General features: G+C 59.0%; 2 protein-coding genes across 4 annotated transcripts; one reads left to right on the top strand and one right to left on the bottom strand.

Annotated features, from left to right (window-relative positions):
- Positions 1 to 7,338: 7,338 nt before the first annotated feature.
- On the bottom strand, positions 7,339 to 26,727 carry POMGNT1 (protein O-linked mannose N-acetylglucosaminyltransferase 1 (beta 1,2-)). Of its 2 annotated transcripts, XM_019490050.2 has the most exons (22): positions 26,663 to 26,727; positions 26,049 to 26,292; positions 23,067 to 23,175; positions 22,567 to 22,748; positions 22,214 to 22,279; positions 21,903 to 22,016; positions 19,550 to 19,667; positions 19,200 to 19,298; positions 18,026 to 18,153; positions 17,538 to 17,608; positions 16,882 to 16,957; positions 14,220 to 14,303; positions 14,071 to 14,112; positions 13,870 to 13,928; positions 13,306 to 13,378; positions 12,715 to 12,843; positions 12,401 to 12,526; positions 12,154 to 12,218; positions 11,840 to 11,884; positions 11,553 to 11,688; positions 11,094 to 11,203; positions 7,339 to 10,871 (listed from the first exon to the last, which is right to left on the bottom strand). In XM_019490050.2, the coding sequence occupies exons 2-22, from the start codon at positions 26,166 to 26,168 to the stop codon at positions 10,778 to 10,780; spliced, it is 2,046 nt and encodes a 681-aa protein (XP_019345595.1). In that variant the 5' UTR covers positions 26,169 to 26,292; positions 26,663 to 26,727; the 3' UTR covers positions 7,339 to 10,777. The 2 variants fall into 2 exon arrangements, with proteins under 2 accessions (XP_019345595.1, XP_014462479.1); XM_014606993.3 differs by lacking the exon at positions 26,663 to 26,727 and having other exon boundaries at positions 22,567 to 22,682; positions 26,049 to 26,539.
- Positions 26,728 to 32,308: 5,581 nt separating this feature from the next.
- Positions 32,309 to 40,556, top strand: LURAP1 (leucine rich adaptor protein 1). 2 transcript variants are annotated; one of them, XM_059727778.1, is made up of 3 exons: positions 32,309 to 32,577; positions 36,138 to 36,227; positions 38,222 to 40,556. In XM_059727778.1, exons 1-3 carry the CDS (start codon positions 32,374 to 32,376, stop codon positions 38,867 to 38,869), a joined length of 942 nt encoding a protein of 313 aa, XP_059583761.1. In that variant the 5' UTR covers positions 32,309 to 32,373; the 3' UTR covers positions 38,870 to 40,556. The 2 variants fall into 2 exon arrangements, with proteins under 2 accessions (XP_059583761.1, XP_059583762.1); XM_059727779.1 differs by lacking the exon at positions 36,138 to 36,227.
- The last annotated feature ends 27,841 nt before the right edge of the window (positions 40,557 to 68,397 follow it).

The following is a 68,397-nucleotide window of genomic DNA, read 5'->3' on the forward strand; positions in this document are numbered from 1 at the left end:
CGCTCCCAGGAGCAGTGACAAGGGCACTGGCCAGTGCCAGGTAGGACGTGGCCATGCCCTTGACCCGCTGCCCCCATCTTATCTCGAGACTGGCTGGGAGCTTCTGGGTGTTTCTAAGCTGTGCAGCGATTTCTGCCCTCCCTTATCTCCCTCCTGCTGCCCTAATGAACATTAAACCAATACCTAATGAACAATAATACCAGCTATGAACGGAGCGCCCGGAGGAGTTTTCCATCTATTGATTCCTCTGTGAAATCCGGTGAAATATGAACTTCCATTTCTCCCCAGGACAGCTTTTACAGTCTTACGTCCGATGCCTGATGAAGGGTGCTTGTACCTGAAAGCTTGCAATTAAACACATTTTTTTGCAAAAATCTTGTTGGTTTAATAAAAGATATCATCTCTCCTACGAGCCCTGACTGCCTTTTCCTCTAGACCAATACAGCTACAACCTGGATACCTAAGGAACATTAGCATTAACATAAGGGCTTCCCTGCAGGTAAAGCCCCTGGGGGCGTGGGAGGAGAGACCTTAGGCCTTGCAATCTGCCGTGTGCATGCAGATGGAGGGCACGAGGAGCTGGGCGAGGAGCAGGGAGTTCCCCAACCCATACGTCTAGGAGTCCATGGCCCAGCCCCAGCACAGCGGGTGACACCGGCTGGGTTCCCTCGGGCTGGCACAGAGACCCTGGTGCCCTGCTCTTCTCCATGCAAAAGGCTGCAGGTGCCTGCAAACAGCGTCCCAGCCCTCCCCTGGTTTCCCCTTCTCTGTTGCATCAGCTGCAAGCTGCTCATCTTAATGTTCGAGGCTCTTCTTGGCCTATCTGCAACAGGCCCATCTTGTCCCACTGTCGACCGCGCTTTGCCCAGCCCAGGTGACTGGTTGGTGCCCTCTCCCAGGCTGCTCCTCACACTTGGGATCCCTCCTTGAGCCCTTGCCGTGGCAGCTACCCCAAGACCCTCACTCGCCACGCCGACCAACACTTGCTCCTGGTGCCCGAGGCCCCCGGGACTGGACAGAGCAGAGCAGAGCAGAGCAGAGCAGAGCAAGCCTCTCGGGTGGCAAAGTGCTCTGGGCAGGGGCAGCCTGTGCAGCTCCGAGCACCACAGAGTCCCGGCTCAGGACACAGCGTGCTATAGCAAACAGGCACCAGGCTGCAGAGCCGGGGAAGGACAGAAGGGACTTTGTAGCCCCCCAGAAAGGACGGGGACACTCGCCCAGGAGGCAGCCCCAATGCAGAGCATTTCCACAGGTCTGGGGAGGTGCTTGGCCGAGACAGGCTCATCCCAGCGCTGCTCCCTGGAGTGGGATGGACCCCTCCATCACTTTTTTGTACAGCCCCTAGCGCAAGCAAGCACCGATCCCTAAAAATCCCAGTGAACACGCTGCTATTAGATGCACCGACCTGAAAGCAGAGGTCAGCTCTAGCTCTCATTAAGACTCAGGACCAGGATGACACCCCCAACCTCTGCATTGAACCCTTTCCTTGCTGGTACCCCGCTCCCAACACAGCTACATACATCTCGCCTGCAGTCGGGAGCCCCTTAGGCGCCTGCCTGAACTGGTGAGTGCTAAAAAAGGAGGATTCAGGCGCCGTAACACTGTTCCCCTCCCAGGCTGCACCGTGACCGGTGAGGGGTTAAAAATTGAGACCAGCAGACAGACTGCTGCAAACAGGAAGGCCTCCCCAGCCCCAGAGCAGCGGTTTGGGGTTTTCCGTTTTCGGAGAGCCACCGAGACGCAGGCACCTTTCCTCTGTGCGGTTCAAGGTGCTTGCTCGGTGACAGCGCCCTGGGTCCGAGGCTGCCGCAGCCCCTCCAAGCTGCATGGGAGGCCTCGAGGGGAAAAGCAAGACGGGGTGGGGAGAATTTAGTTGCAACACCGGCAAATTCTCCACGCAGGGGTGGATGCAGCGGGTGCATTGGGGTGGCCACAGACCCTTTTCATTTCTGCTCCATCCAAACCCCACTGCCCAAGAGAGGCAGCGGCATATCTATTTGGGCAGCAGCAAGCAACTCACTCAACTTTGTGGCTCGTTATAACCTTAAAATCTTCATGCTACAAGCATTAGTGACCCTCTCTCCTTTCTCATTGCCTTGATGCGCCACGAACCAAGTGAGCTTTTCTCCTGCAACACGGCTGTCTGTCAGCTGCTCCTGGTCACGATGCTCCTATTTTGCAGCCCTGCAGGCTGTTATAAACTCTAGCTAAACTATTCACTCAGGGGTGGAAATGTTAATTCAGGTGACCATCAACTCAAGTTTGGAAATTACTTTTGATGGCTGCACTGTCCAGATGCTCAAGAAGGCTTGTTTTATAAATCAGAAAGAGATGCCTATTTAATTCGAATGGACTAAAGAGTGTGTGCCCTTGTGAAGAAGGCGAATGGCATCCTGGGGTGCACCACCATGTCCACACCTGCGCTGCATTTGGCTCCAATGAGCCCTGCAACTCCCTGGACTTGAATCTGGACGCACGGTGGGAAGGGGATGCTCAGAGCTGCTGCTTGCGGGGAGGAAGGAGGGTGTTGAAGCAGCTCAGGTAGATCAAACCTCCTGCCTGGGACGTCTGGCTTGGTCTGGGATCCCAGCGGGGCACCAGACCTTGCCTTCGGCATAGGAACCGAAGGGAGCAGGGGCCACCAGGCTTGCAAGGAACCTGCCCCGAGTCTCCTTTGTGCCTTGCTTCCTGCTGCAGCTCTCAGCCACGGGGCAGAGTTGCCGAGTGCCACCATTCCCTTCCCCAGAGCTGGACGCATGCCAGTCCTTCAGGTCCCAACACACCTACCATAGAGGAGGGATGAGCTGAGGATCATGAAGCAGGTTATGAGCCTCAGCGGAAAGGATGTGCTGGCAAGGTGCTTGTCAGTCGTTTAAATTCGGGCTGCCCCTGTGTGGGAGCAGAGGAAGGGAAAGTGTTTTGCTGCCAAGTGAGTCAGAGCCTGGCTCTAGCGGTTGCCACCGCTTTGCCCAGCTGTGAATGGGCATGTGGCCACACGGGCCAGGAGTCGGGGCAAGGAGGCTACCACATTGCTCGCATGCTTTCCCTGGCTCGCCTTGACCGCGCCAGTGACCTGCCAGGCTCGGAGGAACCGTCTCCAACTCGTATTTGCTTCTGCAGAGGTCCCCAGCAAACTCAGCCAGCTGAATCTTTCTGCCAAACCCACGGCAGCTCTAGGCTTTGTAGAAACGCGGTGGTGGGGGGGCGTTAGCATTGAACTCGACTGAATTCGCACTCGTGTGAGAACAGAGCGGTGGAGCTCACACCTCGGTTCACACCTCGTGCTGCAGCCCCTGCTCGTGGAGACTCGCTGAGCAGCGCGGGCCCCGGGTGCTCGGCGTGGGAGGGCTCTGCGGCAGTGAGCGAGCCGGGCCTCTCGGGAAGAACCAGCGCCTGGGCTGGGCGGTGAGCACGAGCCACCTGCATTTGCCACAAGCTGCAGGGAAGAGTCCGGCCCTATCCCACCATGCCTCTGCTCAAGCCATGACCTGGCCCATTGCTTGCCTGGATCCAGCATCGGAAGGGGACCAAGTCTTGCTCCTGCGCCCACGGCACCATCAAGACCATGCCACCCCTATCCCTCCGTTCCCACAGATATCATGAGATGGGCTCCAAAGCCACGAGCCAGAGCCAGGTCTCAGCTCCAGGTCCACTGGAGGGTCCTTGGCAAGCTCCTCTCTGCAACCAGAAAGACCCGGAGACTTCTAGGATACGTGCACAGGTGGGAAAGAGCAGGATCATAGTGCTTGGGGGTATGCACGATCCATGCTGGTTGAGGCAGCGACATCTGCTCCTACTACCCCCTTCCTAGGAAGGGCTAACAAGCAGAGCTGGGGCCCGGAAAAGCATGCCAGAGCTGCAGCTGAAGGGAACCAGAAATAGTACATCCCTTGGGTTGGGATGAATGCAGCAGCTGGAGGGGTGGCCAGCCATGGGGGTCTTCAGAGCCAATGCCCCATTAGTCTGTTCCCGGTGCGACACCCCCATAATGCAGCTGTCCCTTTGCTCAGCACCGGCCGTAGACCCTCCAGCGAGCCCTGCAGTTCCCTGGACTTGAATCTGGACGCGTGGTGGGAAGGGGCTGCCCAGAGCTGCTGCTTGGGGGAAGGAAGGAGGGTGTTGAAGAGGCTCAGGTAGACCAGACCAAATGCTCAGCTGCTTGCCTGGGACGTCTGGCTTGGTCTGGGGTCCCAGTGGGACACCAGGAATTGAAGGGAGCAGGGGCCACAAGGCTTGCGAAGTGCCTGCCCCGAGACTCCTCGTGCGTTGCTTTGCTGCAGCTCTCAGCCGCGGGGCAGCGTTGCTGTGCGCCGCCATTCCCCTCCCCAGAGCTGGACGCATGTCATCCACGCACGGCCAGCGTATACCCCAGCCCTGTGCCGGCCACGCCATTCACAGCGAATGGGGAGTCATGCATCAAGCGGAGGAGTCTGTGCCACTATTGCAGCGGTCGAGTGTTTTCCTCTAGCTCTGTCCTGGCCACGGCAAGTGATGGAGCCCGCTAGGCCCACGGCGCTGCCCCGCACGAGCAAAGCAGAGAGCTGGGCGGTGGGTGAAGCAGTTCGGCCGACTTTTCTCTGCTGCAGGCACCGCTCGTGCTGGCTGGTTGCAAACAGTTCGGAGCCAGGCCCTGGCTCAGCCTGCCGAGCAACAGAGCTGTGACGCACGTAGGTCGAGCGTGGTAGAGGGAAGAAAAGCCACTAAACACAACCAGATTCATTATGGGAGCCCTTGTGTACCGCACAGGGCAGTGGGGACATCTAGCGACTAACTCATGTCGGAGCAGCTCAGGTATTCAATTTTTGGTATGAACATATAAGAAACCTCCTTGGGCCAGCACCCCGCGGCTCCAGGCGCTGCACGAACACGGTGCACAGACAAACACGGACTGTCCACACCTGAGACTGAGACTAGCGGGGCTTTGCTCAGCTCACACCACTCGGTTCAAACTCCTTAACCTCCCACCGAGACCATCGATAGCCTGGAGGGCCCAGGATGGATGCGTTTCATCTCCAGCACCAGGAGAGTTTGTTTGGTTTTTTTTTTTTTTCCTGAAACCCAAAATGTCCGATTTGATTTTAATAATCCCCGAAAGCTCAAATGAAAAAGGAAAACGTCGGAGGCGTTCAAAGCAAGCCTTTTGTTTCCAAAAAGGTCAAGATGAAAGCTTTCCCCTTTTGCTGGCATTCCCCCCAGCTGAGGCAGCTCAAATATCTGCATACCAGTCTGCAAAACAATTCTTCTTTAATTAATCCCAGTCGGGGCTTGGGGAAAAAGAGGTTGCACCTGAAAGATTTCTCCCAGCTTTTCCTGGCTGAGCAGATAAGGCAGCAGCACGGGGTAATGGCACTTCTTTGGTGAAACTAAAGCAACCGGGCCCTTCTTTTTCTGCACCTGTCTGAGCTCTCACACCTCATCCAGGCAAGCCTTTTTTTGAGTAGATGTGATATCTTTTATTAGACCAACTGAGTAGTTGGAAAAAAGTTCTTTGCAAGCTTTTGGGCGCAGTCACCTGCTCCTCGCACTTGCTGAATGGCAAAGGGAATAAGGAGAAGGGTAGGTAGTTTCCATCAAGACTCCCCTAACCGTTTGGGGATGCTAAGAGCTGAATGCCTTGTTCAAACCTGGCGCACAAAAAACTAGAACCATTGGTTCCAAAATGATACCTTTTATTAGACCAACTGGGAAAGCGCAAGGAAATTGTCCTTTTCTGCATGCTCAAACTGAGCACTACGCGGGTTGGCCCAATCCCAACATCCGAAGGCTACTCCAGTTTGCAGCGGTGCATCCAATTTTGGACTAGATGACCGCTGGAGGTCCCCTCCGGCCCCACTTCTCTGTCACTGGACAATACAGCAAGGGAAGCCCTGCAGAAAATGGTCCTCAGAGCGACCTCAAAGTTCACTAGGGGAGGATTTCTCTGAAGGAAAAGCTCTTTTCCAACTTCTTTCCTAAGAAACCATTGCCTCTTCCAGCCTAGGAGCCAGGCTGTATCGTGGGCAGAGGAGAACCAGTGAAACCCATGGGGCACCAACAACGGCAGCAGAGTTTCATCAGCTTCATGGCTGGAAATCTGCCCCGGGGACCCGTTGGGGAGTAGAAAAAGCAACTCACCCTCCTCTTTTAGCCTGGGGAGACAGGGCGAAAAATAGGGGAGACCCTTGCTGAGCATGCTCTTTGCTTACACTTTTGAAACATAACCCTAACGAAGCAAGGTTCATTGAGCCCTGTAGTCCTAGTTAGCCCTGTCCCATCCACCTCCAACCCACCCAACATTTGCAAGGGAGTCTCGCTGCTGGGGGAGGGGGTGCTATTAAAAGCCAGCCTAATTAGCAGCAGAGATGGCTCAGGTTGGAGAGGAAGGAGATTGGTAAATAGGAAATGGGGTGAAGGATGAGTTAAAGGCCAGGCTGGGAAGTAAACGGTGGTTGAGGCTTGCCAGTCCCATAAAGACCATCCATCCCCTTGACACAAGCAGTAGCAATGGAGTCAGGGCAGCTCGTTTCCTCTCAGCTGCCCCGTCTAACGAGTGTGGAGGAGATCAACCGTCCTCCTGCCGTGATCACAGCTTTCTTCTCCCCCCTCCCCTCTGCTTCATCATTAGGAGCAGGGCCCCGAGGGCGCGTCTCACCCCCCAAGCAAACATCAGGACAAATGCAATGTTGCCAACTCTCATGATTTTTGGCATTGTTCTTAAAGTCTATGCTTCGGGAATGTGAAAAACTTAGCTCTTTCTTTTATATATACACACTCACATATATACACATATATATGCACACACACACACACACACGCATGCATACGTAAGTGGGTCTGCAATATATAAATAAAAGTGGGTCTGCAAGGCAAATGGGCCTGCAAGGACATCCGTCATCCCCTCTGGTCCAGCAAAAAGTCATAAAGCACCCCAAAATATACCCCTCTCTGCCAGCACGACCCAGGAGGAAGCCCAAGGTCACTGCCAGTGGAGGTCAAGCATGCTTTGAAGTGGCTAGGAAATGCACTGCACCCTGTCCCCAATCAGGCCTTGAAGTGGGGGCAAATTCCCTCAAGCCCCCAAGACTGGCAACTGGTTTCATCCCGGACAGGCGAGCAAAACCGGCCAGGCAGAGCTCGAGAGGTTGCTAAATCCCACCTACCCGAGGCATCCTCCCAACATTTGGCACATCCAATGCTTCACAAGAGGACGGAGCCACCTCGGAGCAGATAACGCATTCAAGTGATTCAGCTCCCATCATCTACTGTCCCCAGGGCGGGTCTGTAGCTTGGCAGGAGGCCACAGAGGAGATGCAGAACATGTCCCAGTGCATGTAGAGACAGAGGCCAACCACGCTGGGGTCAACAGGTCTGCAAGATTTATTCTGAAAAAATAACTGGCTTCAGAAAGCAACAGCTTCTCGCACAGCCCGTGCCCCCCGCTCGAGCGCACGCAGGCCCCAGCCCCTACGGCCGGGCAGCCTCTCGGACCGCATCTTTGCTTACAGCACAGCAGCGAGGCCGAAAGAGGAGAGAGGGATGGACAACACTGAAGTGGTACCTGGAGAACAGATCTAGCAGGAGGGGAAGGACATTTCCACCCAGCTGAACTATGGGGTGAAACCTGGTCCCGATGGGGATGACCAGGGCAGCCGTCTTTGGGGTCAACAGATGGACAAGGCCACCAGTCCAGTTCAGCGGGGCACCACGTGCAGCAACGGCTACAGAGACATTCAGTTGCTCGAAGGGGGATCTTGTAAAAGGAAGTTGCATTAGAGGATCCCCCTCGACACCCTGCCCCTGGAAGAGCCAAGGTGTAAGGGCGGGAGAGCAGCCACCACATCCGACTCCCCACGGGTCTAAACCCACGGAGGAGCAGGAGCAGCACCGTGGGGATAACCCCTTATGGGGACTGGGGAAAAAAAGAAAACACAAAAGAAGAACTTTATTTAAGAAGTTTTGCCTGTAAAAGGCAGTGGGGAAAACTGGGTGCAGACACGAGGCAAGGGATGTGCGTGGTGGGCGCTCGCGGTTCAGAAACAAGACGTATAGCTCCATGGTAAACCAGGATCCAGCTGCTTGTGGGTTCGCCCCTCCATTGCAACCACATTACAGGAATGCGTGCAAAGGTTTCTGCATGGCTTATAGACCTGAAGGCAGAGGGGCAGGTGGTGACCTGTTACCTCTTGCACAAAAGCCAAGATCTCTTGGGATTTTACAAACTCAAAACATTTTAAGTGAACAAAAGACTCCTAAACATCCCTACCCCTTCCTTGCTGGACGAAAGGTCCCTTCCAGTGTATCTGGACTGCCAAAAACAGCCTCTCCAGGGGAAACCCCACTTGCATTGCCAAGTGAAGATTGAGGGGGAAGATCTTGATCTCCCCCTCTCCTAAAGGAAAAAAAAGAGCTTTTATGGGTTTTCCCAAAGATCACAGGGGAAAAGGAGGAGGATGAGAACATGAGAAGACCTTGCAGCTTGCTAGCATTGCTACAGGGCTGTTCCTAGCAGCTCTCTCCCTCCTTCCCTCTGGAAGATGTCGTGGTCCTTACGGTGCTGCCACGTGGCATCACACTGGCAGGGACCCGTCGCTAATCCTTTCCCTCCACCCCAAGAACAACACAATGGAGAAGAGCATAAAAAATTAGTACCAGGTCCAGGCCCTCTGCATTTATTTCAGCTCATGGCTTTGGAGGATTCCTAGACCCGGAGCGGGGGTCCAGTTGCTAGCAAAAAGCAATGAGGCTCGACTGCAATTCTGGTGGGGAAGAGGGTTCGATGTGCCCGGCGGGCCACCATCGCCTTGCCAAAGGCCACTTCCCGAGCAAAAGCTCAGAGTAAACAGACGGGACAAGGTGACCCAGAGCCAGGTCCCAGGTAGCGGGAACACGGTGCCCAGGCCAGCAGCAGCTCTCCGGGTGGCTCCCGGTGCACCCTCCTGCTCCCAACCCGCAAATAAATAAATAAGTTAAGGTAGTGTCGGATGCAGGGTGCTGCCTGGGTCTGGGCTCGCAGGCTCAGCATAACCCCCCCACCCCAGCTTCATTTGCAGCAAGGCCCACGGAGCGCCCCTCAAAACGCCGAGAGCACCCGTGACCCAGCCAAGGGACCGTGCCCACGTCCCTGGCCCGTGCAGCAGCAGGGAAGGAGGCTGGGGTCAGGGGTCCCACACCGCAAGCAGCTCACGTGTGCACCCCAGTCCTGGAAGAAGGGGGTCCCACGCATTTAACCCTTGACCTCCCTGCCCAATGCAAAGCTGGACTGCCTCAGCGTGCCAGGGCTGGAATCGGCGCTTCAACCCGGCCACCCAAACGCTACCCCCTTGGGGCTCTGCCGGCCTGACAGGGACCCAGGGCCACCACTATGTCCCCGGGACGAGTTTGCCAGCCCTGGGGCTGGGGCGCAGCCAGGGAGCAGAGATGCTTAGTGGAAGCGCCCGTGGCACAGGGACCCCGCGAGCCCCGCAGCCCGCGGCTGGTTTGCAGGCCGCGGAGATGCAGGTCTTGGATGTAGAAAAGGGGCGTGAGCCCATTAAAGAGGCGGGACCTCCCCCAGCTCCACCCACAAACCCGGGCGAGAGCCACGGCCCACAGCCTCATTGGTGTGCCAGCAGCGCGGGAAACCCTTCCTGAGGAGCTGATTGGCCAAAGGGGAAAATATGCATTGACCACTGCAAGGACAGGGCCAGAAAGCCACGGGCCACGGGCTGCAGGCGGGGGATGGAGAAGGAAGGCATGGTCAGCACCATGCCCGACCCCGCTAAGGCACCGGCAGTGGGGAGGGGACCCCACATCCTCCAGGTCCCTGAATTCCTGCCCTTCGCGTACCAAGCTGCCCCCATCCGGAGGACACGAGACGGCAGCTCCCTCGCACCCAGGGTAGCACAGGGGCTCGAAGCCATCCCACCAGCACGTGCCCCTGCAGAGGCTGCGAGGGATGGGCCCCAGCCCCCAGTGCTTTCCACCCACCGGCCGGGGCGAAGGGGAGGCCGATCTCCACCCTCGCTCGGCAAGGCACTTCATCCTCTTGCTGGCGGGCTGTGCTCTTCCCCTCGAGCATCCTAGCGGGGCAAGCACCGGGGTCCCCGGTTACCCAGGCCGGGCGAAGCCCAGCGCACATGCAACCTTGCAGAGTCACCGACGCCGGCACCCCCCGCTCGAGTCCAGGACCACGCTAGCGTGGGGGGCAAAACCGGGCGGCGAGCCAGGCAGGGCAGGGATCCGTCGGAGGAGACGGAGCAAGCACAAACCCGACGCCACGAGGCTCCTGCCCCCAAAGTCCTTCCACATGCAGGGTGTACCGTGTCCCCTCCTGCCCACTACGGAGGGGGATGTTTCGCGTCTAGGAAGAGCCATCCCGCAGCCCCGCTCGGAGAAGCCGCCGGAGGGGCACGTGCCCGCCGAGAGCCGGCTGCACCAGAGTCAAATAAATAAAACCCAACCCAAAGCAGTCGGTGCTTCACAGGGGGCCAGACCGGCTGTGGGGCGAAGCAGGAGCCAGTGCATGGAGAACGCTCCTGCCTTTCCCCATCCCTGGGGATGCAAGGAAGAGTTAGTATGGAGTCAGTGTTAAAACAGCCAGGGACTTGCACGGCGGGGGTGGTGTAAAATCTCACAGACCCCAAACCGGGGAGGGGGTCCGGCTCCCAGTCCTCCCGCGTCAGGGCATAGCCGATTTCCTCCCCTGTCGTACCACGCCGGGCGGCTGCCATGCCCAGCATCCCATGGCCCCGCTGCCCAGGCCCCGCTCCTCCTCCTCTGCCTGGGCGGTGGCGACGTGGCGACTCCACCGGCGCCAGCCTCACGTCTGCTCGACGGCCATCGCCGGTCCAGCGGCCTCGTCCTTGGCGGGGGGCTCCATGTAGATGGGGGTCACTGCGGGGGGCTTCTTTGCCCTGTGGGGAGTGGGCAGCAGGGCAGAGCTTGGACTCGAGGGTCCTGGATGCAGACCAGGATCAAGACCCCCGCCCACCTTCCACCCCAGCAAGGTCCCATCTTCCCCTCCACACGTCTTTGCACAGCAGGCTCAAGGGGTAAATGCAGCACTAAGGGGTCCCCCTTTCCACTGCCCGTCAGGAGGGGAGCCCCTGCCCCAGCCTGGGCAGAGCCATACTCACGAGTACGGGGAGGCCGGGACGCCCACCACCAGCATGTGGTTCTTCTTGCGGAAGAGCCGCCACAGGCCTTTGTGGTTCCCCCGGACGTCTAGGTCCCAGATGTGGAGGCACTAGGGCAGGGAGACGGAGCATGGGCACCAGCCCACCCATGGGGAGGGCTAGTGCCAGGCCTCGGGTCCAGCCAGTTGCCTCCGTGAGATGCCCTGCTCGCACCCAGGACCTTGGCTGTGCTCCGGTCCTAGCACAGCAGCAAACCAGAGGCCCAGAGTGACGAAGCCCCTTCACTCGGAGGGGAAGGATGTTCCCCTTCCCATGCTCTTGGCAGTCAGGAGGACGAGGGGTGGGGGGGCAGATCCTGACACTACCCCCCCAGACGGGCTTTGCTCTGCCTGTTGTATAAAGCAGCAGGAGAGGTGCCCGTCCCTGTACAGGTTGGGTGGGGAGGGGTCTGCGAGTCACCTTGGCCAGCTGCGTCCAGGTGGTGAAGTCGGCCTCCTGCTCCATCCTGATGTACATGACGTAGGTCTTGCCCTCGGTGTCGGGCAGGAAGGAGTCCTCGCACGGGTTCTTGCTGTGGTCCAGGACCTCGGCCTCGCTGAGGGGAGCACGCCAGGCTGGTGAGATGCAGACCGGGGACACCTTTCCCCCACCCCATGCTGGGCGTTTGATGAATAATGGGCCGCAGCCAACAAGGCAACCCCAGCTGCCCTCCACTGAGGTCCCGCGAGCCCTGGGGATGCCCTCACCTGAGCAGCCGGTGGATTTCGATCTCGTAGGCGTCCTTCTTCAGGCTGCAGGGGAAGGATGCAGAACATGCAGAGACCCGTGAGCAAGGCGAGTGGGACCGAGCCACGAGCCAGAGTGACCCAGGCTGCCTGGCTCAACGGGCAGGGATGCTCACAGCACAGGGGCAGTGTCCAGGGAGGACTGAGGCATGAGATCCCAGCGAGCGTGATGGAGTGGGGAAGGGATCACGTGGAGGATGCAAGTGGCAGGGAGGTGGGTCACTAGGACGGCAATCCCGCGAGCCAGGAGCCCCGGGGCAGTGGCTGGCACTCACCTCTCCACGTTCTTCAGCTGGACGTTGGGGACCGTGTTGAACTTGTGCTTTTTGAAATAGGCCTCCTGGAAACCAAGCCCAGAATGGGGTGGGCAGAGCTGTTACCCGTCACCCAGATGTACCCGATGCTGCCCCCGCCCCAGCAGATCTCTGGGCCCCGGGGCAGCGCGGTGCCGTGAGCTAACACACTCGCGAGTGACGAGCGTGCGGCCCGACTCCGAGCCCCGCTGTGCCCCGGCACACTCACGTGGAAATAGCCGTTCATGTTGAGCCCCACGATGCCGAAGTGGTAGGAGCGCGACACGTCGGGGATGATGCACTCCCGCCCCTTGCGCTGCTCGGGCATCCGCATCCACATGTCCCAGTCCCAGAGCTGCGGAGGAGAGGGCAGGGAGGGTGCCTGGCTAGCAGGCCAGCACAGCTGGGAGACCCTCCCCAGGGGCAGAGCGGACCGGAGGCTGGATGTGGCCCCTGCCCCCCCAGCTCTGTGCGTGACACTGGGGAGCCGCCCAGCACCGGACCCCTTCTCCCAACCTCCCCAGGACCCCGGCAGGCACTCGCCTTCTCCGGGGTGGGCCACTTGGGCTCTAGCTCATCCTTGTAGAGGCTCTTCTGCAGCACCCAGCCCAGCCCGGGCATGGTCTCCACGCGGTACAGCAGCGAGGGGTCCTCGGCCGTGTGCTCGTAACCCTGCGGAGCCAGAGGCCGGTGCTGGGTGAGCCCCTCTTGGGAGCAGGGGGGCTCCGTGCAGCCCCTTGCCCCGGACGGGGGAGGCTGGCATATCCCCCACACCATGTCCAGGCCCTCCCTTCTCCAAGGGCTCAGTGCATGCCAAAGCTGGGTGGGGGCTGGGAGGCACAGGTCTGGGTCTGCAGGAGTTTGAGACCCCTCTAAGGTTGCCTTAAAGCCCGTGAGGGGCCAAGGGGGATCTGGCACCTCCTGGACATCAGGAGGATGCAGCCCAGCGGTGCCCTGCAGACCCGTCTCCCAGTGCCCGGCCGGCGGATGGGCCCCGTGAGCAAGGCAGTGATTCAGGGGCTCCCGGCTGCCCCCCGGGGTGGGGAGATGCCGTTGCTGTACGAGCAGCCGACAGGGAAGGGGTGCAGTGGCCAGCGCGTAGGGAGAGCATGCCCATTGTCCAGCCAGGCCCACCTGGTCGTTCCAGGCCGAGATGCAGTACAGGCTGTCGTCTTCCTCCAGCAGGTGGATCGACTGGCTCAGGAAACTGGGGAAGAATTACAAGTCCAGGTGGTCGCTGACCGAGACACAACTGGGACGGGTCCTCTCCCACCCCCAGGCAGCAGCCAGCCCCCAAATACTCCCGAGTCACGGGTAGAAGAGTAGCAGAGGGGCATCTCTTGGGCCACAAGATGCTCAGAGCCCCGCGGAAAGTCCCCCAGAAGAGCCCACGGCCCAGCCATCAGGCACAGGGCATGGGAAACTGGGAGTGAAAGGCAGGCTAGCCCGGCTGCTGTCTGCAGAGCTCAGTCTGTTTACACCCAAGCAGGATGTGGCCCACACCCCTTCCTTTCATCGCTCCCAGCCACCTGGGTCAATCCCCCATGCTAATCCAGTCCTTATACTGAGGCAGCCAGGGTCGGCATGCAGCCCATTTCATAGCCCCAAGCCCTGCTAAGTCAGCTGCAGAGCTGGGCGAGGAGCCCAGGAGTCCTGCAGGTAGGTGCAGCAGGGCGTACCCAAGGGGCCTGGCCTCACCTGAAGAAGTCGATGGAGATGTCCAGGTCTTCCTCCAGCACCACGGCAAACCTGGCATCCTGGGGCGGAGTGGGGAAGAAGGACAGATGTGAGGGGGATGGAGCAGCCCCTTCCCCATGACGCAGGCTGCTGCCAGAGGCAGCTCGATGGATGCCCGCGGCCCCGGGGGAGCGGTGCAGGGGACGGGGCAGCTGCACTCACCGGGTGCAGGTTGAAGGTGGCGGTCAGGCTGGCCTTGTAGTGCTGCGGGATTGGGGAGGGGGGACAGATAGTTGTGAGCATCCCTGCACATTGCTGCCCCCGCCCTGCCGTGAGCTGCCCCAAGGGAGAAGGGGGAGCGGGTCCCTCACCTGGGAGACTCGGGCATTCTTGATGCTAATGGGAGTGTGCTGGATCCCTTTCAGGCCAAACAGCTCCACCACGTCCATCGGCTCCTGCAAGGGGAAAACACGAGACCCGCTCTTTGCAAGGGAGCTGGAGCCCACCTACCCCTCCTTCTGCCATGCACCGTACTGTACGTGGTGACCTGGGGCCATCAGCTTCTGCCCCGAAGCACGTGCACTGGCTCTTGCACCACCCTCTCCCCAGCGCAGGGGGGATGAGGAGGCACGAGAGACGTCCTTACTAACTGGTGTGGGAGGGTGAAGGCAGAGGCCACAACTGTATTGGTATCAGAGGACAGGGGGAGAGCCCAGCGGTGCTCAAGCTTTCAGCTCTGTGGACCAGATGAGGGGCGCGGGGCTGGTTTGCAGGCTGGATTGTGCCCCATGTACAAGGATCGGGGCCAGTACTGCCTCCACCTGGTCCTATGCACCTAGATAGGGCCCTACGGCCTTGCCTGCTAGAAGCTGGCCCATGTCACCCCCGCAAGCCCTGACATCACCTACCAGCAAGCTCAAGTCCCTAGATGGCACAACCCCTATTAACCAGGCCCCTTGTTCTCCCCGATTCCCTGCCCCCTGGTCCAAGCCTGTCTCTCAGCCCCAAGCCCTTCGCCTTTCTTGGATGCCACGTGCAGAAAAAGCCAGGATCCGAAATCTCTCCAACACAGGCCAGGCACGCATGCGGCCCGTTTCCAAGTGATGCTGGTCCAGCTGCTATGGCAACGGGATGCAGCTCTCCTTCCCTTGGGGAGCATTAGTCACTGCAGCAACAGGGGTTTTTAACCCCTTCTGGGTCTCGCGCGCATTCAACTCCCTGCTACTCTCGAAGCCAGAGGCTTTGCAGAGCAGAGAGAGGTACTACACCCCCAGGGGATGGAAATACAGGCTCTGATGGAGGAGACTCACTCCTGGCAGCTGTGCTAAGCCCGTTATACTGATGTCCGTGTGTGTTACACGGACCCAGGCCCCCTGTGGCAGCTTGCTCCTTCCTCAGACAAGCAGCGACAGGGGGGATTGAGGACCCCAGAGGTCCCCCCAGCTCCATGTTCCTATCAATGCTTTCATCGGGAGATGCCATCTGAAGACCAGGTGCTAAAGGGTGGTAACACTGCCCCCCACCATGCTCGGTTCCCAGGGCAGGGCTCTGCCGGGTGTCCTGGCTCAGACGCTGCCCCAAACAACACTAGAGAAAGACCAGCTCGGACACTCAGGGCAGGATCAGGAGAAGAGCCTGGTCACAGCCAGTCCAAGCCCCTGCCCTGTCCAAACCATCCTATACAAGTCCTAGGACATAATCCTACAACTACGCAGTCAACCCTGTTGCACCATTGCAAGGCTCATTGCCCGCAGACAGCTACAGCCTCTGAACCTGCCACGGGTAAAGCAGGGGGACGAGGGCTGGCAGCGCCCTGCTGCTGCCGGGGGTGTTCAAATGCACTCGAGACCCCAAGCAGAGGCCGTACCCTTGCTACAGAGGAAGGCAAATGCCCCCAGTCCAGACCAGTCTGACCAGGGGGAAAAATCCCTTCCTGCCCCCAGTGCAGCATCGGTCTGAGCCTGAGCAGAAGGGCAAGACTCTGGGGTTGGTCCTAGCAGGAGCGCTGGCACAGTCCCCATGCCCAGCCTTGAGGAAGGTGAAAATGCCCCTGATGCCTGTAGAGACACAAGGGGAACAAACTCCTTCCTGGCCGCACATGGCAACCAGTGCACAGCATCAGCCTGGTAAAAAGCAGAGCACCATCCAGTCGGCTCTGCAGCCTGAGGCACCTACCCCAGGGGAATCTCCCAAGCCAAGCCTGCAGGAGCAATATTTGCTGGGATACCTATGCATCAATGCAGCAATGCCCGCAGTGGAAAGCACGGTCCGAGTGTGTTATATTGCTGCAGCTGCACAAGGGCATTGCACAGGGATCATGCCTTGGCCCACCCTGCCCTTTCCCTGGGGTTGGTGCCAGGACAAACCTAACTGAAGGCACCAGGAAAACGTCCAGCCCTGACCCCGTAACAAATGCCAGCGAGGCAGGCGGGACCCGGGCTCCTTGAACGCACACAAAAGCAGTCCAGAGTCCAGGCCTGCGAGTCCTGTCACCTCTGCAGCCAGGCCGTGCCCCATTTGCTGTACAAACATGCTGTGTTTGCAGTGGCTGCGGGTCTCCATCAGACAGGTCCCGCGGCCTGAGGGGCTGGGTGGGGGTGAAGCAGACCCACGAGGGGCTTTTAAGGCTGGCATAGACGGGGCATCGCACCCAGGCTTGAGAGGGAGAAGGGCTAAACTCCACCTTGATGCCAGGTGATGACAGGAGGCCCCAAATCAACAGCACAGGGGGTGACAGGACCCCGTGCCCATCACAGCAGCCTCCGACCGCCCCGCTGCAGCGAAGTCCTTCGGGACATCCCTGACATCTCCCAGCCCAGCGGTGGGAGTGGATGGACCCCTCCATGCAGACGGCCTGAAACTGGGGAACCCCCCTGCCATCCTTTAAACAGCCTTTCCCCCCACCCGGCTGCAACACAGGGGCATTGCCACGTGCCAATGAGCCCAGTGGGGCATCAGCCCCTGCAAGCCGGCTGGCAGGAGAGGGGGAGAGCGTCAAAGGGGACGAGGATCGCGGCAGAGAGGAGCTCCTACCTCGTAATACCCGTCAATGAAGACCGTGATCATCTGGGGATTCACCCCTTGAGCCGAGAGCAGGGACCGCAGCATCCTGCGGACAGGAGAGAGACGGGAGGGGCTGAAACCAGCTGGGAGCTGATGCAAGGGAGGGTCCCACGGCAAGGGTGGGAGGGATGCTTGCATTTCACGGGGCAGAAGTGTCCCCCTAAGACTCCCATTGCTTTCAACCTGAGTCCTTCAGGGATGGCTGGAGAGCCTCCAAGCCGGGGCAGCACCCACCAGGGCAGGGGTGGCCACGACCCGGGTGGGAACGCAGGAGGGAAGCACGAGATGGCTCTCACCCGAGGGCAGGACTCTGGAGGCCTGCATCCCCATCCGAGGGGGTCCTCACAGACCCAGCCAGGGAGTCCCTGGCACTAACCCTGGGGTCCCTCTGGGGTCTGTTTTCAGGAGGTTGACGGCAAGCCTCCCACCCTTTGGATGGAGACCATCAGGCAACATCCAGCCAGCAGCGTCCAACAGGCCCTCGAGCAGATCCTGAAGAACCGCGGCAGCGATGTGGAAGGGGCACGACAGCGGTGGGCTGCGGGGTCTGCTCTGTCGAGGACCGCTCTCCCTGCTTGCATGGCAGCACCCATCGCAGGGATGTACCGAGTCCCGTCTGCGCTCACCTGTACAGGTAGTTGGGTCTGTTCCCCGCAATGACGGCGACAGGCACGTTATAGACTTTGTTGTCCTTGAGCTGCAAGACAAAAGGGCCGGGGGTCAGGGCTCCGGGGAGCACCCTGGGGTGACGTGCATCATCTTGGGTGAGAGCAGCAGGCCGACGAGGGGCGAAGACAAGGAGGGCAGTGCTGGCCAGGGCAGTTATGCCATCCCTGAGGAACAGGGCTTTCCCTTGCAACCCAGCCCAAGACGGAGGATAACCCTGCTAGTGAGATCCTGGCCACCCTCGCACCACGGACACCTCCAGCAGCTCCTCTACCCCAAGCTGGCTGCAATCTTGTGACCAAAGCAGGGGTGAACAGGGATGGGAGATGGCTTGAGAAAACCCAGGTGTTGCAGGTGGCTGTGGGGCGATGAACTGGGCCAGGTTTTTCCTTCAAGACTGAGCCTGGGGCCGTGCTCGAGCCAGGAGAGGGAAGGCCGGTGCACTCACGGGGTCGGGGTTGAACTCGATGGGCGTGGGGTCCTTGCAGCTGCACACGCTGCCGTAGCCCTCCACCTTGCTGCAGAATCTCCTCCGGCGCCGGTTCAGCTCCGTGTCGGGCCAGTGGCACTCAGCCTCTGCAGGCAGCCAAGAGGGGAGACGTGAGACTCGCCACATCCCCGCTGTCTCGGGCACCTCTCCCCCTGGCCCTGCCCATCTGCCCCCCCTGCCTGCAGCTCCAGGCACGGCTGGACGACTGCCCTGGGCGAGGGGCAAGCTGCAGGGAACAAGATGCTGCCCTGGCCGGTCAGATCGCCCACCCAGGCTGGCACCTGGGTTCAAATCCTCCCACCATGGACACAGAAGCTCCCAGCTGGCTGCTCTGCAACAGCCTAAGGTTCAAGGAGGGGGCTCAGGGAGGCTTTTCCTGTCTCCCATTATGTTTCCAAGCTGCTCCTGGCATTCCCACGTGAGCGGGCACAGGAAGCTGGCTTCCTGACAAGATGGTCTAGCAAGACCCTCTAGCCAGGATCCTGTGGGGTTGGTCCCAGCAGAAGCATGGGCACAGCCCAGTCCCAGTCCCCATCCCTGACTGCAGCCAGCACCCAACACCTCTGAGGACGGCTTAAAACCCCCTACACATGGAGCAGGAAAGGGGGCAGGGGGCAACCAGCAAAGCCCAGAAGCCTGGGAAACCCCATAGCACAGCACAGGCTACGCCTAGAGCACCCCTGTCCGGTGGTAATAGCTACAGACAAGGCCACACTTGAGTGCCTGCGTCCTCATTGCTGCTACACTACCCTGAGTGCATCATTTGGGTGCCTATAGCCGTATCCCACAGCCCCACAATCCCTGGGCTGCTGGACTCCTTCCCCAGAGAGGACAGGGCTTGTTCAGGCAGGTGCATGGGTTTAGAGATGGAAAAGCTTTGCCAGACTCCACACCCAGACAGGTTAACCCCGTGTCCTCACTGGGTTAGCATCCCCAGGAGAGGCGGCACCCGTGTTTCGTAGCACGGGGGTGCCAGCCCGGGCCAAAAGCACCAATACCCTCCGGGGAGAGGGTCGTGGGTGGCACGAGGGGGTTGGAGCAATAGTCTGCATCAACTACTTAGCAAACCCGTACCCAGGCAGGACACAGGCACCCCCAGAGCCACAGGGAACATCCCCCCCACGTCACCCACCTTCCACGGAGGTCAGCTGCACTTCGGTCTTCAGCAGGACGGGGTCGCCCCAGGTGGAAAGCGCCGGGGACTTGGAGTGCTTCTCGCCATACACCTCGCCTGAGGGGCGGACACATGGTCAGGGTCCAGGTGCCCGGCAGGGCCCATCCCCCTGGCACCAGGCCATCAGGTAAGGCTGGCCAGCTCCCACCGGCTCAACAGAGCCGTCAACCCCCCGGGGTGTCCCATCCCTCCCCTACACAGTGACATGTCCAGAGGATGGGGGCTGGATGATCCCTTCCTCCCTGGGAGGGGAAGGCCCGTGTTTCCAGGGGCTGGGGATGCAGAGCCGTCCATCGCTGCCCTCTCACCTCCCTTCTTCCCCACAAACGTCCACATGTCCCTCCAGCCGAGGGACGCGGCCACCTGGCTGCCCAGGCTCTTCAGGAGGCTCTTGGCCGTGTCCTTGAGGTGGAAGGAGCCTTCGTCCTGCAAGCAAACACCGGCACTCAACAGGCAGCGCCTACCCGGGGGCAAGATCCAGCCCCCGACTAAGATGGGGGACGCTGGGGCCATCCCGACCCCCCGGCCCAGAGCAAAGCCTTCTCCTCTCACGCCCAGACGTGATTTTTGGCACGCACGACAGGACTGTTGACACACGGCCGCGTGGGCCTTAGCTTCTTCAAGTCACAACCATTGCAGAAAAAACTCAGCCCCTACTTCACAGCCTCTGGGACGGGAGAAATAGGAAGCTCATGGAGGGGATAGAAAAACCTCAATTCTTTTCTATTCTAAAACTCTCCTTCAGCCAAGGAGAGCTCAACCGCATCGACCTGCTGTTGCAAACCAGGACAGCCCAGCTCCTGGGTCAGAAACGGTGTAAGGGACTTGTTCTGAGCACAGTTGTTGGCAGCTAGGCTGGTAGGAAAGTCCCTGATGCTCACACCCACCCTGGACTGGGATATTATTCACCCCATCCGTGTGCTATAAGGCCTGGAGGGTGTCAGCGTTACGTGGTTCTCCCCAACCAGGGTGTAGTTGCCCCAAGTGACTGGAAAGGGCCCCACAGGTGACAACTAGTCCAACCACAGTGACATCTGTCCAAACCAGCCCAGACAAATTCATCATCTAAACGCTTTGTAAAACTACTATCACCCCTGACACAGCACCAGACATCACCCCCACACCTGCCCCAGTGCAAGTGGGGGGGGATCATGATGGCCAACGTCCTACCGCTGTAAAAGGTTGCTCCAGAGATCTCAGGTAGAGGCCGTGCCCCTGCTACAAAAGAAAGCAACCCCCCCAGTCCATACCAGTCTGATTGTGGGGTAAAATTCCTTCCTGACCCCAAATCTGACATCAGTCTGACCCTAAGCAAAGGGGCACCACCCTGTAGCCAGGACCCTGCAGGGTTGGTCCCAGCAGGAGAATTAGCCTGCGCTGCAGCACCCAGCGCCTCTGGGGGAGGCTTAAACCCCCCTGACACATGGAGCAGCAAGGAGGGGAGGGGGCAACCAGCAAAGCCTAGAAGCCTGGGAAACCCCCACAGCAGAGCCCAGGTCATCCCCAATCAGTGGCTGTCCATCCTCTCCTTGAGCCCCTCTAGTGGCAGAGGGTCCACAGCTTCCCTAGGCCTCTATTCCACGGCCTGCCTGCTTTATCTTGGAGGTTGACAGACGATGAAGGCACATGGAGAATGGGCTGAAATGGCAATGCACAAAGAGGGCAGAGAAAAAGAAGTGTCCGGTTGTGCACACCTGTGTGTTAGCTTGTGGCTGGAGGGCTCGAACAATAATGCACGTTGAAAGATGTACCTTTGCAGGAGAGCTTCGGAGCTGTGACCCCTGGTATGCATCTCCTCTGCCAGCTGGACCAGCTGGCCTGCCCAAAGGCCCTTTGCTCTCTATTTAATGTCTTTTACTCACGGGTAGTGGATATCATTCCATCCATGCTACGGTTATGCTTATACTAAGCTGCTATTTTAAATGCGTTTCCATTTTATAAAAAAAGAAGCAATAAGGGTGTGTGTATGTGTATTGTGAGCGTGTGATTAATAGTTGGATAATTGCAGCAGGTATTAGACAAAAAAAATACTGGGAGTAAACAGAGACAGCTGTAAGAATCCAGTGCAGGTGGCGATCCGAGAAAGTGGAGATGATACGAATAAGAACCGAAAACCAGACTGGAATGCAAAAAAAATAACACGCAACCAGTAACAGAGTCCAAAAGATGAGCACATGCGAACAACTGAGTGGTGATGGGTAAAGAAGTCTCTGGGCATCGGTCGAAGCCTGCCCCGTGGAAGATAAAAGGGCAGTGAAGGCCGAGCCCGGACGGACGCCTTAACCAGCAACACCAGCCTACCCGCACGGTGAGAGAACTGAAGCCGGCGCCCCTCTTCACTGACCATCGCCCTGAAGAAGCACCGCAGTGCCGCGGATAGGTGACTTAGTGCGAATGGAGGGTATGGTGTGAATGAGCAAGAGTGGTTTTTATATAAGCTGCTAACTTTGCTTCAGTTGTCTGTATACTGTGCAATAAACCGTGGTTTGCTGAACTCATGAATTGGTCATTTATCCAACATCTGTACAGCGCCTAGCACGCTGGGATCCGGGTCTGAGCCCACAGCCCCCAGCATGGTGGAAATACAGACAGCTACGACAACACGGGTGGAAAGGAAGGGGGCCAGCTGCTTCGGGAATGCGTCAGGGCAGCGTCCCTTACCTTAATGGTGAAGATCAGGACACGGCCCCGGGCCACCATGTTGAGGAAGAGGACCATGGCTTCGTCCTCGTGTGGCGAGTAGGTGTCGAAGACCCTCTTGGCCATGACATGACCCTGTGGGGTGGACACAGCCGAGCCGGCATCACACACGGACACTGCACCAAACCCCCGAGCGCCACGTCCGGACCTCGAGGCCTCCTGAAGCCAATGCAGCAACTCCTCGCTGAGCCCCAGTGCCTGACGAGCTGCCCCTTGCCTTCTACCCTCAGGGAGGGGCTAGCCAGGCAGCCCCGTGCCACGTAGCCCCTTACCGTGGCCTGGTTCAGCACGATGACGTGGATCCCGCGCCCCTGCTCCCGCGCCTCGTCCTCCAGGACCTGCAAGAGGGGAGAGCACGAGTGCACGGACAACTTAACTCCCCGCCTCCAGCTCATGGCCACGGGACCCCGGAGCACCATGACCATGATTGCAGGGGAGTGGGGACGGTGCGGTGCAGCCTGCCGGCACCCTACAAACCCCCTCCCGCTCCTGGCTGGATTTAATCCCCATCGGGCACGTGGCTTCGCTGCTTCAAGGGACCCCAGGCGCTGGGTCCAAGGCCTGGGGGCTGACTGTCTGCCCTCTGCTTTTCCCGCCCGCTGCTCCCCAGGCGCTGACCACTCACCGTCGTCCCATCCACAGCCACGTAGACCTTGGACCGGCTGGAGTAGACCTCGATGTCCAGGACCTTCCGGCTGCTGGCAGGCCGCCGCGGCGTCTCCAGGTGCTGCATGCCTTCGTCTGCAAGACAGGTGCCCTGAGCCTCAGCCGGTCTCGCCCCGCAGAGCGGCCCCTCAGGGATCTCAGCTAAATATTTTTCCAAGAAAAGCATCTGTTTCCTGCAGGAAAGTGCTAGCTTTTATAGCAAAACGCAGGCCCAAGAGGCTAAGCTGTGCCTGGACCCAGACACTGCCTAGGGGCTAATGGGAGTCCCAGCTCCATCCCCAATCACATCTCCCACCGTGCACCAGGGCTGGAGACCCCCCCGTGGTACAACTGCCTCCCCACCCCTCAACTCAAGGCCATGGGGCATCACGAGAAGACTACTTGGGCCTAGGGTCACCGGTCGATAGGAGAAGATGAAGATGGGGGCCCCAAAGACTGCCGAGGGACCCCTCCGCTCACCATAGTCCTGGGCCGACTCCTCCTCTTCCTCGCTGGCAGCTCTCCGGGTGTCCAAGATCAGCTTGATGTTCACAATCACGGTCACCAGCAGGAAGAGGACGGCTCCGGTCTGCACGGCAAGGGGCTTGTGTCAGCGCTATCCCTGCCCGGGATGGCTTGGAAGCAGGCATCGCCCGGGGAAAGCTGAGCGTGCATGTGAGAGGCCCGCAGCTTTCCCTAGGAACCGCCTCCCACGGCCACAGGATCCCTGAAATACCCCGATGCTTCATTTCCGCACGTACAGCATGCGCCTTCCCCAGGAGCAAAAAAATCCAAAACGACTGCTGGAAATTGAAGGGTGCTTACACATGAGGAAATATGGTAAGAGCAGCTTAAGGCCAATCCATATGGAGCAAAACGACTAGCAAGCTCAGCTCCCTCCCAGCTGCTGCTACTCGGTCACGTAGTACAAGAAAAGGCCTTTTCTTGGTCTTTCTGCCGTTCTAAGACAAGGGCACGTGGTACGCGGAGAATACGGCACGCGGCCGCGCACCCAAACCGCACCTGCTACAAGGCTGGGGGGGCGGGGAGGGTGAATTTAAAATGAGCCTCCAATAAGTAGATTCTAGACATGGAAAATGAGAGCAACGATTGTAAGTTTTCCATGCCTACAATCCTATTATTAGGGGGGTCATCTTACATTCAAAGTAGTCTTGGATGTGGGTAAAGATGGTAGCAAGATGGCCAGCTTGCCCATCCTACCAGCACGCTTGCCATCAGGCGGTCAAACTGATGCACGGATCAGACCATCTCCTCCTTGCCCCTTGCCTTCCTCAGCCACCTCTGGGACAAAAACGGGGGCTACCTCCATCCGTCGCTTCCTAGATGCAGCATGGGCCCACGTCTAAAGCATAGATATCTTTACACGGGCAGGAGAGCAGCGCTCTGGGAGAAGCCTGTACTCTCTTCCCCCGCACGGCTCAGAGCCGGCTTCCTTCCAGGGCACCTGCCCATTCCCGCCCCCGCGGGGCTCAGGCCCTGGCCACGGCAGCTGGCGGGACGGCTTTGACCTTGCTGGGAGCTGCCTGGATTAGCAGCCGCGCAGCACGAGACGGAGGGGCTCAGCAACGCGTGGCTCCTCGCCGTGCGAAGGGAGCCACGGCATCTCTGAGCTGCCAGCTGTACCCGGTCCTGGGCGATGCGGGGTGCAGCGGTGGAGGGCTGACGTGGCCGCACTAAGGGCACTTGAAGCTTGGTGGTAATCAGGGACATGCTGCCCCTGCTAGCTTCTCCCTCCCCGACTGCTGCTGGCCCGACACAGCCCAAAGCCCGGGTTGTGGGAACAGCCAGTGGCTGCGGGGCCCGGTGCCCACGGGGCAGCTACGCCGTCCCCCACGCGCTGCGCATTGTGCCGCTATTCTTAGCCTCCCGCCCTGCAGCCGGTGGACTAGCCAGGGCTTATCGACAAATCTCCCACAGCGGGGCTGGGCCGGGGGGGGGGGGCGTTGACAGCTGGCATCCAGCTTTCCCTGACTTCTTACGTCCTTCCCTCCCTGAGGCCGGATCTGGATCAGGGCTGGTGCCACAGTACAAAACTGGGAATGCCAGGGTTTAAATCATAGTTCAGGGGGGAGTTTCCACCCTTTGCAAATCCCCCCTCCTTGCAGTGCAGACCCTTCCCTTGCAGCCTCCAGCACCGAAGGTCTGATGCAGCGGCTGTGCTCCTCTCACCCATGCTCAATAGCAACCGATGCCCCTTTCCGTGTCCAGTCCCTTTGTGAAGCCCCCTCTCTAGCCGGTGTCAAGCCAAGGGTGCTTGTGGCGGCAGCTTCTGCCTGCCACGAAGGGATCGGACATGTTCACGAGGGACGGGAAGGCGCTGGGCAGCGGAGGGAGCTGGGGCTCCAGCTGCCCATCTCCTGGAGCATACATGTGGGGTGGGGAGGTCGGAAGATCATGGCATTGCCCCACAGCTAGCAGAGGGGCAGGGGGTTAAATGACTTGACCAGGGCTACGCAGTGCACCCAAGTCAGAGAAGCTGGATAAACTCTCAGCTTCCAGCATGTCTGGTGGCAATGAGCCCCATCCTTTACTGCTGTGCTGGGGGGAAAAAGAGCGGCCTGGCATTATTGCTAAGCATCCTACCTACCAAGGACCCCTAGTTCTCACCTGGTGAGACAGTCAGTCCGTAACAAATCACCGTTCAGTATTTTGTAAACCTTTCTCCTGTCCCCCCGCAAGTGTCTCTTTTCTAAATGACCAAGCCTACACCTGGCATGAGACGAGCTGCGTAACTGGGCTGCCATCCCCTGCCAGGGGCAATGCCCCGTGCCCCCCACCCTGCCCCTGTGCGAGCAGCAAAGGCCATCGTCAAAATGCTCAGGGGCCTTGGCACTACCGGGAATGCCTGACGCCAGCTGAGGGTCTGGCCTCCTGCTTTTTAAGTTGAAGGGTGTGTGTGTGTGTGTGTGTCGGGGTGATCAGTGGGAAAGGCGGGTGACTGAAGACCTGCAAAGCTCCCCACTGGTGCAGTGTACCCCGAGACTCGGTCTTCTGGGCTCTTCTCTGCAAAATGGGCAGCCCGGCCCTCTGCGGCTTTGCCAGGAACTGCAGCGTCCTAGAGCTGCGAGGGACCTGCAGGGGCCATGTCCAGTCCAGGATCAGCCCCATCCAAACCACCGTCTCAGCTCTCAGTCAAACGACTGTCACCCCCGACACAGCACCAGGGCCTCCCCGCTGCAGGAGGACTCAGGCCAGAGAGGCGGAGAGCAGGGGCCTCTAGACATGCAGGCCCGGGGGCATCGATGGGTGTGCATGGCAGGGCCTGGCGGAAGAGCTGGGGGCGTTGAAATTCCCCTTTGCTCCCTGCAGAGATCTGAGCACGCTTGTGCCTGGATCTCAGCACGGGGACAGGCCCCGAGCTCCCGCGAACGCCAGGCTTGCTGCCAACGGCGCGTAGGAGCCAGGTCCCCGGCTCCCCTCCAACGTGCCCGCAGGCCTCACCTGGCACAGCCGCCGCACCACGCGCTGGTTCATCAGCTTGTACTTCCACGCCAGGTACCAGCTCCGCTTCTTCCGCGGGGCGAAGGGCTTGGCGGCGGGGTTGGCCTTCCACTCCTCCATGGTCCCGCGGCCGGCCGGGGAGGGGGGCAGGCGTCAGGATCTGCCGGGCTGCGCTCCCATCCCTCCCGGGGTCCCTGCCAGGACGGGCTGAGCTGGGGGCCGAGGAGCGGGGGGCTGGCCTGCTCTGCAAGGGAAGGGCACAGATGCTCAGCGGGCCCCCCAGGCGCATGCACATAGCAGGGAACAAGCACCGGGACCACCTTGGAGAGCGGGGCTCAAGGGGCTGGGAATGGCCCGCAGATCGCTTCGCCTGCACGCCAAGGCTCGCGGCCTCCAGCAGCCCCCGGAGCCGGGCAGGGGGTCAGAGAGGATGCGGGGGGATGCTCCCGCCTCTCCCAAGCCCTGCAGGCTGCATGGGGAGACCCCCAAACCCTCCCCCCTTGCCCCCCTCCTTGCACTGATCTGCAGCCCCCGAAGCAGGGAGGCTGGTGCAGCGCCGTGCACGCACGGGGAGGCTGCGGGCGGGGGTCGAGCCGCCCCCGGGGAGGACTCACCGCGGCCGGAGCTGCCGCAGCCCGGGGAGGCGGCGCGGGCCCGGGCGCTTCCGGAGCGGGCGCCGCCGCCTCTTAAAAGGGCAACAGGCGGGCCCGCCTGCGTGTGTCCTGAGCCCCGCACTGCCGCGGGGACTCCCCTCGCCCCGGCTACCGCAGCAGCAGGGGGTTAAGGGACTTGACCGCGGCTACGCGGCGCGCCTGAGTCAGAGGAGCTGAACCCCACCTGGGAGCCAGCGCTCTCCGCCCCCCTTGCCCTCTACCCAGACGAATGCAGGCAGGATTTCTTCCCCGGTTGCATAGGGGCGCAAGGAGAGGAAGTGACAGGGTCAAGGGCACGCAGGGAGTCTGTAGCAGAGGTGGAGGCCGGACCTGAGTCTGGCTCTTAGTGCTGAGGAAACAGGGCTGGAAGTGCCTTCCCGGGTGCCCTGATAGGTCCCAAATCCTCCCACATGGCTGGTGGGTGCATACCGGGGACCCGCTTCGCAGCCGGGCACAGGGGAGATGGGGCCGGTGCCAGTGCAATGATGCGGCCGTGCTCAGAGCATCCCAGCTGCAGAGGGGGCAAAGCCCCACGGCCCATGCCAGTCTGACTGGGGTGGGGTGGGGTGGGGTAGGGGGGGTGGGATTGCTTCCTGCCTCCATGTGCGACATGCTTGTGACCCCGAGCAGAGGATCCAGACCCCCTCTGGAGTATGGGTGGCCAGGCAGGACCCCCCAGATGCCACCAGCTGTTCTGGAAGGTCTTGGCCTGAAGCCTGAGGTTAGCAAACCCCTCCCCAGGGCGTAGCGATGCCTGTGTTTTGCTATGGGGGTGTCCCAGGCTTTGCTGGGCGCCCCCTCCTTGCTGCTCCATGTGTTGGGGGGGGGAGGGTTTAAGCCGTCCCCAGAGGCGCTGGGTGCTGCTGCAGTCAGGGCTGGGCATGGCACGGGGCTGTGCCAATGCTCCTGATGGCACCAAACAGGAGGGTCCTGGCTGGAGGCTCTTGCTCCTCTGCTCAGGGTCAGACTGATGCCAGATTTGGGGTCCGGGAGGCATCTTCCCACCTGGTCAGATACAGTCCAGGGGGGTTTGCCTTCCTCTGTAGCAGGGGCACAGCTTCCACGTGGGCTCTTTTGACTGTCTATTAACCTTTTAGAGAAGCGGGATGTTGGCCGCCGTGGTCCCCCTGCTTGCCCTGCGGCAGGTTTGGGTGTGAGGTCTGGTGCTGTGTGGTGGTTTTGCTAGGAGGTTGTATGATGCGTGTGTCTGGGCTGGTTTGCACAGGGCTGATCCTGCCTCAGGGGTTGGACTGGATGTGACCTCGGCACCCTGCGGCTCTAGGATTTCTATGGGATCAGCTGGGACCCACCCGTATGCAATGGCTGGAAGGATCCCTTTTTCAGCTCACTGGATCCTCAGACCTCTCTGGAGGTATAGAAATGCTCCAGCCAGGCCCTGGGAGAGTCCTGCCCTTGGAGAAGAGGTCTTCGTGCTGCCAGGGGTCGGGGTATTGCCTGCACAGAGGGGCCTCCCTGGGAAGGCGGAGGCAGGCGGGGTGGCCTCAGCCTCCCTGCCTGTCCACTTCGGGGGCAAAGCTGTGCTTCCCACGCCTGGAGCTCGCAGCCAGTCCCAGGAGAGGCTGGACAGGAGCAGAGACTCTTCCTCTGCAGGGGCTGGGGCCTGGGCTTTGCATCCCATGCAAACCAGTTCCTTCAGGAAGGATCAGGACAGGTTGGAAAGAGTCCAGTGCAGACGGACCTGGGGGACGAGAGCGAGGAGGAGCAGCTGGGAGAACTGGGGGACTGAGCCTGCAGAAGAGAAGACTGAGGTGGGATTTGATAACAGTCTTGAAATCCCTGAAGGGCGATGGCAGGGAGGATGGAGATGGGCTTTTCTCTGTGGCTGTTGCGGCAGGACTGGGAGCAACAGTCTCAAGCTGCAGGAGGGGAACTGAGGCTGGAGATGAGGAGGAACTGTCTGGTGCTGAGGGGGGTCAGGCATTGGAAACAGGCACCGAGAGGTGGGGAATCTCCAGCCCGCGAAGTTTTCAAGAGCGGGTTGGACAGACACATGGCTGGGATGGGTTAGGGAAGGGTGCTCCTGCCTTGAGCCGGGGGCTGGACGGGACGTAACCTCCTGAGTCCCCTGCCAGCCCTGCTTTCCTGTGATCCAGTATATACACACATACATACTACACACAATTTATACACGCACACATACTTCTCAGCTTCCTCGGTGCAAAAATGAAATTTATTTCCTACCTATGGGACTTTTTACCATCTTTAACTTTCCCTGAGCCTGAGGAAGGGTGTGCAAGCCCAAAAGCTTGAAGGAAAAAATGATATATTTTGCAATTTCTCGGTTGGTCTAATAAAAGGTATCATCTCTGAGCCAAGAGTTCTAGAGTTGTCATTTCTTTTTTTGTCTCAGACCAACACAGCTACCAAATATATCCCTGACACATACCACACACACACACACACACGTATATACACACATACACATGTATACACGCATGCGTATACCTGCATATAGACACATATATGCGCATATCTATATACACATGTCTATACATGTACACACATATATATCACGGACACGGACATATATACACACATACATACACACACACGTATACAAAGGCTGGTAGAAGTTGGTCCTGACTTCAGAGGGTCTGCTCGGAGCGGCTGCACAGGGCTGGGGGTGCCAGCCCCTCTCATGCCTCCCCCATTCAAGCTGGCCTGCGGGGAGTGCCCACCCTCCGCCCATCTTGCAGGGGATCGGGGGCAGCCTGCCTTCATCCCCTGGGACCCCATCAGTTCCTGGGCTGCTGCCAGCAAGGCCAGGCCCTTTCCCTCTACCCTGCATCACCGCTCCGGGCTGACCCCGTTGCCCCCAGACGGGAGACCCAGGGATGCATGGCCCATAGATTTGGGCGAAGACAGCGTCGCTCCTCCACAAGGGGGCAGTGCGCCACCGCCCCTGGGCTGACTGGGCCCAGCCGGATGTCCCACTTGCAACAGGCTTGGGTTTGGGGTCTTGGCTCGTGGCTGGGGGAAGGGACCAACCTTCTCCTTGCCCCTAGGATGCTGTCCCCTACCACTGCACCATGCTGCAGTCAGCAGGCACTGGCACCTGGATGGAGCAGGCAGAGCGCTCGGCCCTCCTTTGTAGACAGGACATGGGCACTAAGTGACAGGGCCAGGGTCGCACAGGCAAGCAGTGGCAGAGCCCTGCTCTCCCTGGACAACATCCGCTGCCCGGATCTCAGCAGCTCGCACCTGGCCCTTGTGCGAAGGGAACTGCTCCATTGCCTGGTGGCAGCAGTAGGAGGCTGTTAGCCTCTCCTGGAGTGGACCAGGCACAGCCTACGAGCCCCTCAAATCCCCCATCCTCCTTTCCCCCCGCAGTGTCAAGGGCTGCATCTCCTCCCTCCACGCCTGCCTCCCCAGGGGGAGATCAGCAGCCAGCTGGCACGGCTGGAGGTGGGGGTCTCTGCGAGGGGCAGCCAGGCCCTCGGGTCCCGTCATGTCCTCAGTGTGGCCCCGTGAGTCCTGGTGCCTCCTCGCGGGCATCGGGGTCAGGAAAGAGGCCCAGGAGAAGGGACCGGGGACTCGGATGCCTGGGCTGTGGTCCACAGAGGTGTCTCTGACAGCTACTGACTGCCCGCAGGACCTTAGGCATGCCAAACATACCTCTCCTGCCTCAGTTTCTCCAGTCTGTGCAGTGGGGACAGGCCACTTCTGTGTCACCAGGCACTGCCCTACTACACAGAATAACACAGGCCTCTTCCCTTTGCCACTGACCCACTGCATGGCCTTGGGCATGACACTTAAGGTCGCGCTGTCCACAGAGACCAGAGGAGCGATTGGCTTTTCAGAGCAAAGTGCCTGGTGGTTTATAGCTCCATGCCTCAGTCACCCCATCTGTGAAATGGGCAGAGAACGGTGCAAGAGCCCACCTCTGCTGTGCAGCAAGACTGGAAGTGCCCCGCGGTGGTGGCAGGGGGTTCAGCACGTCCTCATGCCTAAGCACACACATATGCACACATGTATGCACTGGTGTGCACACATGCCAGGCCACAACACATGCTGCCCCCATCCTTGCCCAGCTCCTGTCCTTCAGGCCTGCTCGCTCCACAGCAAAACACCTCATGAGCTCCGTGCCTCAGTTTCCCCACCTGAACTGACACTGGAGCCTCAATGCCCCGGAGAGTGTGAGCATCCCCCACATGTGGCCCTGGTACAAAGGTAAGAGTCTACAAGTGCTGCAGGAGCTCTTCCTTCAGCTCATGCGAGAGACGATCCTGTTTTTAGTGTGGGTGAGCCGTTGCGGTGCCTCCGACCCGCTTCTCCGCATGCTCCGGCCGTGCAAATGATTAGGGACTTATGCAAATACTATTATACACGGTCAGGTGTAACCAGGCCATGGAGACCCCACGGAGGTGGAGAAAGGGATGGTCCTGGAAAGCAAGAAATGCCCATCTCTCTCAACTGCGTGAAGGACTCCTGCACGGTTCTTTATCCATTTTTATCCCAGCAGGCCCTGGGGGCTCAAACCCAGATCCAGACCCTGTCTGTGCTAGGTCCTGTACAGACGTGCAACCAGCTCGGTCCCTGCCTCTGAGCACACAGTGATCACCGGGTTCGGTAGACACGGGCACAGGGGACTGAGAAGAACTAACAGTGTCCTTTATGGCGGAGCAGCACTCAACCTCTGCAGACCCTTGGTCTGTCTCTCGTTAATTCACCGAATGGAGGGGCCTTCTCCCAATGCCCGACCTCCGTGGTCTCCTCCATAAGGGAGCGTCTCCAAACGAGCACTTCTCTCGCTGCAGAGGACTGGCAGCCCGATGGACCAGCGGGAGCGGGGCTGGGCAGGCCGTGCCTTACACACGGTGGCGCAGCTGGCTAACGAAGCCTCCAAACGGAAATGGCTAATGAATCACCCTTGGTCGGGAGAAGGCGGGGGTGTCAATTATGGCCCTCGGCCGCGTGCCGGCAGCAGCACTCCTGCTCCCATGGCCTTAGTCCACTGGGCCCTGACACCCCGGGGATCCCCTTGGCACTTGCTCAGCTGTTTCCAGGGTCTCAGCAGGCCTTGCACGGAGGGGGCAGCCCGTCCCTACAAGCCGTGCACGGCAATCGTCCCAAGGCTGTTACTGCACAGAGTGGGGAAACTGAGGCACGGGACAGCTTCGCAGCCCTCAGCCAGCTCCTTCCAGCACTTGCACACCTGCTTCCTTTGCCAGCTGTCAGCGCCGCCGTGCTGTGGGCCTGGCGAAAGCCCCCATCCCAGCCAGGAGACACTCGGGGGGGGGCCGGGGCTGGTCTCTGTGGGACGCCTTCTCTGAAGCGGGGAGCCCGGCTGCGGCGGGGAGAGGGGCAGCAGGTGCAGCTCCGAGTTCAGATGTGGGCATTAAGTCTGGGTTTCTGGGAGCCGCCTGGGCAGGGCGCGGCCCCCCGCAACCACCGGCTCCCGGGCCCTGGCAGCCGCGGGCTCGGCTTCCCCGCAGAGCGGAGACATGCCCGAGGCGGCGCAGGAGGGCGGTGGCAGGGAGAGGGAGCGGCGAGGGGAGGGGAGGGGGCGCCGGGCGCGGGGGAGGGCGCGGGCGAGGGCGCGCGCCGCGTTTGTGCGCGCGCGCCGCTCGGGGGAATACGGCGCGGGCGGCGGGCGCACACGGAGCCTTACGGCGGCGGGGGGCCGCGGGTTCGAGGCCGGCCCGGGCGGGATGGAGCCGGGCGCGGCGCTGCCCGCCGAGCTGCGCGAGCTGGAGGGCAAGGCGGGGCGCGGGACGCCCGCGGGGCTGGCGCGGTGGCTGCGCGGGGACCCGCTGCTGCCGCTGCCCCCGGGGCCGGGGCCGGGGCCGGGGCCGGCCGGGGCGGGGGAGGGCGCGGGGCTGTCCGGCAAGATCGCGGCGCTGCGGCTCGAGCTGGTGAGTGCCCCCCCCGCAAAGCCCCGCTGTTTTGCAATAGACCCTTTTGGGTTGCAATACCCCCCCACCTTTGCAAAGCCCCGCTGTTTTGCAGCACGCCCCCTGCACTAGCCCCCTCCCGCAGCCGCACCTCCCCCAGGGTTGCAGCACCCCTCCCGGGCTCTGCAGAGCCCCGCTGTTCTGCAATAGACCCCCCAGCTCTGCAATAGTAGCCCCCCCCCTCCGCAGTAGCCCCCCCGCAGCAATGTCGCTGCCCACCCTGGCAGCACCCCCAGCTCTACCGTAGCCCCCACAGTAGCCCCCCTCCCCGGCTCTGAGTAGTGACCCCCCCACAAGGATTTGCAGTGCCCCCCCAGGGCAGCCCCCCCCAGCTCTGCAGTAGCTTCATGTAGCAACTGCCCCCGCAATAGCTTCCACAGCCCCGAGCCCTCTCCCCCACCTTTAACACCCCCCCCATCTGCAATAGCCCCCGTGGACAGCAATACCCCTGCCCCAATTCTGCCATCCTGCCCCCCAGGCAGCAACCCCCCCCAGCTCTGCAATATTCCCCCTGGGGCAGAGACCCCCCAGTATTGCAATAGCCCCCCTGCAGGGTAGAGACTCCAGCCTGGCCATAGCCGCCCCTCGGTAGTGACCCCCCCCTCCCCCCCGATCTGCAGTAAATAACCCCCCCAGCTGAGCCATAGCTGCCCCCCAGGCATCACCCCCTCTGTTCTGCCCCCTCCCGCACCCGGCCAGGGCCCAGGCCCCCCAGGCTGTGCTGGGGCACATGGGGGGCTTCGCAGGCTCAGGCTGGAGCTATTCGGTGCCAGGGCAGCTGTGGGGGCCCGTTCATGACCGTCACCTTTGCTGTTCCCTATCCCCTCCGCGGTGCCCAAACCCCCGGGGCTGGCTGGGAGTCCCCTTCCGGCGGCTCCGGTGCCCCACACATCCCGCTCAGTCCGGGCCAGCTGGGCCCGAGGTAACATCGCGAGTCCTGATGATCCGGCAGGAATCGGGCCCCCAGAAATGCAAATCCTTCCTCGTCCCTAATTACACCCATTCTCCACCCACCCGGAAGGAGGCTGCAGAACTGGCCGCTCCTGGGAGCAAGGAGACCCGGGCTTCGTTCCCGGTGCTGCCCCCCACTCACTGGGTGACCTCAAGCCCATCACTTAGCTCATTTGGGCCTCAGTTCGCCTGGCTGTAGCCTGCAGGAGGTGCCAACCCATTTTATAAAGCGTTTAGAGCGCCAAAAGGAGCAGGGTGGCGTTGTTATAGGACAGGAGGTCAAGGAAATGGAAGTGCCTGGGGCTTGATCCTGGCAGGTGCCAGGGATGGGGGTGCAGAGCTGCTTTCTGCTCCATCTCTGGCAGAGCCGCTCGGGGCCAGCTGCACTCCCTGCCCCGCGCTGACCCGGCCTGGGATTATCGGGGAGGGGCCGGCTCCAGCGTCGCCCTGGCCTGCCCCGTGCCTCGACCCTTAGCGCCCTGTGCCTGTCCACGGCTCCACGCCTGTGTGGGAGGGCGCCTGCCATGTTACAATGGTGAGGCGGTGAGCAGAGCCCTGCGGCCGGCTGTGCTGTTCCGCCCCAGAAGCAGCTGCGAGTGGCGGGGGTTGGTCCGTAGCTTGCGATGAAAGCAGCTCCTTGCGGGTAATAATAGCACAGAGGAGTCTAATGAGGACACCCCGATCCCATATCACCCCCCTTCCTTGATCTCCTGCCCTATAACAACGGCACCCTGCTCCTATCGGCGCTCTACACGCTTTATAAAATGGGTTGGTACCTCCTGCAGGCTACAGCCAGGCAAACTGAGGCCCAGATTAGCTAAGTGACGGGCTTGAGGTCACCCAGCAAGTGAGTGGCAGCGCTGGGGATGCAGCCCAGACCTCCTGGATCCCAGGAGCGGCCCATTCTGCAACCTCCTTTCGGGTGGACGCAGGCTGGGTGTAATGAGGGAGGAGGAAGGGTTTGCATTTCTGGGGACCTGATTCATCCCGGATACAACACAGAAGCCTGCTTTCCCAGCGTCTTGTGTGCAGGCCTGTTCTCTCTGAGTGTCGGATAGGCTCTCCCGGGCTGGCCTTTGCAGCAGGAGATGGCTCTGGGGGTCTGAAGCCCGTGCCCCCATGCTATAAAGACCCAGCCGAGGGGGGTGGGGGGGGTCCTCCAGATCCCTGGCATGAGCAGGCACAAATGTAATGAAGAGAGCTCCCTGCATTGGTTTCTGTAGCCACCGATCTGGCACCAGCCTCTTCCTTCCCTTCCCTGCTGGTTTTGCTGCCTGCGACGGAGCCTGTCCTTCTGGCGGGCCGGCCCACGCTCTCCCAGCTGCCGGCCCCCGCAGCCCCCTTCCCTGACGCCCGACTGACGTACACCATGCATGGATACCAGATGCAGCAAAACCCAGCTCCGCGTGCCTCCGACGGGGGCTTTTTTAAAGGGGCATCGGCAAGGAAATTGCTTTCGCATGGTGCTGCTCGCAGCGTTGTGGCTCAGGGGAGCAGGGACGATCTAGGGAGCCACGGCTTTTACCGGCGGGCCGCTTTCCCGGTGGGTTTCTAGGCTGAGGTCTAAACACGGAAGCTGCTTCAGAGGCCGGGGATGCAGTGGGGGTGCTCACGGCACCCCAGGGCGGTGTTGTTAACCCTGCTCCCTAATGTGGAAACTGAGGCACGGAGCAGCTAAGTGATGTGCCCGAGGTCACCCAGGTGGCATGACTGGAGCTGTGGCGGGTCTCTTGTCCGGAGGCTTGAGAATTGGCGGAGGCAGGCCCCGGGCTTGGCTAAGTGCAATGCGGGACGCAGCCCGGCATCCCTGGCTGTTGCACGCTGTGGATCTCACCCCCAGCACCCTGCAGGAAGGCAACCTCGCTCTCCACGCCCCGGCATCCTTCAGCCCTGGGGTCACCTTGGCTCAGGAGGCCCGGAGCGCAGACGGGTGGGCGTGATGGCAGGCTTTGCACGCAATGAATATCGAATCTGGTTCAATAGAGACTAATAGGGGCTGGAAGGGAGCTGCAGAAGTCCAGCCCCTGAGGCAGCATCAGCCCTGTGCAAACCGTGCAGCCGCACGCCAGTTGTCTGTCCCTCACCCTCTGCTTGTACTGGAATCCAAGACGAGGGGCTTTCCCCCATGTTGAAGGGGGTGGGGACTCGTCTTGGACCCGAGTGCGAATCCTCTAGAGGCGGGTGAGCAGGAGAGCTGGTGGGTCCCGGTGGAAAGCATTCACCGGTGGGCCTGACCTGGGTACGAGGACTGGCTCTCGTGCTCTGCGCCCTTTCTTGCACCTCCGTAAGGAGAGGGGAGTTGTGGAGAAGGTCCAGAGAAGGGTAACAAGGATGATGCATGGTTTGGAGGGGGGCTTCCCTAGGACAGACTGAAGAGGCCAGGCCTGGTCCGCTTAGAAAAGAGATGCCTAAGGGGGGACGTGAGAAGGGTTTTCAAAACACTCAATGGCGCGGAGAATGTCACGAGGGATTTATTACTGACGTCTCCCAATGCAAGCACGAGGGCTTACGACATAAAATGAGTTGGTAGGAAGTTCATGATTAACACAAGGCCGCTCTTTTCCATCCAGTGCGTCACTAAAGGGTCGTTGCCACCAGACGTGTGGGAAGCTGGCAGCTCGGCCAGGGATGGGACACATGCTTGGAGGAAAGGGGCATCGGTCGGTATTGAGCACGGGAGCGAGGGCCACGGCCTCTGAATCAATCAGACCTTCAGTGCTGGAGGCTGCGAGGGAGAGAGGAACGGGGGAAAACCCTGCTCGGACCCAGTCGCTCTCCCTCCAGCCTCCACGCTCTGCCCCGTGGGATGCAGGACGTGGGCAAGATGGCCCTGGGGTCTGACCCAGGACAGGATGCTCTCTGCTTTGGGTCCGGCCTGGGAGGGATCCCCATAGCAGCGCCCCAGTCCTCGGGGCTGGACGCTGAGCTGGACGGTCCGTGCAGTGCCCCTGGGCTGGATGGAGAGCGCAAAGGCACTCAGCAAATCTCTCCGGCGCTTGGCTGGGCCATGCTTTTGTCCAGGAGGAGCAGACCTCTGGGGAGCGACTCGGTCCCTCCCGCCAGCACCGACAGGGCTGGGGAAACACCTGCCTTTGCTCCCAGTCCCATGCTTTCAGCGCTTCCTGAGGGACGCATCCTGGCCGGGGGTTTCCTGCTCCGTCCGCTCCTCCCCACTTCCCCTGGCTGAGCTAAGGCTGTCCTGCCTTGGCCCCGCTCCGGCCCGAGCTAGGGTGGGGGGCTGCAGCAGTCTGGGTTACAGCCAGCATCCCCCAAATCCCGGTCTGGTCTCAAACCCTGCCCCAGGGGTCTCGGCTGTTAGCGAGGGGCCGGCTTTGCACAGACGCTGCAGAGAGTTGCTCCCTCGACCCCTGGCCCACCTGCTCCTGCTCTGCGCCAGACCGTGGCAGTGGGCGCTCCCCTCTCGCTGCTATACTCAAGCCCCTGGTCTCTGCCCAGGGGGTACAGTCAGACCTGCTGACCGGTCCTAGGAGCAATCACGGTGCATCGGGCCCAGCTAGGCCCTGGGGCCAAGATGGGTCCCCCAGAGACCCCCCGCCAGGGAGCTCATGCTGCTTTATTCCACCCTCCGCTCCATCCGTGAGCCCCGCGCTCCTCCGGCAGGCTTGGCCTCCATCATAGCTGGGCCACAGCCATCCCGTAGACCGTCCAGCTCTGACTCAGCCCCCCACGAGGAGCTCAGAGCTGGGCTGCTGCCCCCCACCCCAGCAGGGAGGTCTCGGCAGGGTGGGTTTGCTGCAAGCAGAACAGCTGTGCAAGGCCCAGCTGCAGCTGTGGAGGCTCTGAGCCCACCCCCGGGCTGGTCGGGAGCCCCGCGTATCGGTGCTTCGCTAGCCCAGCTCAGCGCTGTAGTTGGGGGCAGGAAGGGATTATGTCCAGCTGGCAGGCAGAGGGGAAGAGAAGCAGCCAAGGGGGTTTTCCAGTGCGGTGGAGGGATCACGCCCTGCAGGGTTGGTCAGGATCCCAGAAGTGGTTCAGGACATTGCAACAGCTGTGAGGTCCCATCACCCTCAGCCCGCCCCTGCCACTGGAGGGGTAATTCAGGCCGCCTGAGATACCCCCAGGAGTGGGCACTGGCACGGAGGAGAAGGGCTGCGCTCATGTACCTCTCAGCCGCTCAGGGCCAGACGTGGCCCATGCTGGGGGTTGGAGCAGCTGAGGGGTTGCTCATCTCATCTGAAGATCATCTAATCTGGACGTGAAGCAGGTCTGGGACGTGGAGGGGGGCTGTGTAGCCTGGACGCGGGTGCAGGGGCAGCAGATGGAGCGTCCCGGATGGGAGGGACGCGCTGCGGCTGGGGGGCGCGAAGGCTGCCAGCACGTGGCCTGCGTCCCACCGCAGCTGCATGCCGCCAGGAGCCAGACCACACGCCAGGCCAGCTCTCAGCCCCCGTCCGACCAACCGGGTCTGGCGTGTATCCCCAGCGGGGCAGGTGGCTCTTGGGGGCACGGGCTGCAGGGATGCTCCATGCACCGAGCACACGCGTGACGCAGGCCCCGTGCACAGCTGTGTGCCTCCGTGGAGGGGTGCAATGGGGAACAAGGGCAGAGGGGGTCGGGAGATGGGGGAGCCCCCCGGGCCTGGGCTGGGTCTCTTGCCCTCTCCTCACCTTGGTGCTGCTTGTCTCCCCTCCAGGCCTATCTGCGAGCCATCGACGTGAAGATCCTGCAGCAGCTGGCGGCCGTGAACGAGGGCATCGAGGCCGTGAAGTGGCTCCTGGAGGAGAAGGGGGCCCTGACGAGCCGCTGCAGCAGCCTGACCAGCAGCCAGTACAGCCTGGGGGGCAGCCAGGAGACCTCGCGCCGCGGCAGCTGGGCCAGCCTGCAGGACCCCAACGACCGGCTGGACAGCGTCTCCATCGGCAGCTACCTGGACACGCTGGCCGACGAGCTGGACGAGTACTCCCAGCACGCCGCGGACCCCCGGCCGGGCGCCCCCCTGGCCCGCTTCGAACAGGACTGGGCCATCGTCGACCCCGAGCGGGGCCTGGCGGGGAAGGTGGGCTCCCCCGGGGCCCGGCCGGAGCAGGCGCGGCTCGGCATGGAGCCTGGCTCGGCGTGGGCCGCGAGCCCCCCGGACCGCGGCAGAGCGGCGGGTAACGGCTCGCTGGGGAAGCAGGCGGTGCCGCTGGAAGCGGGCAGGGAAGCGGTGGCGGCGGGGGACGCCGGCAGCCGCAGGGGCAAGACCGAGGCGGAGAACTGCAAGCCCAACAGCAAGGTGCACCTGGAGTACGATGCCCACTGGCGCTGGGTGCAGTCCCAGGATGACGTCACCTTCTTGTAGTGCCGGCCGGCTCTGGCCTCGGGGGGCAAGTCCCCGGCTCCGGCGGACCCCGCCAAGGCACCGGCTTTGGCTCCATGCGGATGTGGGAGCGGAGGGGCTGCGGGGGTGAGGGCAGAGGGGACCGCAGCGCGGCCGCGTCGCACTTCTGGGAGCGGAGGCGTTTCGGGCGGGATTGGCCCTTGCAACCCTGTTTCGTGGCTCTGTGCAATGCTGTGCAACCCCACTGCTGGTTCTTCCCCCAACGTGGATGGTAGCTTTGTGGTGCCTCAGTTTCCCCGTCTGCAGCCTGAGGCTGAATTTCCCTGTCTCCCAAGCGAGAGGGAGCCCATTCCCCCTTTCCTGCGGTGATTTAAGTGCCAATCGTGTGCTCGGTGCTCGGCGGACGCGGCACTTTGTATTCCCCCTGCGCTCCCTTAGCACAACCCTTGCACGGGCATGGTTATGATGTCATGGGCCCTGCAGCGTGACCTCATAAGTCCGAGAGAGGGAGTTCGCTGTGCTAGTCTGACGTCAGGCCTCTCTCCTGCCCCCCAACCCTGCCCCTCCTTGCACTTTAAGCCCGTGCTGGCTCTCGCGGCCTGGGCTGCTGCAACCTGCTTGGCAGTGACGGCTCTGGAAAGAGTCTCCGGATGCTGAGTCCTTCCTCGGGCACCCCCAGGGCCAGGCAAGCTCTGCTGTCGCAGAGATGAGGGAGTGGGAGAGAGACCCCCACAGCACCCTGGGGTCTCCCCCAGAGCCAGGCTGACTGCTACACCAGCCCAGATGCCACCGAAATTCACAGAGCCACGGGGCCTGGTTGCAACGAGGATGGAGCTGGAGACAGCAGCTGGCGGGTCTGTTAATCCTCCTGAGGATGCCTGACCCCGAATATGCCTGCCTTGTGCTGCTGCCCCCCTCCCCATAGGGTCTGCGCTGTCATCTGTTTGTGCGTCCCCCCTGTTCTGCAAACATCTCCCCCAGCCCTAGCATGATCTCTGTGCTGCCCCTGGCGCGGGGGCATCTGTCAGGCAGCCTTTCCCCTGTCCTGCTGGCTGGGCAAGCCATCCCCTCACGCCCCTGCAGATCAGGAGCACGTCCTTGGATGCCAGTGCGAATGCAAGCGTGACTGTCCCCCATGCTTCCCAAGCAGGACGTGGCCTTTCCCTGTTTAGGAACCACTGCTGGGAGGGATGGAGGGATGCGTCTGAGACCTGCCAGATGCTCTTGGCATTCATCCCGCTACCTTATGGGATGCTCTTCTGCTTAAAACTTGTCCCGGTGCAGCTAAGAAGCAGCTTGGCTTCTCCTCCGGCTCTTCGGGGCTCGGCTGTGTGCTGGTGGTGCATTGCCTATGGCCAGAAGCAAACTGGACCGGGGGCCTGCGAAAGGCGGACAGACCTCTCCACTGTAGCTGTGCAAGCCCAGGCTCTTGGAGGAAGAGCGACGACGCTGCTGTCTGTCCTCCCCTGACTCGCGACCCCTTGCAAGCAGCACGGCTCATTTCTCCTGCACCCAGCCCAGCACCTCAAAGCTGCTGCCCGCTGTCGAGGCCGAACAAGGCTGCTGTGTTATTATGGATGTTGTGGCACCTTCCTGGGATGTGCTGGTGTGTTGGCAGCGGGGCGCGGATGAGGCTGTGGGGTCGTGGTGCTGGTAACAAGCTACTGTCCATGGGATCCTCTTGGGGAATAAACCCTTGTGTTCCTAACGGTGGTGTGGAGATAGTGGGCTTGTTCGGCATCACCCTCCTTGCAACTTTGCAAGGAGATTTGGGGCGAGGAGGTAGGGATCTGCAGGCTGGCAGGGGCTTCAAGGGTCTCGTAGCAATCTATAGTCGGAGGTGATGCTGTTGCTGGTTGGTGTCTCTCTTAGGAGAGGTCCCTGATGTTTCCAGCTGTGTGCGGTGAACTGGGAGCTCGTTCTACTAAGGGGAGAGGGGAAGATGGCTCACTGGCTGGGAGATGTGGAGCCCACCCCTTCCTCTGCCGCTGACTCCCGGTGTGACCTGGGCACGGAGAGCATCCTAGAGCCGTGGGGCTGCAAGGGCCACATCCAGAACAGCCCCTGTGTGAGGCAGGATCAGCCCCATCCAAACCAGCCCAGACAAATCCATCATGCAAACTCGTAGTACAATGACCAGTGGCTGTGCCGCCTCTCCTTGACCCCCTCCAGCGGTGGAGAGACCCCCGCTTCCCTGGGCCTCTACCCCACTGCTGCTAGTTCATAGCGCTGCCTCCGTCCCCAGAGCTCGCGGGCACTAAACCCTTGGGATAAAGAGCAGGGGATTCGTGGCTGGGATGCAGAGGCTTGTGGTTTAGAGGCCACAGTTGCAAAAGCCAGACTGCTCCGGGCTGGAGCATTTCTCCAGGATCCAAACCCGGGTCCAGCCTCATGCACCCGGAGATGCTGGGAGAGCTGGGAATGGCTCTCGTGACCTCGCGGGGAGGAAAGCGGGGGTCCCTCGAGGCCTGCGTCTGGCGGCTGAGATGGGAAGGGCTGGGAAGGGAGCCCCATGCTTCCCCCATCCCTTTGCTGCTTCCAGCTGCAGCGAAGCATGGGAATAAAGGGAGAAGAGCCGGCCGCAGCGTATAGCAGGAAGCAGCTGGCCTTGCTCCAGCATACCTGGCATGGCTGGAATAGCTTCGGAGGCAAAGGCAGGGGGACCCGCTGGGAACAAGGAAGGGAGAGAGGGGGAAATACAGGCAGTGACTAATAGCAGCAAGGGGAGAGGCAGCTGGACCGAAGTGGGGGGAGGTCTGGCTGTCTGGATGCAACCCCCTGCCCGCAGCACCAGGCACAGAGGGAGAGGGGAGTTTGCCCTTGGCCTTGCCAGCAGAGGACGGGGGGGGTGGGGGTGAGATAAACCAGGCCCTCCCCCTGCACCCAACGAAGGCAAAATGCCCTAAATATGTTAGGAAAATGCCTCTGGAGCAGTGGCCAAGGCAGAGCGGGGCACAAGGCACCATTGTCCAGGGGGCTGTGCGTGTGCATGCGTGCGTGTGCATGCGTGCACCCTCAGCCGCTGCACAGAAGCGCCCTTGTCTCTGCCTAATTGGATGAGCGGGGATTGAATGGACGTCCCAGAGGCTGGAATGTCAATCCCCGTAGCCCCCGGCCCCGCAGCCGCGCAGGCGGCTGGTCCTTGGCAGAGGCCGAGGTCCCGTGCCCTGCATTCAACGCACCCCTCCCCGGTGCCCAGTCAGCTGCCTCGAGAGCCAGCCGGCGTCGGAAGAACGGGCCGATTGTTCCTTATTCAAGCCTTTTGTGGCCTCCTCTGCCACCCCCTCCCCATCCCGTGCAGCCAGGGCATCTCTGCTGCAGTCTGTGGCAGCACCCTGCGGCTCAGCCCTGCCAGCTGCGGAGGCCTGTGGTGCAAGCCCTGCAGAGCTGAGCCGGGACAGGGATGCTCGCCAGTTCCCGTGACTCATCGGAGCTGGCTTCGAGCCTCCCGGGCTGCAGTCAGGGTGCAAAGGAGGCCTGCCCACATCGGGGCAGCTCACAGCATGGTGGGCTGCAGCATGGTGCCCACAGGAGTCAGCAGTGGTGAGAGCCAGGCACCAGGGCAGTGCCCATGGGGGCATGGTGGCCAGGGTGGGGGTCAACGTGGGGGAATTGGGAGCCCCTGGGAGTGCAGGAAGGTAGCATAGGGCCCTGCTCCACATTCAAATGAAAGCTGCATAGAAACCAGCTATAAAGTTGTTGCCCCTTTTCAAGCACCGACTTTGTAGCTGGTTGGCTCTTTTTGTAGCTGGACGGCCATTTTTATGGCACGATAAATACCTTGCGCACATGGGTGGTCTAAATGCATTGCGCGACTGACCAGTGAATTGCACAATATACATAACGTGTGCCAGGCGGCGCAGAGCCTCCCCGCTTCCCCCTCTCCTCCTTGCACAACACCCAGCGCTGACGGGATGAGCGCCAAGGCCTCTCCTTATCTGTCTTCCCCAGGCAAAGGCAGTCTGAGGACTCACAAACAGCAAAGCGCAGCCAACACGCCCTATAGCCCGGGCCTCTGCTTGATCCAGAGACTTGCTAGCACCACGTCGCACCCAGCGTAGCTGTCAGGGGACACCGTGGCCAAGGTTTGCATGTTCTCTGCCTCCAGGGCTGGGGTCTGGGTGTCAGAGGACGGTCACACGGGTCCTTCTCCAGCTCTCTGGGGAGCACGTCATCCCGGCTCAGCACAGCTGATGTTGCAGGAACAGGGCCTTTATTAGCAGTGGCTGAAAATGCCCCACCGCCACTCGTGCCCACATCCTGGCCCCCTCTTTGGGGTGCCGTGGCTCACGGCCCGTCCAGCTGCCTTTGGGATGGGACGGGGTGTTCACAAGCAACGATTCCTCCCAAATCCCCCCTGCAGCTCTCAGGGAGGGAACATCCACCTCATCCCTTTGGTGGGCACCGGTCCTCAGCTCCCCTTCCTCTGCCGTAGGGCATCCTTGCATTGGGGGAGATCCCTAAGGGAGATCCCGATCCCGATTCTGTCTCCACCGTGGGTTGCATCTGACCCCCTCAACCTCGGGACTCGGAGGCCAGTGCTTCCAAGGCAGGATTGTTCCTCAGATTTGGTGCAAGCATCTTCCTTGGGAAGTCGGTCCTTCCTGCCGCATGGCCTGCCATTGATCCCAAGGGAGCAGGCAGCTCCAGGCACCCCTCTGCTCACATCTCCAGTGGACATTTGGGGTTGGGAGCTGGACATGGGTCCATGTGGGGCTGGGAGCTGCATAGATGTACCAGCACTGCATCCCGCCCGGGCTCATTCTCCCACTCAGATGCTTCAAGACCCTTCAGGAGCCCCCCACAATCACCCCGTGAGGATTAAGGACTGACCCCAGGTGAGATAGGAGGTGCCCTGGGTCCGTCTGTCTCTGCAGGCCCAGCCTGGAGGGAAATCCAGCACAGATCCCCTTGAATCAATGGACTGATGTTTAACAGCTGTCACCCGCCCCACCTCTAGCCCAGGCCTGATGCACCGAGACCTTCCCCAGCTCGGTCTCCCACGGTCATCTTCACGCACAGGCTCACGCCGCCCCCGCGCTCCTGATGGTCCTGGGAGCTCGGAGATAGTTTTACAGCCCCGTCCCGGATTCCCCCTCCATGAGCTCACCAGCACTCATTGCATCTCATCAAGGACCTGTCATCCCTCCCCGTCCCTGTCGGCTTATAGGAGCCTTTTTATAGCAGGGCGCCGTCCGCAAGACCCCGGTGCAGGCCGCTGGCAATGGTGCAAGATGACTTCATAGCGCGCAGCTGTGAGATTTTCGGGATGGGGCTTCTTAATCAAGGCCAACCGCTCCCTCTTGGCAGGGTTTGGCGGCAGTCATTAGCGGCTGCCCGCCTCGTGTTGGCTCTCTCAGCTGGGCTACGAGTTAGGGACCCCCAGACCTAAGAGCATCCTCTATAGCAACTCCTACTCCCTATGCGCTGGCAGGGAGAAAGCCTTGCAATGAGACCTGGGTGCAAGAGCTTTTTTATTTTGCCAGTGACTAGGAAATCCACTGCAAAAATGGAGGGTTTTTTTTTTTACGGGGGGCTGGGATTGGAAACAAGTCACACGTGGGACAGGTTGGGCCAGCTATATGGAGGGACACTTCAGACAGCCCTGAAATAATGCCTTTCCACCCTTTCAGAAGAGCCCTGCTGTTCGCTGCTGGTCTTTTTTGAAAGCCTTCCAACATTTCTTTGTGGGTTTTTGGGTTAAAAATGGACATTCTCTCCAAAAAAAAAAAAGGGTCGACTGAAGCACTAAATAATGACGCAAACAAAAAGAAAGCGGTTTGTTTCGGGGTGGTGGGTTGATCCCAAAATGAAACACTTCATTTTTTCCTTCCCTTTTGGCTGAAAATGTCCTTTTGCAGTTTGATCCAAATCAAGTCTCTGCCCAGGTTCAGGGTCTGGCCGCTGAGGTGACCAAAGGATTATTGGGGTTGGCCTGTGGGCAGCACATACTCCCTCATCGCGCCCAGAGCAGGATTAGTGTGGTGTGAGCCCCGGAGCTGGGCCGAGCTCACGTCCCACCATCCAGCTGAAGACCTCTGGACAGTAGAGGAGATGTTTCTTCTTGCCTTCAAGTGCCAGCAAAATCCAATTAGACTGATTGGTGGGCCCAAGTGAAACCCAAGACCTGTGTCTCCCCCCAAAAAGGGGCTGGATTGCAAACTCGCTGTCGTGAGCTCAGCATCCAGGGGTGTATCGGGGAGATGCAGCGGTCAAACCCCCTTTGATTCCTGCTCCACACAAAGTTTAAAACCAACTTCCTGGGAGCAGCAGCAGCGTTTCTATTCAGGCAGCAGTGAGGGAGTCACTCGACTTTATGGGTCGTCATAATCCTGATTCCTTCTAAACCCTTCATGTTAATGACCCTTTTTTCCTTTGTTAATGGTCATGATGTTCCGCTAATCAAGCTAACCTTTCTTCTGCAATTCTGCTGTCTGTTGGCTGCTTCTGGTCCTGTAGCTCCTGTTTCACAGCCCTGCAGGCTGTTTTTAACTCTAGCTAAAAACATTCACTCAGGTGCAGAAATGTTAACTCAGGTGACCATTGATTAACTTGGTGTGGAAATAGCTTTCAGTGAAGCATTGGATGTATTGTGAAGGCATTCGAGAAGACTGGATTTTATGACACTGAAAGGGAGGTGCATTTAATTAACTACAGGGCTAAAGAAACAAACTTTTGATTATTTTTTCCCTCCTTTGTTGTGTTTTTTATACATGCAGATTAATCACAGAATCACAGACAATGAGGTGTGAAGGGACCTCAGGAGGTCACATCTAGTCTGACCCCTGCTCCAAGCTGGACCCTCCCCAGCTACAGCATCCCAGCCAGGGCTTTGTCTACCTGGGTCTTCAACACCTCCAAGGATGGAGACTGCACCACCTCTCTGGGTAACCTGTTCCAGTGTTTTACTACCCTACTGGGAACAAAATTTTTCCTAATATCTAACCTAAACTTCCCTTCCTGCAACTTGAGCCCATTGCTCCTTCTGTCATCTGCCCCCACTGAGACCAGCCCAGCTCCATCCTCTTTGCAGCCCCCCTGCAGGGAGGCGAAGGCTGCTATACAATCCCCCTTGGTCTTCTCTTCTCCAGACTGAATCAGCCCAGTTCCCTCAGCCTCTCCTCACCAGTCCTGTCCCCCAGCCCCACAACCATTGTGACTGCCCTCCTCTGGACTCTTTCCAATGTGTCCACATCCTTTCTGTAGTGGGGGAACGAAAACTAAACACAGGACTGCAGATGTGGCCTCCCCAGTGCCGAATAGAGGGGAAGGATCACTGCCCTCGATCTGCTGGCAATGCTCCTACCAATGCAGCCCAGGATGCCGTTAGACTTCTTGGCAGCAAGGGCACACTGCTGGCTCCTGTTCCAACCATGCACATTGTAATAAAGATATACTTGTTTCTCCTCTCATCTTCCAACAGAACAATATTTCTCAAGGCTCTGTCCCTGGACCTATATTATTCAACATCTTCATCAATGATGTGGACATTGGTATCAGAAGCGGACTGGTCAAGTTTGCCGACGACACCAAACTTTGGGGCAAAGCATCCACACCTGAGGACAGGAGGGCAATCCAGGCTGACCTGGACAGGCTCAGCAAGTGGGCGGACGAGAACCTAATGGTGTTTAACACCGATAAATGCAAGGCTCTTCACCTTGGGAGGAAAAACCTGCAGCATGCTTATATGCTCGGCAGTGCTATGCTGGCTAGCACTACGGATGAAAAGGACTTGGGGGTCAGGATTGACCACAAGATGAACATGAGCCTTCAATGTGATGCTGCGGCTAGTAAAGCAACCAAAACGCTGGCTTGCATCCATAGATGCTTCTCAAGCAAATCCCGGGACGTCATTCTCCCCTTGTACCCGGCAGCTGGAGTACTGCGTCCAGTTTTGGGCTCCACAATTCAAAAAGGATGTGGAGAAGCTTGAGAGAGTCCAGAGGAGAGCCACGCGCACGATCAGAGGTCAGGAAAACAGACCTTATGACGACAGGTTGAGAGCTATAACGCTCTTTAGCCTGGAAAAACGCAGGCTTGGGGCGATCTGATGGCCACCTACAAGTTTATCAGGGGTGACCACCAGGATCTGGGGGAACATCTGTTCACCAGAGCGCCCCAGGGGATGACGAGGTTGAATGGTCACAAACTCCACCGTGACCGATTCTGGCTGGACATAAGGAGAAATTCTTTACTGTCCGAGCCCCCAAGGTCTGGAATAGCCTGCCATCAGAGGTGGTTCAAGCACCTTCATTGAACACCTTCAAGAGAAATTTGGATGTCTATCTTGCTGGGATCCTGTGTCCCCAGCTGACTTCCTGACCCTGGGGCAGGGGGCTGGACTTGATGATCCTCCGGGGTCCCTTCCAGCCCTAATGTCTATGAAATCTATGAAATATAGGCCTTAGGCCCCCAGCATATGAGTAAAGCTTCTTGTTTCTTTTTAACCAGAGAAAACTATTTGTTGTGTTAGATGTGAGGAAGCAGCACAGCATCTGCACCCCCCTTTCCGAAATCCTAGATCCGCCCGTGTGAGCATTGACCCTGCAAGTGCTCTGAGAATCACAAGCCAGGCCCGCGGGGGCCGTATGAGGCGTCTCACCTTTGCCTTCCCAGTTTCAAGCCTTTCCATGTGCCTTTTCTCAAACCGATGGGTCCAGAAATGCCCTTTTTAGAAAAAAAATCAAATAAACTGAGATTCCCCGAGAGTGCCAGGACTCCAGGGACTGGAGATGTAGGAACAATGCCCAAAATGTGAAATTTGCTCTAAAAAAGAGTTCTAAAAGCAGTGGAAACCGGGTTGGCAGGGCCTGCACGTGGACCCCCCTGCTCACGGCGGGGTCACACATGCTGAGATCACCCTCAAACGAGCGGCACCCTTGCAGCTGGACCAGCCCTTTTGGGGGACCACATCCTTCAGCCCCTGTTTTGAGCAAGGGCTGTGGGAGATGCACTGTTGCGATGCCCCCGGCCTGGGGCGGGATCAGCCCAGTCCAAACCATCCCAGACAAACCACCAAACAACAGCCAGCCCTAACACAACACAAGACGGCACACCCGTACCTGCCACAGGTAACGTAGGGGGACCACCGCAGGGATCAAGGCTCCTCCCCGTGACACTAAGCTGTTCACCGCCAGGCTCTGGGGGCAAATCTAACAGGGTCTGGGGGCTCCTGGGGACCGGATAGATGCAGGTGGAGGAAGCTGGTAAACATGGGGGACAATGCTGGAGCTCAAGCTGCACGTAAGCCTCTGCTTCTGCACGGCCAAGCCCGCAGGGGCCGATTCTCCGAGGGCTGGGACCCAGCTCCCGCTTCTCGCACTGCTCTCAGAGCTCATGCCATGCATGCGTGGCTGCGTCGAATGCCTCTGGCTGGGATTACCTTCCCCGTGAGGCCCTGCTGGCTGCAGGCCAGGCCTGTGTTTTGGCCGGTATTTGCTGGGCCCCGGCTTTCTTCTGAACCTGTCCACACTCCTCTAGGAAATGATCAGCAAGCCTAGTTGTTAGGGTGATGGAGGGGGCTGGAACGGGCTGCCTTGTGCCCGGCAGAGGGAGGGGGTTGTCCACGGTTTGTACGGCTTGGGCTATGAGCCGGTTCATTTGCATTGCTTTTCTTCGCAGCTGCCAGGCCAGACAGTTGCATAGCCCCATAACGGACAAATGCCCACCAGCCCTTCTGCCGATGTGACTGCAATGTGCTATTCATGCTGGGAATGTGCTTATAACATCTGTTAGCCTTTACTATACCGTGTGATCCCTTATTCACACTGCCCCTACCCTCCTCTTTATTTAGCTTCGATGTTTGCTCCTAGATTGCCCTGCAGCTGGAGGGTGACACAGCCCCAGGTCCGGTGCGATTAGGGTCACGGGGCGGAGGAGACGTGAGTTTTGATCCTTGCCGTGGCCCTCCTGCTTTCCCTGTGGTGGGTTCGGGTGTGATGTCCGGGGTTGCATCAGGGTTGATGGTCATTTTATGAAGAGTTTAGATGATAGGTTTGTCCGGGCTGGTTTGGCCAGGGCTGATCCTGCCTCGGGCAGGGGGTCGGATTAGATGTGACCTCCGCAACATCCCCCTTTCTCTAGGCGTCTCTATGGTCCAGGACCCTTGCCGTGGGGCTGTAGATCCAGTCCAGGCCTGGTGCAGCTGGGGACTGTCGGGAATGCCCTCTCCGAACTGCCCCAGCTCTGTCCCCCGACAAGCGGGGTGCCCTGTCCTCCCTTCTCTGCCCAGAGGCAGGGACGATCTTATGCACATCATACAACAAGCTGGGAAAAGAGGTGTTTGAGGGAAGGGCATGGAGGCCACTTAGCTGTGAAGGGGGAGGGAGAGGCAGTTTCTGCCCCTTAGGCTTTACAATCAGCAGAGGCAGCAGCAAAAGGATGGAGGGACGTGACCAAGGTCACGGACTAGTTCAGTGGCGGAGTGGAGAATAGGACCCAGGCCTTTTCCTGCTCCCGAGCCCGTGTCCCACCTACAACCCGCATTGCTTCTGCCTTGAGGACCTCTTCTCCTGAGCTCACGGGGTGCAGGGTGGGTCCCAGAGGCTGGGGAGCGTGTCTAGGGGGTGATGGCTTCCTTTTTAGACCCATGTCCCGCTCACAAAGTGGGCCTGACTTCTCCCCAGCCCCAGCGGCCCTGGCTCGTCATTCCCTGTGCAATTCCACTGGCCAAAAATAGCCCAGATTGGGGGGTGGGAAGACTGAGGCGACCCCCTCCAGAGCCTGACAGCCCCGCTCGCTCCTACGTGCTGCGCCTGTGTTCCTGCTGCCTGGGGACACGCTCCCTTCCCGGGCCCCTCCCCAGCTCTGCCGGTTTATTTTGGCCTCGCGGCAGCTGGTGCACGGACGCTCCTCCGTCTCCAGCGTGCGAGGTGGGGATGTGGCCATTTCCCCTTTCCCTGGGTGGACGGGCGGGCAATTGGGCAGCCCCAAAGCCCTGCCTTGCACGGCGGGTGGGGAGGCAGCAGAAGCCAGCCCAATAAGCGACATAGTTTCCCTGCACCAGTCTTGCATCTCACCTAGTTTTTACCCCGTCGTGGGGTAAAAGGACGCTCCCAGCCACAGGCCACAGGGTCTGGATTTGGCTTCAGGTCAGCAGCAGGCAGAGCAAGCGCAGGGGGGTCCAACCTGGGCAGCGAAGGCCTCTCCGATGCAGGGCAGATGTCTCCGCTCTCTCCCTGCTGCTGGAGCCAGCTCTCCTGGAGGGGACTAAAGGGCTCATTCGGGATCTGGGCCCAGGCAGGGAGGGAAGCAATGCCAGGAGCCCAGGCTAGCCCTGGTGCAGGCAGTGGGGCTGAGCGGGTCTGAGTCTGGGGAGAGCCAGGTCTGGGAGACTTCCTCTAGCGACCTCTGATCCCACAGCTTGGAGCTGTGCCTGCATGTCTCCAGGATGGGGGCTGCTGTCTGTTCACGTCCCTGCGGCCCCCCCAGCCCGGGGTGTCTCCTGAGCCACGTGCCCTCGATCGCTGCAAACCAGACCTCAGCCGTGGGGGCATCAAGTGACTGCACAAGTTGGAGGAAAACTCTTAGGAAGCTCTTCTCCATGATCCGGAGCCCCGTCTCCCCCGTCCCTGCCTGCTCTGAGACATGTGGCCTGTTCTACCACCAGACAAACAGCTGTCCACATCTGGTGCGCAGCTTTGGATGCTGATGGGAATTGTCTGGGAGCTGTGAGATGCGTGAGCCGGTCTTGGAGGGGGTGCCTTCCCCTGTGCCAGGTGGAGGGTGCTGCTGGCTGCCATGAACATAGAGTAGGGGGTATCAGCTGGCATCTGCTGGCAGCTCCTCGGGGGCTGTGCGTCTCTTCCTGGCTTAGGCAGGAGAAGGGATGCAGCTGCCTCTGCCAGGGTGTGTAGGTAGATAGCGTCACCTTCATTGGAGATGGGGAAACCGAGGCACGGAAGGGTTATGCGACTTCTCCAAGGTGCTGGGAGCTGGAGCTGGATCCCAGGAGTGCTGTTGCAGACAGGGGACCATACTCTTGCAAAGGGCCCGGCTTCATTTGGGGGCAGGGGGCCCGCAGCAGCCCGCAGGGGTCGGGGAAGGCTGGTGTCTGCAGCTCACCGGAGAGCAATGGCTCCGGCGTCACATCCTGCCCCCAGCCCCAGGACCAGGTGCTGCTAGTCACTATGTCTGGGGAGGTTTGTCCCAGCCCCACGGCTCCTTGCATTCAACCTGGTCTGGAGGGATGGTGACCAAGGGTGCCCTGCAAAATCCACCCAGCTGGGACTGATGCTGGTTCCTCGGCTCATCTCTGACCCTTTCCCCTTTCCCTGTGCGGATGGGCAGGCAATTGGGTTTACCGGTTTTGGTGCTTGCTTTGCCAAGGCTGCCCCGGCCCTGGGAAACACTGCTCCAGGGCGCAAAGCAGCTGGTTGGGCTGGGAGCAGCCAGGTGCAGATTGCTCCGGGCAAGGAGGAATGGAGGTGGGGGGCAACCCAGCTCGGGGGCTTTAAAATCAGGTTTTCCTGGGCCACGGGCATGACCTTGGCTTGGAAGAAAAAGGCTCTGAGCAGGAGAAACAGCTGGAAAAAAGCACCCAGAGCTGGCAGCTCAGGACTGTCAGATCCACGGAGCCAGGGAAGAAGGTGGAAGGGCAGAGCCACAGCAGAGAGGCTCGCACCTCTGCCCCAGGCAGCAGGGTGGGTGCAGGGAAAGCAGTTGCTGCTGGCTTCACCCCCAGCCCCCGGGGATCCCAGCTCCACCCGGCCCTGCTCAGTCATTTTTAAAAATCATTTATTTATTTATTTTATTTCATTGCACCCATGGCTGAGCGGGACGGCCTGCACCGTGCCCGGGCATCGGGAGCAGAGAAGGACCAACCCAGCCCATCCGATCTCTCCCACGGCTGGGGTGGGCGCTGCTCTTGCGTGTCGGCACTGGGTGGGGATCAGTGCGGGGCCCTGGCGCAGCGCGGCTGGGACCCAAAACTGGCGCGTCCTTCCTCAAAGAAGCAGAACCAGTTGGATCAGCCTCCGGGGCTCTCCCTTTTCATTACGTCTGCCTGCCGCTCAGCCCCGGCCTCTCCTTCCCACCGTGTTTACTTCCAGCACCCGTGCCCAAGGGAGATTGGTTTGTTAGGCAAAGCAAACACCCCGGCGGGATGTGACCTGGAAAGGGTCCATTTGGGTTCATTCGGGTGGGGGCGGAGGGAAGGGAGTGAAGCCTGGCACCCATCCAGCCTGCTTCTTATTTTTGGGAAGGGGCTGGCAAAGCAGAGCCGTGCCCTTGGCTTCAGATGAGCCGGCTAAGCCTCCGAGTCCTCCCCCTTGGCAGGGAGCAGCCGCAGCAGGGTGCAATGGGCACCGCACCAGCTAATGCTCTGGAGAGGTCCCAGCATGGGTGTGTGCCCGAGCTGGGATTTTGCAGCTCGGCTGAGGGCAGGGCCATGGTGGTGTGTGTGTGGAGCCAGTTTGGAGGTGGTTTGTGTGCCTCTTGCAGGACGGCAATGGCTGGCGGTGGAGAAGCAGAGCTCCTGGGTGCCAGGGGGAGGGTATAAGTGGGTTCCCTCCCCCGGGGAGCCAGCACCAAATTAAAGAGCGGGCTGCAAAGCTATATATGTTTCCTTGGGGGATGCCCAGCATTGGTCCCCATCCTCCTTTGTGGGTCGGGCTCCCCATGCCAACCCCGATCACCCACCGTGCACCCACAGGTGCATGGGACTTGCCAGCAGCATCCCCCCCAGCACCAAGACAGCGCATCCCAGTGCATTGTGGGATTTGTAGGCAGCTGGCCTATAGAGGGAAAGGGAGCATGAGATGCTTGAACCACATCTCCCAAGAGCCACTGTGGGAACCTATTCAATTATGGGGTGATTTTTCTTTTTTGGGGGGAGTGACCCCTTCCTATGGGAAACCCTTATTTCTTCCCATGCGCCCATGCTGCATGCAATGCCCTGCTGATTTTAGTCTGGAGAAGGGAAGACCGAGGGAGGATTTGCAGCTTTCAGCAGGGGGGCTGCAAAGAGGACGGAGCTGGGCTGCTCTCAGTGGGGGCAGATGGCAGAAGGAGCAATGGGCTCAAGCTGCAGCAAGGGAAGTTGAGGTTGGAGATTAGGAAAAACTCACTAGGAGGGTGGTGAAGCACTGGGGCAGGCGGCCCGGAGAAGTCTCCATCCTCGGAGGTGCTAGACCAAGCCCTGGCTGGGACGATGCAGTTGGGGCTGGTCCTGCTTGGAGCAGGGGGTTGGACTAGATGAGCTCCCGAGGTCCCTCCAACTCCCATTGCCCATGATTTCCAGGGGCTCATCAGGAAACGAGGGCTGGCTGGTGCTGGCCACGTGGCTGCTGGCCTCCATCTAAGGAAAAGCATCTGGCTTTCCCAGGGGTATGCACGAGTCCTCCCCCTGCTCCTCAGAGCTGTCCACTTTGCCACGCCGCTGCCTAATAGAGGATGCACTCCCGCCCCGGCCCCTGTTTCTCTCCATGTTGGCCCTCAGCCTCTGCACAGCCCCCGAGGCACCGGAAATGCAGCGGGAGGCTTTGGCACGCTCGGCGCTCGCATGGGAACGCTCCTCTCCCTGATGGAGATGAATGGCCCTGTCCAGCAGATTCGTGTGCAGCGGATGCAGTCTCATCTGCGGCAATGGGGGCCCCGTGGCGACGGGGGTGGGATTTGTTCCCTGGGCCAGCGGTTTGAAAACACGGCCCTCGGGCTGCGGAGAGCAGAGGCTCGGGTGGAGGCGAGTGGAAATTTGCTGCTCAGCACGCTGTGCGTGGTGCAAACGTCTGTCTGGGGACGGTGCGGGATGGGAGGCCTTTGCGCGTTGTCAAAAGGGGGCTAGGAGAAGTAGAAAAGGGCCAGAGAAAGGCAGCAAGGAGGATGGGATGTGGGGAGAGGCTTCTGCATGAAGAAAGACCCATCGGCTGGGATTTTTCAGGTTGGAGAAGAGATTTCAGATTGCCTCTCTGCTGCGCCCTTAGTGCTCCTACCACAAAGCCCCAGAGGCCTGCCCCCATCAAACTCTGGGGGCTTTTCCCAGGGAGCCCGAATCCCTGAAGGGGTAACGCTGCACGCTGCTGCCAGCACCTATGTGATGGGAAGAGATATCACACCCGGGGTCTACAGCTCGTGACCACATGGGAAGGGGAAATGGGACTCGCACCGTGCTACAACAGTTCTTTGCAAGCCTCTGCTAGTTTGCTCTGAGCGTGTTTCCGTCTGATGGAGCCTCCTGCTCCCACAGGTGGGAAGGACGGGCTACCGCCTCTTTTTTCTACATGGGAAATGGGGAGATGAAAGTGTGTCTGCACGGGGGAATGGATGGGCATAGGCAGCAGTGAGCTGGTTCATAAACGCAAGCTGGTGCAGAGGTCCTAGGCCCTTCCTGGGTCGGATGCAATGCTTTTTCTTGGGGGGTCTCCCCTCCCGAGGGTCTGCACGGGGCCCAGAGCTGCCTCATTTCATGATGGCTCTCCTGCCGGTTGCTCTCCTTGCAGAGATGAGCCCGAGGCACCTTGGCCTGGGTTGCACAGGGAGTCTAGGCTAGTGCAGGGCCTTGCACTCGGCAAAGGGACGGCAGGAAAAGTGCCGCGGAAATGAAGGGCAAGAGAGGGATGTCAAGGGAAACGAAGCCAGAGGCTCTGCCGGGACACATCAGCCCTGACGTCGGCCGGCTGGGGGTCTGGGCCTTGCACACCCTCCCTGGCTGTGGCACTCTGCCCCTAACACACAGCACAGCCTTGCTGCTCCGGAGATGCCAAGGGGTACGGTGACAAGACAAGGATGCCAGATAGGAGGAGGCCAGGAGCCCTGCCTGTGCAACACGAGAGGTTCCTGCCAGATCCGTGCTTTCCATGCAGAAATAAGGCAGGGGCCTGGCTGGGGACTGCTACCCAAGGGCACTGGAAGACCTTCAGCCCTGCGTGCCCCCTGCCCCGCGGCCGGGAGCACCCTGTGGGCCGCTCTGAGCTGCGTCAGGCAGGGGTGTGCGTATAAAGACCCCGTCCTTGTTTGAATCCTGATGAGCTCTGGGTGAAGACGCGAAGGGAGCACGTGTCCCATCGTGGATCGCTGGGCTGTTTGGGGTGGGCGAGGAGAGCGATGACGTGTCTTTCTGGGCAGGGAGAAGCTCCTTGGTGACTGATGTGCAGCGCCGAGCGCAGCAGAGCCCCGATGCCTCCTCCCTGGGGCCTGTAGGTCCTACCATAAAGCAGCTCGGGCACGATCGACTCTGGGACCATTCTTTCGTGCTCTCAAGCGTGCATGGCGTAACGGGAGGGGGCGTGGGACACTGGCACAGCCTGGCAGCTCTCTGCTGCATCCATCAAGCTCCTTTTATGAGCTGTGTGGGAAGACTGGACCCATTCCCTTTGCTCTCCGGGGAGGAGGGGTTGCTTTTGTTTGACGGGAGTCTGCTTCTCCCCTAGCCCGGCTGCTGGAAGTGTGCCATTTGGGCGCAAAGCCTATTTATCATGCAGGCGCTCCTTGCGTAGAGGCCCCAGGAGACCATGGGGATGGTCACAGCCTAGGACCCCCGGGTGGGGGCACTGTCCTGCAGGGAACAGCGCTGCAGCCTGGGGCTGGAAGATCTCAGCCAAGCACACTCCTAAACTGAGAGCAACAGCTTACTACTGCTGCCGGTTAGCAGAAGTGCGTCTTCAGCTTGCGTGGGAGAGCGCGCTGCTTTGAGCCTGACCCTGGGGAGGTGATGGGGAAGGGTCTTGGGCTGTTATTTCCAGGCAGGGCAGTCTAACAGCTAGTGCCGGTTGCAGAGCTCTGCCACTGATGGGCTGGGTGGCCTCATGTGAGTCCCCTTGCCTGGGTCTCAGTGTACCCCATGTGTAAAATGGGTTCACTTTGGGACAGAGGACAGAGAAATGTCACATTCCCTGCTGGACTGTGCGTCTCATGGGAGCTGCCCTTCAGGTTCCCATCCTCTTCTGCGAGGTCCCACGCACTGATGGGGGAATTAACATCCCAGCATAGCCTATGTCTGCAGTGCATGATGGGGAACGATGCCTGGCTGGAGAGCCCAACCCGCAGAGGAGAACAGAGACAGGAGGCCACTGAACCTATAAATCACTGTGGCAACCTTGCTGGGTCAAAGGATCCCCGTTTTGGGGTGCTCATGCTTCTGCTGCCAACGCTGAATTTGCAAGTCAACAGAAGAGCCTTTTTGCAAAAAAAAGACCTTTTTTTTTTTTTCAAAAAAACCCAATGTTTTACTTCAAAACAGCGGAGAAAGACCATTTCTGACCCACGCAACTGCCGCGATTCAAAGCAAAGCGTAGATGCACGAGACGCTGCCAGAGCCTGTGGGCTGCCACCTGCTAAAACGAGCAAAAAGCAGGGAACCGTGAGCTACCCGGCTGTAGGAGGGACTGCTTGGCCATCAAGTTATGCCCTCCTGGAAGGCTGATCCAGACGCGCACGACTCTGGTAGTTAGCTGACAGGCAGCCGTCCTGTCTTCAGGAGGCCTGCAGACCAAAAATATATGTAGGAGAAATTCGGGTCTTTGGCCAGGCATGTTAAGGCTGCAGTTTGTGGGCTGGGACTGGAAGGCAGAAGGTCAAACTGGGCTGTGCTGCATGATGCACATCCTCTGCCCCTGCTCCTGTTCCTATAAGGGCTGAAGATGCCCCCCGCCCTTTAGTTTCGGATGCAACGGGTCGTGCTAACATAGGTTGAAATGAATCCTCTCCAACACACCTGCTAGTGAAAGGCAGGTAGCAGAGGAGGGGCAGAAGCAGATCAATGAGAGCTCAGGGGTGGAAAAGTGGTTGTTGGGCAGAACTTATAAGGCCTTATGTCGACCCATGAATCCTGGGGTTGCGCACAGAGAAGTGGCTGTGATCCTCAACCGGGGTTCACCACGTCCTTCGAAGGATGCTATGTGAGAGGAGAAGAGATAAGCAGATATATGCAGGCTCAACCCTCCCACCCGATCCCTGTGCACAGAAGGATATAGAAATTAGCTTTTGAAATGGGGTGCCACTCGGTTTACAAAAGTGACGGAGGCGGCCTCGAGTCCAGCGAGGGGTGCCTTGAGCCCAAGAAGGCTGAGAACCACAGTCAAAGATGGACCATAGGCAGAGCCAGGGGGAAACAAATTTGCACTAGGATCTCAGCTTCCAGGGGTGTTATAACCACCAGCTGAAGGCAGACTCTGCAGTCTAGTGCAGCCTGGCTCTGACTTGTCATCTCTTGCACAGCTGCTTTCTATCATGAAGTCGCACACAGGTGCAGCTCCTGCAGTGGACAGTGGCCCTCAGGGCTGCTCCCAGGTTGGCCCCTGCCCCTGTCCTGCCCCACGGCCCTTGCACAGGTGAATGCATGTGGAGCAAAGGCAGGACCTGGTGCGTGCTGCAGCTGAGAGGAGAAGCAAAGTCTTTCTCTTGTCTCCTGCCGGCCAACTGGGCTGGGGGCTCCTGGCTGCCTGTCACTGTGCCTATAGGTGTAGGATAGAGCCCCAAGGCTTGGATATGACTCACAGAGCCACCCTCCACCACTGATTCCCAACCAGGGTGCCAAGACATCCAGATAAACTAAGATAACCCCAGAAATTTCAAATAGAAATCCATAGCGTCAAAGCCATTCTGCCCTGGTGTGGTCTTTCTGAGTTTTCTGCAACAGGAGAATTGCTCTAGTATTTTACCATAGTCAAAAATGAGAGAAAATAGAAAGCTGGCATTTTCTGAGTCTAATATGGGGTGCTTTGAGTCTAAAAAGGTCGAGAGCCACTGTCTGAATTTATCACAGAGCAGGTCGAACGTCACACCCTGAGCTGACGTGGGGCAGGGCAGCGTGGCTGAGATCCATGTAGCAAGCGCTCGTGGATAGCTGTAAGTCTGCGGAGACAAAATCTGGGTTTCGTCGGGTCTGGAGGGCCGTATCTCTGGTGACACAGCACCCTCTATTGCTGCACTGAGAAACTAAGGGTGAGCAGGGTGTGAGCTACAGCGGGGCGGACTTTTTCAGAGAATAAAGACAGCTGAAATACCAGGGTAGGTATGCACCCTTATAGCCTAACTAAATGAGATATATATAAAGAGCACATGCTTTCATGGAGCCAACTGAAAAAGTTTTTTTCTTAAGAACGTCTTTTTTTTTTTGCAAAAAGGCTCTTCTGTATACTGAGCTGCTGGTTGTAGCCGTGTCGGTCTAAGGACATTGTCAGACAAGGCTCTTTGGGTGAATGTGATCTCTTTTATTAGACCACGTAAATAGCTGGAAACATGGGTCTTTGCAAGCTGTCGGGTACAACCACCCTTCTTCAGCAGAGGGAGAGTCTTCTGTACACCGCAAATTCAGCTGTCATCGGGTGCTGTCCTATAGGTCCCATTCTTCAAACAATTATCAAGACATCAAATGGTGATAGGGGAAGCAAAGATGTCAAAGGCAAAATGTTTGCACCTGCTTTGTTCAGAGGAAAGCATCTCACATTGCTGGTTTCTGCATTTTCTGGGGGGTTTTCCCTTCATACACTGCACTGCTCGGCTTGTAAAGACAACCTTGTTCCTTGCTATTCCTCTCTACCGGAGACTTACTTGCCTGCTGATGAGACCTTATGCACCTTCCTAGGTCAAGCCTGATTCTGCCCCTCATGTGCTAGCATCATGGACAATTGGACGTTTCTTTCAGGAAGCTTGAAATGTCTCGTTTTTGCAATCCAGCCCACTAGCGCTTTGAGACCCTGCAGGTCCGAGGAGCAGAGTTCGGTCTGTCGTCCCCAGGACCCAGCAGCCCCGAGCGGCCGGCGTTCAGCGTGACGAGCTGCGTCTCGAGGCAGGACTGAGCGGACCGAGTGCGGAAGCTGATGTTATACTTTGAGCGAGGATATTTTTTTTCCTGCTATCCTGCAATAAACTTCATAGGTAGTCACAATTTTACCACCATTATTTATTTATTTATTTTTGAGTACATGGATTTTTTTTTTCCCTTGGGAAAAACACCATTTTTGTTGAGCGCTATTTTTCTTTTCTTTTCCTCTGACCCCCAAACCCCAAGAAATTTTAAATTTGAGGCCTACAGCGGGGAGTGGGTCGGACCTGATGATCTGCAAGGTCCCTTCCAGCCCTAACAACCTATGAATCTATGAAAATCTGGTTTTTTTGGAAAAAAAATCAACAGATATCTAAAGCGAGGGTGAAGAAGAGCTGGCTGGGGGCAGCTGTGCCTATGTCCTACTATGCGTATTGCCCATGCGGCTGCCCTTTGCTGGTTGCTGCGTGGGGCGCGGAGGGAATTTGGTCTCATTCCCCTCCATCCTCCTTTTTGCTACAGGTGTCAGGGGTTTTTTATTTTATTTTTAAGCCTTCATCTGAGGCGCTGGGTGCTGGCTGCAATCAAGGCTGGGGATGGGGACTGGGCTGTGCCCGTGCTCCTGCTGGGACCAAACCGGAGGGTCCTGCCTAGAAGCTGTTGCTCCTCCGCTCAGGCTCAAACTGGGGTCAGGAGGGGATTTTTACCCCATGGTCAGATTGGTATGGACTGGGGGGTTTTGCCTTGGCGTTAGTGCTGAAAACGCTATCCCCTCGTGTAGCCCTGGCTGCATCGGCGGCTCCGCATTCGCCCCCCGTGCCTGCTCTCAGACCGGCTGGACCCCGGCTCGTTTATCACAGACTAATTAATGGCTCTGGGGCAAATCAACAGGTTCAGGTGCCCGAGCTCCTGAGACCTGCCACTGCCCCGGGACAGACAGGAGTTTTGCATTGCTGCTCCATGGCGCGGGATCGCTGTTCTCAGCCTGGGGCTTCCCCAGTATCCAAAGGACACTGGAACCAGTGCTTCCTCCAGTCCATCAGGCTGTTGTGGAGACTTTTTATTTCATAAACCCTCTCCTAACTCTTGCCCTGGCCTCCTGCCGTCTCATGGCCCATGCCGGGGGCCGTGGACCTGCATGCGGCTGTGTAGCGTATGTAGGCTGGGCTGAAACACAGGCCTCTAAAAGTGGGGGAAAAGGGATGAAAATGTTGCTTTGGAGTGTCCACACCTGCTTGGCTATTGGAGCAGCTTTGGGGGTTATTTCTGGCCTGTTTGCATTCAGGTTGAAGGCTGTATTTCTAGGGATTTTTGAAGGAAAATGCCTGATTGGGCTGCGTGGGTGAGGAAACCCAGCCCCCATCTGCCAGAGCCCAGCATGGGGCTGGGAGCAATGCTGGGAGGGACTGGTGCTTTCCCCCATCCTTCCCCGCCCCAGTCTCTGCAGCGAGCCCTGCATGGAGGAGATGCAGCCAGAGCAGGATTATGGTTGCTATTAAAAGCCCCCGCTCTCTTTCCCCCGCGTGCCTGTAAGGCGCTTTCGGGGAGGAAGGACAGGCTTAGAGGGAGATTTGCTGCGTTAATATGGGAGGCAGGAGGAGACGGGGTGAGGCAGGCAGACCCTGGCTTTGGCAACACACCTGCCTGGCAGCCCAGACACCCGGGTCCCCTGTGCCCACGGGAGCCATGGAGGGGTGGTTTGCTATGGGTGTGGGGGGGGCTGCTATTTCACCCTGGGGTGCCCCTTATTTGGGGGTCTCCAGGGTGGTCAGGGGACACACCAGCCCCCGGGTGTATGCCAGGGCATCTGCTTTGACCTCCTGGTCCTCGGGGCATGTGCCAATGCGCTCCTCTTTCAGCCCAGCCACCTCCTCTCCAAGGCAGGTCCCATCCTTGAGCTGAGCCAGACTCGGGGCCTGCGTTTGAGTCCCGTGCCTGGGTCCGTGCCTTGGAAAGGTGATGGCGAAGCTGTGGGTGATGGCAGGGAGAGTCTTTGCCCCTCGCTAAGGGGTTTTGTCACCCCCCCGCTACACCATCCCTCCCCGCCTGGGAGATTTTGGCTTCAAATGATCTTCTGCATGCCGCGATATGGGAGTGATACCCCATTGTGGGGGTTAAAACTGTGGCCAAGGGGATGCCTCTCCCACCAGACAAGCTCTGGGCAAACTCAGCAATGGGCAAAGAGGCAGCGGAGCAGGGAGGAAGCCACGAGCCATTAGAGCTGGGAATCCAGAGCAACCTCAGGGTTGTTCCAGGTGTGCGCCACAACTGGCCAGCTGGGTAGCCTTGACGCTTTCTCTCTGCCTGCCTCAGTTTCCCCATCCACCTGGGGCATGATAATGCTTAGCAGCCTTTAAGAGGACTTTGGGGTCCTCAGACAGAATGAGGACAAAGTATTATGGGTCCTTACACATACTGGATGGGATGCATCATGCTAATGTCCTATTGCTGCTGGCCTGAGAGTATATCTGCACATTTATCCTGTATGAAACAAGCTAAGTCACCTGTGCAGGGAAGATTAGGAGGGGCCAGGGAAAGGCTGCCAGTTTCCTACAATGCCAGCAACACGGTGAACGTGGCTACTGTTGTTATCGCTAGTAGAAAGAGCCATGCTGCTTCCAGCAAAGGCTCTTTGCAGATGCAAAGCCCTAGCTGAGTCCCCAGCCTTGGGAGGACTGCTGTGGCATCTGGTGACGTGTTTAAGCGAAGATTAAGGGAATTATATCGGCTGCCTGGTATAAGAAAGAGGTCACATGATGGGTATAATGCTGGGCTGGCTGGATGTAAAGGAGCGTAGCTAGGAAAAAGGGGGGCGGGGGGGCTTAGGAAGAATAAAGCTAGAAGATAATGCATTGGGAGTCAAAGAAAAAGCACTGACGTTAGCTCCTCAGCTGCATTGCTCTAATCTCCCACGATCGGGGGGTTTGTAGCGGTGGCATGGAAGCAAAACTAAATGGATGCACAAACATTTGAGGCGACAGATGCTTATGAACCAAATCAAAGGCACAAGCCAACAGGTTTCCACATTGCTTGTGCCCCAGCTTGGTCACCTTTGTTGACCAGGGCTCACATATCACCTCGCATGCTGGACAGGTCACAGAGACACCTAGTAGATGAGATAAATCCAGCAAGTAAAGACAGCATAGTACCAGAAACCCAACCTTAGGATGCTGCATGTGATGATGTGTGTTTCGGGCCATGTTGTGTAAGAACCTGCTTGTGTGCACACATTACTGCACCTGGCTGGCTGTGGGGAATGCTTGTGGGACTATGCACGCACGGTCTCCAGGAGCTCACGGTCTCTAGGAGCTCGTGCTCCCATTATCTTCTCCTAGGCAGGAGGTCTAGAGAAGATAATGCCTAGCTACCACTGTTTGCTAACGAAGCTGCTTCGTTTGTGTAAGTGGGTCATGCCCCCAGAGGCTTGTGGTTCTGCCCCTCAGACCTGCATCTGTGTAGCATACCGTGTTTTCTCATACGACAAACAACTTAAAAAATCAGCAGCTGGAAATTTGCTTTGTGCATTATAAGCAAGGAAATACGGTAATAGCAGTTTCGGTGGTGTACGTCTCAGCCGAGGGGAGGAGGCATCTGTCTGGTTTGGAGGGGAGCATGTAGTATGCAAGAAAATATGGGATGTAGGAGCAGGGGTGTCTAGTTATATGCATCAGGCATAGTGCAGAGGAGAAGGGACAGCCCCCAAACTGCATTAATGGCAAGGTGAGCAAGGCAGTGGAGTCAGCTGGAGAGCTCCCGGCATGATGCCCGCTGCCTGCCACGGTGTGGACACCGGGTTGTCCTGCAGAGGTGACCAGGCGAAACCCTAGTGGTGTCTTTCCCCTCTCCAACTCCTACAACTCTCCAGTCTCACTCATCCCTGGGATTTTCTCCTTCTCTTTCTTTCTCATTTCAGATGGAAATATCTGCAATGTCTGGCTTGTGTGCATCAAAAGATGCAGCGTCTCCATGCACTGGGCTCTCCACCAGCCTGGGGGGCAATTCATGCAACCCGTGCTCTTGGGACTGGGGGTTCCCCGCACAAAGCAAAGGGCACTGTGCTTTGACCAGTCTGCCGCTGACGGCAGAAGGGACGAGGATTTGGGTCTCAGAGCATGGGGAGGCACTGGATTTTCCCAGTCCATAAAATATGCTGATAACCCAAGGACCCTTATCTGCTGATAACTAAGGCACACACCCATAAAAGGATAAAATTGTAGAAAAAAAGTTGTTTAACACACATTTCAATCAGCTTTTCTTACCATTCTTTTTCATTCTGCATCTTCGGTGTAGCAGAGGCACCTTGATTTTAGGTCTTCATTTTGGGGGATAAAAATCTGTGTTGTCTACATGGGAAAAGTGGTAGCAGCTCCCCGTGTAACGCTGTCCGGGGGGCTCTCCTGCACTGGACCTGTTTAGCCACAAGAGGGTACTTGAGACCTTCTCTACCCGCGCCGAGCATCCCTGGAGCCGCCGGGGTTGGTTCAGTGTGAAGTCATCACATCTCTCAGAAAGCAAACGAGTCCTCAGTCGCTTCTCAGCACCAGCTGATGCTTGTCCGGCAGCCAGCCGGATCTGGGGCAAGCCAGAGGCTGTGCAGCCCCTCCATTGCACTGATTGACCTGCTTGGGGCAGGCGTGTCCCGAGCTTGCACGTGGCAGGAGCACGCACGGGCCTCTCCCTGGCGTTGGTGCTTTTTCAGGGAGGAAAACCCCCCATAGTTTAGACCTATCTGACTTCCTGACCCCAATGCAGCGTTGGGCTGACCCCGAGCAGAGGGGCAAGACCTTCTAGCCAAGAGGCTGTGGGTTTGAGTCCCAGCAGGAGCATTGGCACAGCCCAGCCTGGGCTGCAGCCAAACCTCAACGCCTCTGAGGAAGGCACCAGTTGCCAAACTATCCCCAGGTGAAGTAGGGTGGAAATCCTCACCAGGCTTCCCTGGCCTGACCTGCCTACTGCTTAATCCGGACCGGCCTCTTCCCTCCTGGCTTGCAGTCGTCTCGGGGAGCCGTGATCAACCAGCGTGTCACACTTGGGCCACTCCGTGCCAGCGCTTCACGCTCTCGATCAGAGTCAGCAGGGCTAAGCCTGGTTCTGCTGCGGTCTCGTTAACCTGATTTGCATAGCATTACCCAGGAACCTGGTTGGGGGGGATGACGACTTGCATTTTGTCTCGAGGCTTATTATGCAGAGAACGGTTTCTGATGGGAGCCGGGGGCAAGTTTTCTGCTGCGGGGTTGGACTCCGAGCTCCAGAGCACAGCACGGGTTTGGTCACGTATGTTGTGTGGATTTGTTGTGTGCATGCACCACTCTGCGTAGCAATGCTCTGTGAATGCACAGCCCTCCCACAACTCTCTCCTTACCTATTTTCCTTGCCCGAGTGAGGGAAAGCTACTTATAAATTTGGGTACTTAGAAATTTGCTCAATTTGGGTGTGTAGTTTTGCTAAGAGGTTGGACAATAGATTTGCCTGGGACAGTTTGCACAGGGCTGATCCTGCCGCAGGCCGTGGGGTTGGACTCGACCGCCGCAGGCCCCTTCCAGCCCCGCTGCTCTCCGATTCTTTGATGCTGTGACCGCAGCTGGATCCCGTGGTAGGGCCGTGAGGCCGGGGCGGGCAGGACCAGACCACTAGGAATTGCCAGGCATCATGGACGGATGGGCACGGTCCCTGCTTCTCACAGGCCTCGTTAAAACCCACCCAGATCACGTTGCCTGTTAACCGTGCATCCCATTTTTCATCTGGGTTTTAAATGGGGAAGAGGATACTCAGAGTCCTGCTGTTAGAAACGCCCGAGCTGCTGTCAGGAGCATAAACGGCGCATCTCATTTTCACGCTAACGAGGGATAGCTTAATCACCACCTGCTTTCTCCCCGACTGGGACCCCGGACACGCTGTTTAATCCCTTTCAGGATGAAAGATGCGGCGATCAAAGGGAAATAAGCAAGATGGATCCTGGGCTTGAGAAGTGCTTTGTACGGGGAGGTGGGCCGGGAGGAAAGCAACGGCGGCAAGATGCAAAGGGGCTCCTGCCGCGGAAAGGCAGCACTTCTGAAGGAGACAGCCGGAGCTTTGTTGTCTCCTTTTACTGCAGACGTGCTAACAGATCGCGCCAACCCTCATTAACCCGTGTTTTTGCAAGCTCTTCCTCTCTGGGCAGGTACTGCAGCACCATGCTGGCCACGCAGACAGGAGGCAGGTGGGATCTTGCATCTAGCAAGAGCCTTTCCATCAGCCCCATGCTTATGGCAGAAACATTTAGAGGCTGCATTCAGGGAGTGCCTGAGGTTAAATCTTAGTGCGCTCCTCTGCCCAGGGAAGCAGCTGGCCTATGTGGTTAGGGCACCAGGTTAGGATGGGTTCAATGACTTGCTCCTCCGCACATTCCCTGGGTGACCTTATTCTCTCGATTGTCGAAGGAGAAATACCCAGGAGGATCATCTTTAGCAGTGGAGAGCAGCTCTGATGCTATGGGAACGGGGCGGTATAAGTGCAAGACACAGGGCCTATTTTTAAATGGAAGTACTTGGCTAGAGGATTTGGATTGCAAATATAAATACTCAAGCTGCCATATGAATGCATTGCTATTAATGGGCGTGCGGCATTGCTCCAAGTTGCATCAGATGAGGTTGTGACTAGAGCAGGGTTGTAGCTGGAGCATTTGCCATTTGGCCTTTCCTGTCCCCTTTCCATGTGCAGCCCGGCGAGGCTGTATTCTGCCCCCCCTACACCGGGCTCAATGCAGGGCCCACTCGACAGGAAGAGGGGGCAGCAGGTGGGAGCAGTGGGATCTGGGCAGGGATCTCCTCAAGCATTTACTGGAACTGGTTGGCTGGCATACGATGATGTGGCTTTAGTGCAAAAAGCCTTAGACGTTGACAGGGACTTACTCGTAGAGATGGGTGCATTAGAAATACCAGTATGCTAGCCAGGCTGGCTAATCTATGTGGGATTTTCCCTCTGTAGAGGCTGTCATTATAGTAGCTAAAGGCCAAAGGAGATGCCTGTGCAATAACTGATAGCATGCTAAGTTATTTATCCTGAGATGGACTCTGGTAGCTTCCGATTTGCTTTGCATCTCCCTCTCCTTGTTTCACTTTCCGGCTGTCTCGGGTAGCACAGACCCACCTGGTGGAAGGGCCCCGTGGAAGACTGAGCAGGGGAAGGCACAGCGCTTTAATGAGCAACAGTTTTCCCCTTGATTAGAAGAAAAAATGAAGGTGTTTCTAGCCTCATCGAGGTGGGTTGCTCTCCCCTGCCTTTTTTAATACAGATCCATGCGTCTCCTTGACCTGAGAGGCTCACACGGCCTGGCATAGACCCATTAGCTGGAGCTTTTCTTGGTAGACAGGGTTGCAGTTTGCCTCCTTCATGCTGATGAGCAGAAAGGGAAACAATCAATAAAGGGGTACAAACCTCCACCTCTTCCTCCCCATCTTCCACCGATGGCTCCGGCAGGGTGGATCCCAGTCAGCGTTTGCAACAGGGCTTCCAGACGCACAAAGTGCAGACGGGAGCTGCCTCCCGCTTGGAGTTTGGACCCGGGGCAAGCGGAGGAGGATGCAGCCTCTTCCTCTGAGGAGCAGATTTCCATCCTTCTGCCTCGGAGGGTGTGAGCTGGTGCTTTTCTCACCTCCATGAGCGTAGCCTGCTCCCAGGGCTGCTGCCTCTTTGCACGTGGCATCCTCCCACATTCCCTGATGGGCTAACAGGAAAGTCTACCATCACCCTTTCTGCATCTTTGCAAACCCCTCTCCCGCCTCACTTCAACCCTTGCTCCTTTGCTCCCAGGAAGCAAGCAGCAGCTTGTAGTCAGAGATAAAAAGGCTCGGAGCTCAGAGATGCCTGGGTCTGAGCTTTGTCCTGATAGCAGCCTGGACCTGCCACCTTACCTGCGGCAGGTGGGATTTTGGCGGCACTTCTGGGCTCTGTATCTGGTAGCTGTGCCGGGGGGTTGTTCGTTCAAATACAGTTTAGTCGGGGATGCTCCTGCCTGGAGCGGGGGCTCCATCTGGTTGTGTCCTGTCGCCCGTCACTGCAGCATCGGGGCAGTTTCTGGGTAACAGCACTGGCGAGGTACTTAGGGCCGTGTCGGTTCGAGTCTGAGTCTCGGTCTCTTCTCCCTGGGGATGGAAATCTGATCATCTGCAAAAGAAAAGTTGATTCGTTCTCTTCGGTCCTCACCAGTTGGTCGAGGTGCCGTGGAGCCAACCGCCGGTAGGGGCCCAATGCTGACACCCCAAAATATATATGGGACCCCCCATCACTATCAGTGGCAGCTTAGATGTAATGGCAGATCATGGGGGGAATGGTTTCCTCTTTGCTGAATGAAGCAGAGACCCAGGAGCAAGCAGCCTGGGACGGCACCGGTGTTTCCTAGCAAACTCATGGGCAAGTTATTAAGAAGTCACCTCAGGCCTCTCGCAGAATAAGCAAGGCAGGCAGAAAGCCAGAGGTTAGCAGCGTTGCAATCGTCTCTTTGCAGGGGGGCTTGGATCGCGATCGCCCAAGAGACACGCGGCCTCCTCCGTGCGTGGGGTCGCGGTCTCATCTTCTACGGGGTTGGCAGGCGAGGCTTTGCAGCAATGCAGTCCCTTACCGCCTTCCCTTCCACCTGGCGACCCCCTCCAGCCCTTTCCACATCAGAAAGCAGCGAGGCAGCCCAAATGGAGACCATTGCCAGAAGTGGCTTCACCCAGCTAGGTGACTCAGGCTGCTCGAAAAGGAACAGCCCACCCGTAGACCACTTTCTTACCTGGCTTTTGCTCTGCACTGCAAGAAAGGAAGGAAGAAAGGAAGACCACCTAGAAACCCCCAGGCAGAAGCTAAGTGAGGACCCCGATTCATCATCACTCCTTCCAGCTCCCAAGTGCAAGGACATTTTATTAGAAATCGGCACAATGGAGGTGCAAAGGGTTTCCAGCCTGGGTGTGGAAGCCGTGGCCCCGGTTACAGACCCCGGGCTTGGTGCTGGTTGCTCTCGCCTCGGGGCTCTGGGTGGGAGCAGAAAGACCCATGCCTGGGAGGAGCAAACAGAGGTAGGACTGGAGCCAGGGTTGAAGCCACAACTGGCCAAGTGCCTTGCCTTGGTCGCACGTCAAATCCAGCACGGCGGAGACAGGCCAGCAAGGGAGCATTTGGTGCTGGCTGGAAGTGCCTGATAAACAGGCTAAGTCCCAGTTCAAGGCTTCCAGGACGCGGATGAGCCATAGCGGCAAGAGGAAAGTCACATCTAAGGGGTCAAAAAGGGTGCCCATCCCGCTGCCCCTTCCCACCCGCCTTCCCCGCATGCTTTGCGCTCCCGAGCCGGTCACGTCTGCTGGGGGAGGTGGCAGGTCTCGCTGATGGAGATGACGGTGTCGCGGGGCGGGGGCGCAGCGGGGCGCGGCGGGTCCGGGAGCTCGCCCATCTCGTTCACGCTGTTGCTGATGCAGTTGACGTCGCTCTTGTTGCTGTTGTCGTCCGGGCTGGGGCCGAAGATCCAGTCTGGGGCCGGAGCAAGAGAACAGCAGCGTGAGACGCGCGTGCAAAGGGGCTACGGGCACCCGTGCGATGCCCAGGGCCAAAATCACCGCTGTGGAGATAGGCCCCAGTGAGGACCCATTGCACCTACTTGGCCTAACTCCTTCCCTGCCCTAGACTGCTGCTGTTATGAGCTGTTCAGCAGCTGCTCCACCCCAGAGGTGGCTGCCTCTTCAGGCCCAGGTGGTTACACCCTAGCTTCGACTCCAGAAGTTGTGATCTTGCAAACTGCCTACTGCCATCCCCTCCACCGACATCCTAGCACCCAGCTGACTGTCCCAGTCCCCCGGAGAGGGAGTCACCGCAGGCATGTTCCTAATTAATC

The sequence above is a fragment of the Alligator mississippiensis genome, chromosome 5 (assembly GCF_030867095.1).
Source record: "Alligator mississippiensis isolate rAllMis1 chromosome 5, rAllMis1, whole genome shotgun sequence".
Classification (NCBI taxonomy): Eukaryota; Metazoa; Chordata; order Crocodylia; family Alligatoridae; genus Alligator; species Alligator mississippiensis.

What these genes read in the sequence shown, in the direction of transcription:
- POMGNT1 (XM_019490050.2), bottom strand. Translation starts at nt 26,168, where the DNA reads ATGGAGGAGTGGAAGGCCAACCCCGCCGCCAAGCCCTTCGCCCCGCGG. An exon ending in AGACCCAACTACCTGTACAG is followed by an intron (nt 16,958 to 17,537) that starts GTGAGCGCAGAC and finishes TCCTGTCCGCAG; the next exon opens with GATGCTGCGGTCCCTGCTCT. An exon ending in AGTGGCCCACCCCGGAGAAG is followed by an intron (nt 12,527 to 12,714) that starts GCGAGTGCCTGC and finishes TCTCCTCCGCAG; the next exon opens with CTCTGGGACTGGGACATGTG.
- LURAP1 (XM_059727778.1), top strand. Translation starts at nt 32,374, where the DNA reads ATGGAGCCGGGCGCGGCGCTGCCCGCCGAGCTGCGCGAGCTGGAGGGC. An exon ending in CGGCGCTGCGGCTCGAGCTG is followed by an intron (nt 32,578 to 36,137) that starts GTGAGTGCCCCC and finishes TTTTCCATCCAG; the next exon opens with TGCGTCACTAAAGGGTCGTT. An exon ending in CTTGGAGGAAAGGGGCATCG is followed by an intron (nt 36,228 to 38,221) that starts GTCGGTATTGAG and finishes TCTCCCCTCCAG; the next exon opens with GCCTATCTGCGAGCCATCGA.